General features: G+C 38.2%; 4 protein-coding genes and 2 long non-coding RNA genes across 6 annotated transcripts; 2 read left to right on the forward strand and 4 right to left on the reverse strand.

Annotated features, from left to right (window-relative positions):
- The first annotated feature begins 14047 nt into the window (after nucleotides 1-14047).
- Nucleotides 14048-15138, forward strand: LOC125255528 (aerolysin-like protein). Its single transcript, XM_048170844.1, has one exon. It carries the CDS (start codon nucleotides 14048-14050, stop codon nucleotides 14993-14995), a length of 948 nt encoding a protein of 315 aa, XP_048026801.1. The 3' UTR covers nucleotides 14996-15138.
- Nucleotides 15139-17300: 2162 nt separating this feature from the next.
- On the reverse strand, nucleotides 17301-28751 carry LOC125255531. Its single transcript, XM_048170847.1, has 7 exons — nucleotides 28675-28751; nucleotides 27496-27653; nucleotides 27206-27335; nucleotides 26743-26834; nucleotides 23677-23821; nucleotides 17994-18074; nucleotides 17301-17483 (listed from the first exon to the last, which is right to left on the reverse strand). Exons 1-7 carry the CDS (start codon nucleotides 28697-28699, stop codon nucleotides 17377-17379), a joined length of 738 nt encoding a protein of 245 aa, XP_048026804.1. The 5' UTR covers nucleotides 28700-28751; the 3' UTR covers nucleotides 17301-17376.
- Nucleotides 28752-41754: 13003 nt separating this feature from the next.
- LOC125255545 lies at nucleotides 41755-42585 on the reverse strand. The gene is made up of 3 exons (XR_007181928.1): nucleotides 42160-42585; nucleotides 41991-42088; nucleotides 41755-41907 (listed from the first exon to the last, which is right to left on the reverse strand). It is a non-coding gene; the product is annotated as an uncharacterized LOC125255545 (long non-coding RNA).
- A 6333-nt stretch (nucleotides 42586-48918) lies between these two features.
- LOC125255178 lies at nucleotides 48919-50277 on the reverse strand. Its single transcript, XM_048170212.1, has 3 exons — nucleotides 50010-50277; nucleotides 49196-49879; nucleotides 48919-49079 (listed from the first exon to the last, which is right to left on the reverse strand). Exons 1-3 carry the CDS (start codon nucleotides 50035-50037, stop codon nucleotides 48919-48921), a joined length of 873 nt encoding a protein of 290 aa, XP_048026169.1. The 5' UTR covers nucleotides 50038-50277.
- An 874-nt stretch (nucleotides 50278-51151) lies between these two features.
- On the reverse strand, nucleotides 51152-53430 carry LOC125255179. The gene is made up of 6 exons (XM_048170213.1): nucleotides 52433-53430; nucleotides 52187-52326; nucleotides 51876-52077; nucleotides 51640-51756; nucleotides 51267-51469; nucleotides 51152-51157 (listed from the first exon to the last, which is right to left on the reverse strand). The coding sequence occupies exons 1-6, from the start codon at nucleotides 52782-52784 to the stop codon at nucleotides 51152-51154; spliced, it is 1020 nt and encodes a 339-aa protein (XP_048026170.1). The 5' UTR covers nucleotides 52785-53430.
- Nucleotides 53431-62803: 9373 nt separating this feature from the next.
- On the forward strand, nucleotides 62804-64116 carry LOC125255547. The gene is made up of 3 exons (XR_007181929.1): nucleotides 62804-62870; nucleotides 63627-63663; nucleotides 63984-64116. It is a non-coding gene; the product is annotated as an uncharacterized LOC125255547 (long non-coding RNA).
- The last annotated feature ends 7973 nt before the right edge of the window (nucleotides 64117-72089 follow it).

Consider the following 72089-nt stretch of genomic DNA (forward strand, 5'->3'; position numbering starts at 1 on the left):
TTAATGTCATGTCAGCATCTCAGGGTCTCTTTGTAACAAAAATACAAGCTAGAAAAATACAAGAGTTGCATACAATAAAAAAATAATATAAAGAAAAAGCAGCAGTTAATAATATACAAGATGTTCCATTTTATTTCACTTTACAAATTCGCTTCCACAAATTCAGTGGTTCAAATTCAACATAAAATTCAATATTTCAGATCCGGGAACTGCAGGAAAAGCAGTAGAGTGCTGATTCATAATCTCCAATCTGCTGTTAAGCCCATTTCCGTTGGACATTTCCACCGTGACAGTGCAGTTGCTCGTTTTGGAGCTGTTTGGGGGCATTTTGTGTCAGTTACCTCACGATTGTAGCCGGAGGCTTGTCATCATGCTGTTGATTAGTTTTTGAGCGAATTTTGTCACTGTTTTGCGTTGTATTTGCTTGCACAATCTGCTTGACGGTCCTTATTTAAATTTGGAAACCGAATTCATAATTTTTCTCTTCCTTGCGGTTCATCCAGAGGTAGGAGAATAATTTACTATCACTCCTCTTGGTTATATCCAGAGGGTAACTATTTAACACAGTTCAAATGGCTTATAACATTTCTGCTGCATTCCCATTACATTGCAAGCTCTGCCCTAATGAGCTTCTTCCTGATGACAGGCATGATCTCTGCGCAATATGCCTGGGCATCAGCATCTGAAGTAAGCACTTGCGAACCCGTGCCTGCATTGTAGTTTACTGCTGTGGCGAGGGGGGCGTGGTTCAGCGAAGTTTGCAGCGGGAGAGAGAGTCGGGAGACGAGCGGTGAGTGAGTGGGTTAAACGCAAATGATGAACACCTGTTTCTTGTTTCAATAATTGGCATGGAGAGAGTATATAATGCCAGGAGAAACAGGAGTGTGGGAGAGAGAGAAGGACTGCTGACTGACGATCTACGCTGGATCTTGAAGATCTGATTCTGGAGTGAAAAGTGATCTATTTATGTTGTTACTTTGAGTGCTTGTGCACAATGAACTGTGTTAAAGAGTGAATATTGCAATAAAGAATCAGTCAGCAGTCATGCCGACCCCGTCCTCTTCCTTCCTTATCTACGAACTTTGCTACACTGGTGCTGAAACCCGGGAAGGAAGAAGGTGAGCCGCCGCCATGCAGACGCCGTCCTCCACGCCATTTGCGGACGTCATCTCGTCCCTTGCGGTTCTACATCAAGAACAACACCAGGCCCTGCTGGACTTGCACAACGACCAGGAATGGCATTTCCAAGCCATCCTGCAAGCCCAGCAGGAGGACCGCGAGAGGTTCCGGAGCTGGATCGACTGGGAGGTTCGTACGGAGACCACCGTGCAGCCGGCTGTGCCAAGCCACCTGCCACTCAACAAAATGGGGCCACACGATGACCCAGAGGCCTTCCTAGGTCTTTTTGAGAAAACAGCCGAAGCCTGCGGATGGCCCCGGGAGCAGTGGCCCATGAGGTACTGTAGCAATTCATTACTCGACTTCTGAAGAAGAGACAGGTGTCCGTCATTTGCGTTTAACCCACTCACTCACTGCTCGTCTCCCGACTCTCTCTCCCGCTGCAGACTTCACTGAACCACGCCCTCTCGCCACAACCGCCTATGTTGCAGAGACAGTTGCATTTGGTGGGACAACGCTAACGCTAGTGTTTTGCAAGCAGATCTGACTTTGTGGCAAAGAGCGCAAAAGCGACTGCCCTGCACATCCTGTTCAGTCTAGTGTGTTTCTCCGAAGACCTTCACTTAAGGATTCTTTTGCTATGCCTTCATGTAAGGACTAAACAGCAGAATTTTGGAGTGCCCTCAAAGGACCAGTTATGGCTAAAAGGCATTCCAAGACTGCTCACAGGTCTCAATGGCTGAAGCGAAGTCCATTGGAGTGCGGGGTGTACCTAAAGTCAAACAGCTGATTGCTGCACTGGTGGTGTCGCCAGACGAAGCAACATTTTAAATACTTATGCTGCGTTCACACCGAACGCAAATCGCGTGTCAAATTCGCATCTAGTTGAACATTTTGAGTTTACTCGCTTCATTCGCACGTCAAATTCACTTCACAACAGCGTCATGAGAGGGGCTTCTTTCTGCACACTTCTTCTGAATAAACAACTCGTCAGCGGGAAAATAGTTGTAAATTACAGCGAATAAGATCAATTTGCCAGCTTTAGCTAGCTTGTAGAATATATATATATATAGCTCAAATTGAGTAAAGACCAGAATTTTCATTTTTGGGTTGAACTATCCCTTTAATAAATAGGTAAAAAAAAAAGAAAAAGAAAGGAAAAATAAAATAAATAAAAGGGAAAAGGAAAAAAACAAATTTTTTATAAAATAAATGGCAATGGGGGAAAAAATGATGAGGGGAACAAAATAAAAAATATAAGAAATACTAAGGGGGAATTAACAAATAAAATAAATGACAAGGAAGAAAATTAAATGACTAGAAAAAAAATGCTAGAAACAGGCAAGATCCATCTCTTCATTAAATCCAGTAGGGGATATGTTATTTATTTTATTTTCCCCTTATTTTTTATTTTTTGTAATCACCTTCAACCTATTGATTAAGCACAGCTGGTAATTTGTAATTGTGACTATAGTAGATTGGTGTTGCTTTTTGTTCCATGAGCACTGAAGAAAGCATGAGCTGAAACGGCGACTCTTTTTCACTTTACAGATGTTAAATTAAAGTATTTTTAGTGATAGACCCTTGCTTTGGTCTAATTGTATGTTTTTCAGTGGGCAGACAATTTTGGCTATTTGGTTGATCTAGCTTTTTTGATTTCCACACATGAGAACGGACTGGTTATCTTTTCTTTTTGAGCAATATTTTTTTTTTCCTGTGTCATAGTCAAAGGAAATTGAAACCTTAAGTAATTTTGAGCTAAATTGTGTATATGTTAGTTTATACTCTGTACACATCCTTATAATAATGTAATACTGAATTTGCATATTTGCAAGAGGTGGTTGGAGCTGATTTCACTTACTCAGGGTGTGTTTTAGGTACTGCCTGTCCTCTTTTGGAGCTCTATTTAAGCAGCAGCCTGACCAAACACATCTCACTTTTCCAGCTTCAACCAGACCAGCTGCTCTTGAGAAGAAGTTCAGACTGCAGTCATCCATGTAAGTACGCTTTCTCTCACAGGCACTTGATTTAAGATGTAGCTAACAGTTTCTGAAACTGCATGAGATTATCCAACACGATTTTCTGGCACCGCATAGGGTACAAAGGGGCTAAAGGCACAAATTAAAGGAACACTCCACTTTTTTTGAAAATAGGCTTATTTTCCTACTCCTTTAGAGTTAAACAGTTGAGTTCATTTTCCGTCGTTCTTAGTACACAATGTAACTGAAGAAGAGTCAAGTTTTAAATAGGAAAAATATTTAAAGTCTTTTTGAAATTTGTTATTATTAATAGGTTATGTTAAAAAATATTTAAAGGGTTAGTTCTCCCAAAAATGAAAATTCTGTCATTTATTACTCACCCTCATGCCGTTCCACACCCGTAAGACCTTCATTAATCTTCGGAACACAGATTAAGATATTTTAGTTGAAATCCAATGGCTCAGTGAGGCCTCCATAGGGAGCAATGACATTTCCTCTCTCAAGAATTATTAATGTACTAAAAACATATTTAAATCGGTTCATGTGAGTACAGTGGTTCAATATTAACATTATAAAGCGATGAGAATATTTTTGGAGTGGCAAAAAACAAAATAACGACTTATTTAGTGATGGCCAATTTCAAAACACTGCTTCAGGAAGCATCGGATCATAAATGAATCAGTGTGTCGAATCTGCTGTTCGGAGCGCCAAAGTCACGTGATTTCAGCCGTTGGCAGTTTGACACGCGATCTGAATCATGATTCGACACACTGATTCATTTATGCTCCGATGCTTCCTGAAGAAGTGTTTTGAAATTGGCCATCACTAAATAAGTCGTTATTTTGTTTTTTTGGCGCACCAAAAATATTCTAGTCGCTTATTAATATTGAACCACTGTACTCACATGAACCGATTTAAATATGTTTTTAGTACCTTTATGGATCTTCAGAGAGGAAATGTCATTGCTGTCTATGCAGGCCTCACGGAGCCATCGGATTAAACTAAAATATACTAATTTGTGTTCTGAAGATTAACGAAGGTCTTACGGGTGTGGAACGACATGACGGTGAGAAATAAATGACAGAATTTTCATTTTTGGGTGAACTAACCCTTTAAGCCACACACACAAAAATCTCATTCCAAAGTCTTTAAAATCCATTTACTGATATGTAGGCTCTTTTATTTTTGCTTAATGTTTCTATATATTTACTTTATTTTCCATTTGATCTCATTATCTCTTTACCCAAATCACATTTTGTGTTACCATATAAACTATGTTTTGTAAATACAGTAAATGCCGGACAGTCATGGCAATAAAGCTTTATGACTATTTCTGAAGGTGCTCTTGTGGGAAACTTATGGGAATTTAAAATTCTGGTATATACTTATTTATACACATTATGCTATTTAATTGAGCTAGTAAGTAATTGCCTATATGGGTCAATATATAATAATAAATAATAATAATAATAATAATAATAATAATAAAATATTAAGCAAAAAAGACATGATCAGTGAATGGTCTTAAAAGGCTAAAAAAAAAATTCTTCTAAGCCTTTATTATTTTATGTTCTTATGCATTCTTAAAACATTTGTTGATAAACTTCATAAAAATGCTCTCTATAGGCACGATGTAAAATAGGCCTAATAGTATAATATATGTTAATATGATGATTTCTTAATTCCGCACTTTTTTTGGTCATCCTTAATTAAAATATTAATTTATTAACCCCTTAAGTGTCACCGGCAGGCCGCTTGGTGCTCATTTTATTTGCATAAAAATGCATAAAAAGATTCAATAAAATGTCAGTGACACCCGGTGGCTATTTTTGGTACAGCGCCTAAACAAAATCTCCTAAACTTCAAATTTAGAACTCAACTTTATTAGACATAACTTTCATCTGATAGCAAATTTAGAGTACAAAATATTTGATAAAATATAAATTTTCCCAGTATAATTTTCCCATAATAACAAGAACACTAAAAGCCAAATAATTCCACTTACTATTGATTTAAAGAAAACTCAAATGAAATTTAACTGAATATTGTGTATTGGATGCACATTAATGGTGATTTCTGCATATGAAGAGCACCCTAAATGAAAGCAGGAACTTGTGCTATAGATATGCAGTGCCAGGAGATTGGGTCGCAAGCAACTACCACAGGACTACACAACGATAGCCGCTTTTCCACCATTGGGTAAACAGCATGATAACAACACAATGTTATACAAATGTGCCTGTCATTGCCTTTATAACAAGAATTTACAGATGGTATGAAATATAAATATAGCGACAGTGTTACGGAGGATGATCGGATATTTCTACTACTCTATTATTCACTTTATTTCACTCAAATAGCGCACTTGGCCAGCTACAGAACTGATAGCCTGGCAACAGACAAGTGAATCATATGTAAGTATAGTAATGACAAAAGTTTTTGCAACTAATTGCATTTTAATGCATTGTATTTATAGGGCTTGCATTTATGTGGGCTGAAATTCAACAAGGTCGTATATTTAAGCTGTGAATATTTCACATCAAAACATTTCACACACATTTTCATTATTAAAAATCAAATAATCTATAGGTTGTATTTTTAAACAGACGTGAAATCTGTGTATATATATATATACACACACTGCGTTCCAAATTATTATGCAAGTGACATATCAGTAAGATTTCTGTAAAATAAACATTCAGATTTTAGTTTTTCTAAGGAAATGTTTGTTTGTTTATTTATCCATGTCTTTTTAGATAACTGGTATCAATCTAAGACAAAATAATTTGCCAGATCTATGGAAACCCTACTTAGAGGTTGTTCCACATTATTAAGCAAGTCACAGTTCTCATGCAATATGGGGAGGAAGAAAGATCTTTCTGAAGATGAAAAGCATGAAATGGTGCAATGTTGTGCAAAAGGCATGAAAACAACTAATATTGTGTGAAACTGAATGGAGATTATCAAATTATTATAAGATTTGTGAGTGATTTAGAGCACAGCAGAACTCGGTCAGATAAAGGCTTATTAATGAAAGTTCCTGTCAAAAAAATTATTGTATTAAAAGGGCAGCTATAAAAAAAGCCAGTGTTGAGCAGCAAACAGGTATTTGAAGCTGCTGGTGTCTCTGGAGTCTCAAGAAGCTCTCCATGCAGGCTGGCAGTTGTGCGTAAAGATGCATTTTAGACACCACTAACCAAACCTCACAAAGAGAAACATTTACAGTGGGTGTAGAAATACATTTTCAAACAGTTTTATTGCTGTGGTGTTTTTTTGCAGCATGGGATAACGCATTGTACAAATAGTGCATTGTAATATGCACTATCCTCCTTTTTATACCATAGCTGAAAATGGCCAGTTATGAACTCCACATATCTTGCAAAAGTCATTTTAATACCCTCCATCTCACTTCGCATTATTACAGCCCAAATCATCACCCACCAGCTCCTTGCTGACGTCGCAGTCTTGTTGGAACGTGGTGGCCATTCACCAACCATCCAGAAATCTATGCATTTAGACCATCCATTGTAGTACAGCATTAGTCAGTGAATAAAACTATTTAAAAATGAGTCTTCATGTATTTCTAAACCCACTGTAAATGTTTCTCTTTGTGAGGTTTGGTTAGTGATGGCTGAAATGCATCTTTACGCACAACTGCCAGCCTGCATGGAGAGCTTCTTGAGACTCCAGAGACACCAGCAGCTTCAAATACCTGTTTGCTGCTCAACACTGGCTTTTTTATAGCTGCCCTTTTAATACAATTAATTTTTTTTGACAGGAACTTTCCTCAATAAGCCTTTATCTGACCGAGTTCTGCTGTGCTCTAAATCACTCACAAATCTTATGATAATTCAATCTCCATTCAGTTTCACACAATATTAGTTGTTTTCATGCCTTTTGCACAACATTGCACCATTTCATGCTTTTCATCTTCAATAAGATTTCTTCCTCCCCATATTGCATGAGAACTGTGACTTGGAACAACCTTAGTAGGGTTTCCATAGATCTGGCAAATTATTTTGTCTGAGATTGATCCCAGTTATCTAAAAAGACATGGATACATAAACAAACATATATATATATATATATATATATATACACACACACACATACACACACACACACACACACACACATATATATATATATATATATATATATATATATGGTGGCGCATTGCTGCCTCATACATAATATTTTTTCCACTCAATTATGTCAGTGGATTAGTTCACTTTCAAATGAAAATTTCCTGATAAAACGGTTGAAGGTCACAATTACAGTTTCAGTGCAGCTTCAAAGCGTTCTACACGATCGAAGACGGAATTAGAGTCTTATCTAGAGAAACCATTGCTCATTTTCTAAAAGAAATTAAAAATGATATACGTTTTAACCATAAATGCTCGTCCTAACTATCTCTCTTCTTCTTCTCTATTTGAATTCCAGCAGTGTAGACACTGCTAAGTGTATTACTGCCCTCCACAGGTCAAAGTTTGAACTAATTGTTATATACTTGCACTAGATTATTTTCACTTTAACCTGAGGAGGCTAAATTTTGTTATAATATTCTTTCAAGTTAATTTTACTGCACAAATGCAGTTAAAAAAATAAGTGTTTAAAAGATTACATGTATTGGAAAAAATATTAAAAAGAAAATGTTAGCCACATATTGCCAATCTAGAGAAATACAGCCTAAAATAGCCTAAAGTTTGTTGATATTCTTAATGAATATTTCATGAATATTAGCTGGTTATTTAGAATGATTAGAAATAAAATCAATAGGGATTGACTTAATATAGGCCTATGTATTGTTCATGTATACAAACAGTTATTAAATAGATATCGGTCTAACCTTTTTAAATCCCTCATTTGGGGCTAAGCCCCCCTAATATTGAAATAATTGACCCTGCTCCAAACATGTTTTGCACATGTGAAGGATGCTGTTTTGGGACATGAAAGCATTGTTTAACAACATAATAGGCGTAAATATATTTTAACGTCCAAGTGCTAATAGAAACAATTGGATTTGAGCTGAATGAGAATGCAACAGTTTTGGTTTAAATACATTTTTTTAGGCTTTTAAATAAATATTGTTTGTAATGAATGCCACTATAATTTGTTTATGATTATTTTATACATTTTTCAGTCTTGTTTTGTATTGAATACCATTAAGGATTTGTTGTGGAAATAACCTAATAGCATATACATGTTTATAGCTTAATGCTTGTGTAATGTATAGCTTAAGACAGTGACATAAAAGACCAAACTCAGTAAACATCATACTAATAAACCATACTATGTACAGCAAAGCAGATGAGCCCAGAATATGAACACAATTTGTTTAATTAGCCTACGTTATTTGTCTTTCTCTTATAGAAAACCGTTATAAAGAAAAAGCTTAACGTCGCTTAATGTACCCTACTAAGTGATAGGCTGTTAAAAGATCAAATTCTGGATGAACAAATTTTTCTGTGTAGTATGCTTTATTAGTACAGCATTTAATATAAGCTACACATTTTTCTGGACATCGCTCATTGTGTCTACCTTTATACATTGTTTAAATTAATATATTAACTATAGCCTATACATTTCTGAAATTACATAACTTGTACAGTCACTTTTGATAACAGATTACTCCAAATTGTAATGTTGACATGCATTTCCTATAAAGCTGCTCTAAAACTATAGGCCTATGTATTGTGAAAAGCGCTATACAGATAAATGTGAATTGAATTGATAAACTGATCTAGGCTATAGGAGCTCATTTATAGATCAGATAAGGGTATTTTTCGCACACGTCACATACAAAAGATGTCGTTTTAATGACATATCTCATTTTTATGACATCTCGTTTTTACGAGAAAAGATGTAGTTTAACGACATAACTCGTTTTAATGACGCATCTCATTAGTACGACATAATTGAGTGGAAAAAATATTATGTATGTGGCAGCATTGCGTCACCGTAATTATCACATTAAAATATGTCTTATATTGTAATAATACATACTATTGTTTGGTATAAATAAAACATTTAATAACCATGATAATAATTCATATATTATATAATATATTAAATGTATTAATAGAATTGTTATTATTAAAGTGCCTGCGAAAAATTATTTAAACCAAGAAAATTACTTTCTGCTCTTGATTGAAAAAGTTGTATAACTTTAATTGTAAGCATTAATCTGTATTTAATTTTTGCAATGAAGACTATCCAGTGTTATTTTATATTATTTACTTACCTGAATTAAAACCTACTTAACCTGAAAAACTTAGTTTCATAGTTTTCCTGTTGTTTGCAATTTGTTTATTTTATTATTGACGTTTTACTAAGTGTTTTTTTTTTTTAAAGAAAAATAAAACTTTACGTTGAAGAAAAGTAGATTTTTGTTTGTGCTGTCAATTAGTTCTTAGAAAATCGGAATCGGCAAAAAAACATACATTTAAACATACAATTTAAAGGTGCCCTAGAACTTTTTTTCAAAAGATGTAATATAAGTCTAAGGTGTCCCCTGAATGTGTCTGTGAAGTTTCAGCTCAAAATACCCCATAGATTTTTTTTAATTAATTTTGTTCACTTCCTATTTTGGGGCGTAATTAGAAATGAGCCGATTCAGGGTGTGAAAAAAGTTCGAACAGCTAATATAAACCTCAAAATGGATCTTTACAAAGTGTTCGTCATGCAACATGTCTAATCGCGTAAGTACAGTGTTTATTTGGATGTTTACATTTGATTCTGAATGAATTTGATGGTGCTCTGTGGCTAAAGCTAACATTACACACTGTTGGAGAGATTTATAAAGAATGAAGTTGTGTTTATGAATTATACAGACTGCAAGTGTTTAAAAATGAAAATAGTGACTGCTCTTGTCTCCGTCAATACAGTAAGAAACGATGGTAACTTTAACCACATTTAACAGTACATTAGCAACATACTAACGAAACATTTAGAAAGACAATTTACAAATATCACTAAAAATATCATATTATCATGGATCATGTCAGTTCCGATCATGTCAGTTCAGATCATGTCATATCCTTGCTTGCTTACCTAGTCTGTTGATTCAGCTCTGCACAGATCCAGACGTTAATACTGGCTGCCCTTGTGTAATGCCTTTCATAATGTTTGGAACATGAGCTGGCATATGCAAATATTGGGGTCGTACATATTAATGATCCTGACTGTTACGTAACAGTCGGTGTTATGTTGAGATTCGCCTGTTCTTCTGAGGTCTTTTAAACAAATGAGATTTATATAAGAAGGAGGAAACAATGGAGTTTGAGACTCACTGTATGTCATTTCCATGTACTATGCCGAGGTAAATTAAATTTTTGATCTAGGGCACCTTTAAATTATCAAGACATCACTAACAGATTAAGTAAAATATAATGAATATATTGGCTAATATAGTGCATATATGAAGCCAAAGAGTTCATTTCTCTGGCGAACTAACAAGCTGTGGACTATGGCTTTTGTGAGGTAAATGCTACGTGACATTGGCTATTGTTTACAAGCTGTTTTATTGATGTTCCACTGTAGAAACACTGATCGAGCGATTACGATTACAAGAGATAAGACTCAGTAAGTTGTACTGTGTCTTTCAACATACCTTCAAATGTTCATTCATGTTTAGGCTATTCTGTAACTTGTGTTAAAGGTGCCCTAGATTCAAAAATTGAATTTACCTCAGCATAGTTAAATAACAAGAGCTCAGTACATGGAAATGACATACAGTGAGTCTCAAACACCATTGTTTCCTCCTTATATAAATCTCATTTGTTTAAAAGACCTCCGAAGAACAGGTGAATCTCAACATAACACGACTGTTACGTAACAGTTGGGATCATTAATATGTACACCCCCAATATTTGCATATGCCAGCCCATGTTCAAGGGATTACACAAGGGCAGCCAGTATTAACGTCTGGAGCTGCACACAGCCGAATCATCAGACTAGGTAAGCAAGAACAACAGCGAAAAATGGCAGATGGAGCAATAATAACTGACATAATCCATGATAGCATGATATTTTTACTGATATTTGTAAATTGTCTTTCTAAATGTTTCGTTAGCATGTTGCTAATGTACTGTTAAATGAGGTTAAAGTTACCATCACTTCTTACTGTATTCATGGAGACAAGAGCCGTCGCTATTTTCATTTTTAAACACTTGCAGTCTGTATAATGCATAAACACAACTTCATTCTGTATAACTCTCTCCAACAGTGTAGCATTAGCCTTTAGCCACGGATCACAGCCTCAAATTCACTCGGAATAAAACGTTAACATCCAAATAAATACTTTACTCACATAATTCGAAGCATGCATGCAGCATGCATGACGAACATCTTGTAAAGATCCATTTGAGGGTTATATTAGCTGTGTGAACTTTGTAAATGCACTGTAATATAGTCGACAGCTCGTGTGGCAGGAAGCTCGCGTCTTAAAGGGGCGGCGCTGAGTGTAAATCAGTGCATTGTTAATGATGCCCAAATAGGCAGTTAAAAAATTAATTTAAAAAAATCTATGGGGTATTTTGAGCTGAAACTTCACAGACACATTCAGGAGACACCTAGACTTATATTACATCTTGTGAAAGAACGTTCTTGGGCACCTTTAATGAGGAAGAGATGATCACGCTCACTCGCGCTCCGCGCTGCTGGTTGAACTAAAGGGCCTATGCAGAGAACTGTCACGCCACATCAAAGTGCATCAAGATGGCATTTTCTGTTTGAATTTCATGATTTTGTGGACAGAATTTGAAGGATGACACTTTGTTTCTTATCAAAAGTAACAAAATACAGAGCTTATTGTGATTAATAGGAGACCTTAATGTTGCAATCATGGGCGACATTTGACTCTCGAGTTAGGGGGGGCAAGATTTTTTTTTTTTTTTTTTTTTTTGCAGGTAAATGTCTTTTTTTGTACCTGCATCAGCAAATTATTGTAGAAGTTTAAGTTTGCTTGTTCTTTTATTTAATGATATTACTCATTTATTTAATAATTCACTTAATTTTATTATCACGGGAAATGACGCGGACGATATCTGTATCAGTGTCCATCATTTTGCGAGCAACTGGTAATTAAGAAAAATGTCACGTCGCAATTTTAAAAATATAACCATTTTAAACCATGAAGGCGAGCCAGTTGATATCACACAAACAATGTGCAAAACTTTGCGTGAGATTTATGCGGGTTAAGTCTCACTAGAGAACAGTAGCGGCTCCTTGCCATAAATTTAGGTTGGGCAGATTCTGGGTCTTAGCGCTAGTTTATGATAACCATTTTGAAAGCTTTATTCTAATCGCTGAACACATCAGACACACTTTAGGCAGAATTCGAATGTCTTTGCGTTATTCAGCCTGAGGGTGGCGCTCTAATGATGATTGACAGACTTTAGTACACAACACACAGAATCTTAGAATTGTAGTATTTTTGCTTCCGAATTTTGTTTTAGAATAGTTATGTAGGAATTCGAGTGAGGAAAAAAGTCATGTCTATTTTCAGAACAAACAAACAACAGAACCACTATAAAAGCTATTAACATGAGCACGTTTAAATTAAAGATACGCTACTCCACATAGGAAGAACAGACATGTCAAACAGTTACTGACCTGATGCAGACACATATCTGAAGCGGACTGATATCGTCTTGGTCTGGAGCGAGGTGTACGTGAGGTGTGTTTAACGTGGAAATAAGCGGGGCAGCCAGAAATCTGCCACAATGGCTCTCTATGAGAGGGTGCTGCAGTTCCATTTTACACCACAGATTTACATAGGAAAGTTGTGTGGCGCTGTAGAGCTGGGAAGAGCTCTGAGACCGGCTGCCCCGCTTAGTATTATGAATACATGCTTGCCGAATCCATGCGCTACATTTTAATATACCCTGATAACTTTACGACTTAAAATAGTCTAGCAAATCTGAAAAATATTTGTTGCAGAATGCTGAACACATTTATAATTTATTAATAATTCAGTGTACATAGAGGTAGGCCTCTATTTTAGGATGAATATTTTTGGTGAGGCTCTGCCCCACCTGCCCATACAGAGCCGCAGCTGCTACAGAAACTGAAAGTAAAAACTGACTGAGCTTTTGCCATCTGTTGCAGGCGTTAACGGCGCATATCGTCTTAGAGACTGTTAATTTATTTCTTGATATTTCTCTTGAGGTCCATAGTGAGGAAAAAAAATAAAATGGAATTATACGAAAATATCTCGTGTTAAACAAGTTGTTTTTTAAATGAGTATCCAACTAATCTTTTATTATCGTCACTCACAGTCAGCGCATCGGTTGCAGTGATATGCGCCATGATATTGCGAGGCTAATGAATTACAATATTATTTTAATAATAAAAGTAGCATAATAATAAGAATAATAATTTAATAGCCCTGCGTGCCCCGCCAATATAGGCTACGGCACTGTGAAGGGATAAACGGTGTTCAGGCACGGCATCAAAGCGTTAAACTGTTTTATCCAACACTGTCTGAATAGTGGCCGGGTTTTTTTGTGACTGTCTTTGCACGCTCACGGGCAAAAGAGTATCTTTGTAAGGCTCACGCTCAACTGTGCGCGAGACGGAGTGACGGAGCGGTATCCAGGAAATGAAATATACCCGGGCCTTAACCGCTTCAAATTGTAGTGGACGAGCTGACGGCTCACAACGGGAAAAATTATGGGGGGGCAACTACTGATGTGACATTGAATGTTACTGACTGAAAGGGAACTGCACATTTTGCATGATTGCCTATCCAGACACACCTGATTCAATTCATCAGCTCATTAGTAGAGACCTGAAGACCCCAAATGGATGGGTCAGTTAAAAAAAGTAATCTAACATGTACAGTTGTTGTGTCTCCAGAATCTGGGGTGGGAAACACTGCAAGAAAGTATATAGCTAATGCTAATTCTGATCTGTGTTTATTATTTTCAGATCAATTTCATTCAAAGATGCCCTACCCAACAACTCTAGAGCTAATTGGTGGACAAGGAGGTCATCCATTTTCATTTACTGGTGAGAACGACGGTGCCAGTTTAGAGAAGATCTGGGTTTGGGTTGGAGAATGGCAGGTGAAGGCTGTCAAGGTTTGGCTTTCAGATGGGAGAGTTGAAACTTTTGGACATCCAGCTGGAGATCCTCAAGAGTACAAGTTCAAGCCTGGTGAGTGTTTCACCTCACTGTCCTTGTGGGGGAACGGAGCAGGAACACGTCTTGGAGCTATCAAATTCACAACCACTCTTGGGGGATCATTCTTTGCAAAGATGACGAAATGGGGTTTAAAAACAGAATATCCCATTGATGTCGGCTCTGGATATTGTTTGGGAGTTGTAGGAAGAGCTGGTGCTGACATCGACTGCATGGGATTCATGTTTCTCAATGAAGTTCAATCAGTAATTCTCACCGATGTCAACTATCCCACTATCCATCAACTAAAAGAACAGGTGGAAGTAGAATCAATCGAATCCCTCACTTTCAGAAATGACTCCTCCATCACTCAAGAACAAAAAATTGAAACCTCAAAGAAAATAACCAACAAATCTTCATGGTCTGTGAGTGCAAGTTTGACAGCAACATTTAGTGTGGAAGTGAAGGCTGGGATTCCAATGGTTGCAGAAGAAACAGCAGGATTCAGTGTTAGTGTTGGACTTGAAAGCACTTACAGTCAGGAGTACACAGAAGAGAGAACCGAAACTCTGTCTACTAATATCGATGTGCCACCAGGGACGCAGGTGGATGTTTCAATCACCATTGCAAGAGCCAATTTTGACCTGCCTTACACTGGCACAATGCAGATCACCTGCACGAATGGCAGTATGTTAAAGTACAAAACCGAGGGCACCTACAAAGGCGTCAATTACACTGATATCAAAGTGGAGACTAAGGAATCTCCTCTGTAATGTTAAGACAGATTGCACATGTAACACAAGTTCTTTGATTACTTCTAATTTTGTCAATCATGTATCAGTTGTTTTACATTTAGGCCAAATTGTTCAGTGTTATTTGGTGGTTGGGTGTTTCCCCTGTGTGTGTGCGTGTATACACACAACAGTTGCTGTTTTCAAATAGTATATATGAATATTTGTGTATTGGTATCATATAAGATTGATACTTTGTGTAATCACTTTAAAATAAACTCTAGAAACAGCTTCTGTAATAATGTTTTTTAAATGAGATTTAATTAAAAATAAAATGATTAAATAAACCATGTGTTACAAGCAATGTTTCCTGGAAATATTTCCTTGCTGTGCAAAACTTATCTCTGTTGAGTGGACTTTTCGGCCACATGAGCAAAAATATTCCTGGATTCAGACCTGTACATACACACAAAAGGTGGTTACATCATGTAGTTGTAACTTTAATGTGCTATTTCTATTTGATTTGATAATGTAGTGATATAAAGCCACATTTCTGAAAAGAAGCGATTCAGGTTGTCCAAAAATGCAAATTTATCCACTTTGAAACCCGGTTTCAAAAAATAGTGGTTTCATCTTCTGAAAATGTTGGATCTGTCTGGACGAAGTGCGTATACACAGAAACGTGTCTCCGTGTGGACAGGGCCTTAAGTTTTGAGCAATTGGGAGATAAAAACTCAAAATTAAGAGGAAAAAAGTTAGAATTGTGACAGAAATTCACAATTCCAATAAAAAAAGTCAATTATCTTTTTAAGTTTTATAAAACAATCTTCCATAGATATTTGAGGACTTGTGCAGCAAAAAAAGCAGTGTAGCAAATTAGCTCAAAGAAAAAACATTAATAATTAATCATAACTTGTTATGATTAATTATGAATATTTGGATCAGTTAAAGGTTGGGTATGTTTTTTTTTCTCTTCTAACAACACTGTTGGACATTGTTGATATTTGAAATCAACCCAAACAAAACCACTCCTCTCCTCATTGCTCTGCCTCCAAAACTCACACTCCAGTCCTAACCACCCTGCTCCGAGTCGGTGTCGAACCGCAGCCCATCCGCTGCTGGCATGCTGGCTGTTTTTTATTATTTTATATTGAGAAATAGTTTGGGATTAGGAGTCACTTTATAGGTGTGCTATTCAAATTGAAAATATACCAACATTTGTTATGATGACAAAATTATACCCCAATATGAAATTTTTATGAAGACAAAATTCCCATGCCCTTTGCCTCAGTGGAGGTTTAACATGAAATATTTCTCAATTCTCATTGAAAGCAATGCGTACATTGAAAGCGCGTTGCCTTCGGCCTGACCTGGCTGCATATCTTTATTGGTCATTTAATATCAGAGTCTTAATGCATTAAGAGCGTTTTCTTCATAACTGTGTTTTATTTTCAAGGAAAAAGCTTAACGTGTTAATTGTGTTCAAAGTGGGCTGCTTATAAGTTGTGAATTTGCTCCTCCAATATCACTATCGCTGGACAAAGCGGGACATAGGCTACAGGTTTGCTGCCAGTATAGCATTCTCTTAGACATGCGGCAGTATCGGACCCCTCGTGAGTGAGAATGGGGTGAAAACAAGTCAATTATTAGCCTATCATGTTTCACAGACATGGCTCTTGAAAGTGTGGGAGAAACAACAATTTTACAAAAGAAAACTTGTAAATTGACCTTTCTTCGACTTTAATCTGTCCTTTTTTTAATTTTGGTTTATAAAGATGCAAAACGTAATAAAAATCTGACCCATACAGAAATGTAATATATGTCAATATATGTAAATTACATATATAATATCAGTGCCCATGTATGTCTGCTGCATATATGAGAATATATGCAAAACTCATATATGTAAAACACATAGACATATATGAAACATATATTTCAAAATATATCAAAAATGGCCGTTTTCATGTAAGTGCCATATATTTTCGCATATATGCACATATATGTGAAATATATGCAAGACGCATATATGTATACATGCATATATGTATTTATTTCCAGAGTACATACTTTCACTTATATTAGGGATACAAATATGCTTCTTATATGATGACACCATGTACTTTCACTTATATTAGGAATTCAAATATGCTTCTTATATGATGACACCATGTACTTTCACTTATATTAGTGGTACAACTATGTTTTTTTATATATCCTGCACATATATTTATACTCATTCCACAGAACACACAATTCCAGGTCTTTTCAAATACAAACTTTAATGCATTTTGTTCAGAACATACAATTCCAAGTCTTTTCAAATACAAACTTTAATGCATTTTGTACACAAACTTTTCAAGTAAAAACTTCATTTAATTTCAACTTCAGATTTTTTAGACTCACTCGGGAAACACTCATTTTTAATGAACATTTTTCCTGGACATTACCAGTCTTAGTTCTGCCATCTTCCCATTCAGGGCTGCTCCGATCTGGCCAGTCGAAACTGAGTGTCTTGACATAACAGCATCTGAAAAGGTAGACAAAAATCTTTATTGCAGTTTCTTCTAGTGCAACACACTGCAAACAGTGTGTAAGCATGGCGGCCAGTTTTGCACCAATTAAATTTGCAGGCGAGATAGGATCATAGTGCCAAACACCACCACCACCTCTCATCGAAACTAATTTTTTTTTTTTTGCAACGCCGAATGTGAATTTGAACAAATACATTGAAAATTCTGGGATGCATTACCTGCAGCCCCATTAATTATTGTCCATTTTTTTGCAAATATTTCTATGGGTGTGGTTCGGACGCAGGCACAAAGCCAAAAGGGGTGGTGGTAGCACAGCAGTAAAGGAACCTGGCTAGTATGCTAGTAGCCTGGAATTTGGAGTTCGAATCCCGGTCACCACCGTTGTGCCCTTGAGCAAGGCACTTAACCCCAAGTTGTTCTTGAGGAGATTTGACTGAGTCAAGGCTTACAACACTTTACATACAGACCTGTGGCAGATGATGTCAAATAGCAAAATCATAACTTACCCATTATAGCTTTCACTTTTATTTCATCCAGGGCGCTTCTTTTCTCCCCATCTCCCCCCTTTGAAACCTTGGATTCCTCTCCTGAGGAAAAAAGATGTTTTTCAGTATGAAAAATAACCAGTATATAGTTTACGTTTTCATTATCAGCAGAATGACAATCAAAATGGCTGAAAACAGACACATACTGTCGGTCCATTTACATGCACAGCTTAGAGGTGATCTAAGTAACTTTTTTACCTTAACCCTCTGGAGTCTGAGGCTGATTTGGGGCCTGGAGAAGTTTTGACATGCCCTGACATTTGTGCTTTTTTCAGTTGTTCATAAACATATTAATGACACAAGTGTCATTACACTGTATTCAGCACAAACTAGGCTACCATAATATGTGAGGAACATGTGTGTACATGTTTGTGTTTTTGAAGGAATAACGTTTATGCGTGGTTACTGAAAAAACAAAAAACTTAAGTCACTGATATAAGGCCAATAAAAGTATATTAAATCTGTGTTCACAAGACTTTTGGCTCTTTCATTTATAACAATATACTGATTTAGTTTTTGTAAGACACTTTTTGCCAAGAAACATGGTATGCGAGGAGGCGTGAATCTCCATGAATAATGGCTCATTCTCACCTGTGAAGACAAAAGAATTGAATAGTAATGACCTGAAAAGACTTGCATATTAATGAGGCATTTCAGTCAGGTAGGCTGTGAAAAAAAACTTCTGTGATGTCTCAAGCTCATCATGGTATATGAAACATACAGAAAAATTTTATTAAAATATAAAATAATGGTTTTATATTATACTTTAAAATATAATGTATTTCTGTGATGCAAAGAGTCTGAATATAGGCTTTTAGTTTAAAAGCATGCACATTTGGAGAAATATAGGATTCTCATATGTTTATGTCAATTTTCTATACAGAGGAGTTATTTTTTATTTAATATTCATTGTTATCTCTATGAGCGCTGGTGTTTGCAATTCATACTGCAGCCGGAGGGCGCTCTGTGCATTTTAGTCCACAAATTCACCTAAGAAGAAGACGATATTCCATGAATGGTGTTTACCAATTCATACTACAGCCGGAGGGCGCTAAAGAAACAAAAACTCACTTAAAACTTATCAATAGAAGAAAACAAACAGGAATTTACTGAATGTCTTCCAGAGATCGCTAACCATGGCTTTTTCATCCAGATAAACAATTTTCAAGGCAATAAATACACGATTGAGATGATGAATGCATGTGTTGTCTCTGAATTTGCCTGTGAATAGCGCTGGCTCCGTGGGTGTGGCCGCATTAGTGGGTAATGAGCTGAATCACGGACTTCTGACATGGCTCTCTTTTCATACAGATTACATAAACACAGAATGTTTGTTTTCGATTTGACTTGCACGATTTAAAACCTGACATTTCAACGTTTTGTTAGACATAAGTATGAATTTTTTGTGATTAGTATTCACTAAGTTACACTTCATTTTCTGAGAACTATCAGATTGGACTTCGTTCAGAGGGAGATGAGAGATCACGCATCATGTTAGTTTTCTTTATTTTACAAAAAGCACAACATTTTGTTTTTACTCTGAGTGTATACAAATAAAAGGAGATATTCTATAGTTTCAATCGATGTATTACTTATGTCTCTATGACAAAAAATGACAGAGTATTTTAAGTCTGTTTTGCTGCAATGTGAAAAAAAACCTGCAAAACGCGCCGGCGCGTTTTTAGACCTCAGAGTGTTAAAGCTATGGTCTACGATTTCAAAGATTGTTCATTATTAATAACCTCGTTTAGATGCTGGTTATGGTTCTACAGTACAATCCTAACAATATGAAGAGAAAAAAGAATGAAAAAAATCCATTCACTCTATTGGGTGTACACCCGCAGAGAAATTGACCAATGTAAGCTGTCCGGCCGGACAGCTTACATTGGTCAACTGCTCTCATCCAATCCCCCGCTCCGCTTGAAACTCCACGTGGCGCTCGCGTCTCCACCCCACCGCACCCCACCCCACCCCGCCCCCTCCTGCGACATGAAATTTCGCAGGCAAGCAGCTGACAGTCTATGGTAGCTAGCAAAGTAGCATCAGCTCAACAACGGAGAAAAAACAAACCAAAAGCAGCAAGCGGCCCCTGCTTGCCCTTACAGTCACGGCTGACTTTTTGTTGAGCAGGTAAGCATTTATTTATACTTTTATGGTGTGAGGTGTTACATAAATAGCTTTTTATCAGTCTGACAACATGCTCATGCTGCCGGTCGGCATTGGAATGTTAGCCGTTTAGCATCGCCTATAGGGCTGCAACAACGAATCGATAAAATCGATAAAATTCGATAATTAAAAGAGTTGGCAACGAATTTCATTATCGATTCGTTGTGTCGCGCGATTACGCCTATCAATAAGATGCGAAGATGTTTAAAAAAGCGCGTTTAAGCGCGAAGCAGAGCGGAGCAAAAATAAATAAATAGAAGAGCGGAGGTTGAGAAAAGACCATCGGCGAGACCCGTAACGTTGTTCTGAAACACATGGTGGAGGCAGAGAAATCAGTACGACCCAAGTCATCCAAGGTGTGGGAGCATTTAACACTAAATCATTCAAAAAAAGTGTGTTAATTGCAAGATAGGCAAAAGCGTCATGGCACGGCACCTGAGCGCCAACAGCAGAATAAGTCACTACAGAATCCTACCTTTGTTACGTTTTGAAGACAGGAGGAGACACGCTGGCGCGACCAGATATTTAGGTGCTGCGGCATATTAAATATACTGGATAATAGTTTTTCTGCGTGAGAAATACAATGTGGCGGGAGTGCGTGACAAAAGACCGAAATGAGCGTTTGAGTGACTGTCACGCTAAATGTGTGACACTTGTGATCCCTGTATGACTAACGTTATCTATTGTCATTGACTACGTTTACATGGACAGCAGTAATCTAATTACTGACCTTATTCGGATTAAGACAATAATCAAATTAAGGTGTTTACATGAGTTGCCTTTAGAATATTCCTTCTTTCATGTTCTTGTTCTACATGTTATAGAACATAGATCGATTAATGGTGAAACGTCATTACGTCCCCACAGCACAGCACGACTGACGTCCTCTACAGAATTTCATGCATCACCACACAGTTCGTAACATAAACAGTTTTGGGTTTTTTCATTTTTAATCTTACGAAAGCTTCAAGTGCAGTTAGTTATTTGACATGCAATATACGTGCAAATAGATCAGAGCCCCGCACATGAAATGCAAGAAACAATTAAATTGTGCGCACAATTTAATAATTAATTCCCTCGATTTATAAATTATATGCGCATGATATATCGAGGGAAAATTATTAAATCGTTCGCACGATTTAGCCTAGGCTAACATTACTATTTATTCCCTCTCGTGTGAGGGGCTCTGTAAACAGACAACGGTGGATATAAATTCTCCAGCAACAGCCTTCTGTACTTTAATTCGGCAACTTTCATTCATGCCACCGCGATAAACTCAGAGGTACTGGATGAGAGATGAGGTGAGAGGAATTTGATTTTTGGCTTTTCTTTAGAGCTTGCTCTCTCGTTTGTCGTCAAAACGTTGTGTTTACTTCGAGTATAACTTTAGTCGGATTAAGGTAATAAAACATCGCTGTTTACATGGTCCCTTCTTAATCAGAGTATTGTCTTAATTGTATTAATATCGGATTATTGCTGTCCATGTAAACGTAGTCAATGTTGGTCCGCATTCGTTCTTACAGCAGGCTATAAACCTGCCATCGCCAGTGCTCTTAATAATCAAACAACAAAAGACAGAAAATCACTCACTGCTCTTTAGCTTTAATAAGGATCTATTATATATTAATTATATTTATTCCATAAGGAATGTTGTATGCAAGTTGTTGAGCCAGAAGCATGTGGAAATTGTAATATTTGCATTGTAATGCAAAATGTCTGAACAAAAGGAGTGAGTGTAGTGTAAAGAAGTTTTAGAAGTTCAAACAAATCCTGTTAAGTTTTCTGATTTGTATTTTTCTTTATTTAAGAAAAACTATTTTTTGCATAGCTGCATGTGTACGTTTTTTGTGTTACTGTACAGCTCATGGATGTTAAAAGAGCAACCCTTTTGCACGTTCTTAGGATTTTTTGCACTATGAGTTTGCACTGTCAGTTCTGTTTTTTAATAAAAGGTTGTAAACCGATTCATCGATTAATCGTAAAAATAATCGACAGATTAATCGATTATTGAAATAATCGTTAGTTGCAGCCCTAATCGCCTATCACGGGTCAAAGTAATTATATTTCTTGAAGTGCTTGAATATATCTTAGTAGGCCTAGCGGGTTCTGTTCGAGCCTATCGGAATTTGAACAAGATGCGCTGTGTGCTGCTATAACAATTATTCAACCTTAGCAATACTAACTAATAATTATTGTGCAATTAATGTGCGCTAGGTAGCACTTTTGACCAGGGTAAACGAAGCTCAGGAGGGGAAACGTTTGCCAAACGTACCCTCCTAATGCGGCAGCTGTAATACAGTATTATTTATTTTATTTATTTATTATTGTTTGTGTTTCGGGGGGTGGTGGTGGTAGGGGTTTAGAACATTGCATGTGTTATATTCTACTAATGAATATAACAATCTAATCTTGCGTGAGCGTGAACTCAAACGTGTGCCTCTGAGCTATTTTGACATTGCACATGGTAAATCTCTGTTCCGATGTTTACTACCGGTGATCACAGCTTGACAGACTGAGTGACGTTGTTCAGGTCGTTTCCCGGTGGGAGGGATCAGGTAGCACAGAGGGGAGGGGTGTGTGTGTGGAGGGGTGGGATGAGTTTTTTTAAAAATTCCCAACCATCTCAGGCTTTCTCGACCGATTTTCCAAACATCGTAGACTACAGCTTTAACTGAACAGCTTCGGAGTCATTGGAATGGTTATATTACTTATTTCGGGTTGAATGGTGGTTGTTTTGCACCCCCCTGCTGCCCGTGAGCGAAAAATCTGCACTTGCAACTTTGAGCCGCCGGGTCGGGAAGTCTCGCAATGTAAACAATTGCTTTATGCCCAAAAGAAATTGGCTAAAATTCTGTCATTATTGCGCTCCCTCACGCTGTTCGAACTGGAATGAAGAAGACGTTTTAAAGAATGTCCCATCTGCTTTGATGTTGTTGATCTACTAGCCTCTGGTGTCTGAGAATCGCCAACGAGTTTTTACAACAGTGTTGTCAAACATCTATTCCGAAGCTGTGGGGGGAGCTCTAGAGAGAAACATGTGAGCAAAAAGCGAGAATACAGCGAAGAAATCCCGAAACTACTGAGCCCTGCTTTAAATGGTAAATGGACTGCATTTTTATTGCGCTTTTCTACTGAAAGAAACCACATTTGGAAAAAAGATATTTGAAGTGTAATTTAATTGTTTCGTTGGTCTCACGTCCCATTGAATAACACGGGGAAGTGGGGCTTATGAAGTAAACTAGGACCAGACACTGGGGGGCAATCGAGACGTTTTGGCTTCACTTTTTTTTGCTACCACAAAAACCAGGCCAGCAGCATTTGTCCAAATTTAAGTCTTAACCATTCTATTTCATCAGAAAACAATCTGAAAACAGGGCTTTAAGTGTAAAATACCGAACTTGTCATTTAACATAACAAATGTGACTATGGAATAAGCATTTTTAACTACACTCTACACTACTGTACAGACAATACTAACCTCTCAAATTACTTTTGATGAGTGTTTCAATGTCAAACACCCCAAGCAGCAAAATCCTTGCCATTGAAGTCCCACTAGATGCCTGGCAAGCAGAGCGCCACACACTTCGTGATACGTAAACACCTGAACCTGGGACAATTTCTTCCTGTTGAACAAAGTAAAATAGATAGGCTTAAAAGTTTCAATTCAGTATAGTAAACAAAATATCCAGCATTCAAGATTTATGTACAATTGACTGTGTAAATTGGTCCCAATAGTATAATGTCAAGCATTCCTGGTCCCTACTGTCAATGTTGGAGATGTCATATTATCAATAAGTAGTGTGAAAAAGAGCCATTGCCACAAGGTACCTAGGAAATTTGGGAGATTAGATTGGGACAAATTTACAGTAAATTTTATTCGATTATGACCAATTAATATACAGGGTTTCCCCAGGTTTGATCACCCCAAATTTAAGACTTTATTAAGACCATTTTGATGAAAATTAACCTACCTACATCGCACCCATTATGCAGTCGTAAAACACCAGATTAAATCCCAATAATGACTATTACTAACAAACAAATGTTTTAATTAAAATACATTTATTATAAAAAAAACTCATTCAACAATACACTGCAAAGTGATGTTTTTGGTAAATATCAAACATTCATAACAATAAACAGATAAACTAACTTTTCAAATCATCTTAGTAAAGTTTCTCAGCATTCAAATTGCTTCAACCATTGCTTCAGAGGGGTAGACAGATAGGTAAGAGAGATATAGATAGTAGGGGTGTAACGGTTCACAAAATTCACGGTTCGGTTCAATACGATACACTTGTGTCACGGTTCGGTATGTTTTCGATACAGCAAAAAGAAAGAAATGCCAGAGATTTTTATTATTTTTTTAATTAAAACTAACATAATAAAGTATGATATATATTTTTTACTTTGACCAGTGATGGAGCTATAATAGACTCTTCTTAGGAGCATATAAAACAAAACAGCTCCTTGGAAAAAATGAAATGTAGCCTAATATTGCAATAGTTATAAACAAAGTTATATTTTTAGTTCAGATTAACAATTTAATTGTAGCAATTGTATTCATAATGTCAAAATAAAACCAACGTAATGTTACTTGAAAGCATTTTAGCCTACTATTCCTGCCAAACTTCCATGGTTGCAGTTAGTGGTACTACAGTAAATCCATGGTGAATGCTGCTGATCTGTGGACACTGGATAGTTCATTCATGGCACAATTTTTCTTCCTGGCTTCCACGCGCTGTTCGATCCTTTAATAACGGAGAAATGTGAATGTTTCTCACTAGATCTCGCAGCGATGTTATTACTTCTGTGGCGAATTCAAATTATTTCTTTACTGGATCTCTTATTAGCGCTGTGTAGTAACAGTGTCGCTTGATCACGATCGGCTCGCGCTGCACTCGTCCAAACTGATAAACGGTTCTTCAACCACACAATAACGAGCAGTTTCGTTCCGCTTACATTACGTTTGCACATTTGATGTTGGACAATGTTGTGGTCGCGCCGGCGGCTCTTTATGAGCGCGCTTGCCACGTGCAGCGCGCCTACATTTGAAATAATGAAATTTTGGTCGGCAGGTAAAATGGTCCAACGAACTGTTCAGTTTGAAAATGCGTAACAGTTACACAGAACGACACTTCCCCATGATGTCTCTCCTCTTGACTGGTTGATTAGAATGTTGATCCATTGCCGCCGACGCGAAAACTAGGGGTGTCCATGGTTAACCGATTAACCGTTAAAAATTGCGTAACCGAGTGAAACATTTTGAATTTAGTTGTAATACATTTTGCACCACCAGAGACCGCTAGACCAGTTTTCTAATATGAAGCGGGCAAAAAAAAGAGCGCGTCCGAGAGTGGTGTGCACCAAGGCTGTGCACGAGCCAGAAACAAACATAGTATCCGCGCCACTGATCGCAGCACAATAATATCTGTCTGCAGAGCCGCAGAGCCACAGCTTTACCCCAGCAGTTTTACCCCTCGCATGCGCAGTTTTATCGCAGCACTGATCTAAATAATTAGTTGTTACGACGACTTATTCCTCGTTTTAATAAATCGTGGACACGTTGAACTAATTCCCTCCCTCATTTTGATTTAACGAATTACAACATGGCTAAAAACAGTTTGATACTATTAATTAGTGAATGCTAAAGACCTATTTTTTTGTGAATTGGTGAATATTCAGGTGAATTATTTCGTGGCCACGAATTAATAATAATTATTAAACTGTTATTCTTACCTGTGAAGATAGATATTCAGTGAAGGCCGACTATTCTCGTACAGCTTTTTATTCCTTTTTTTGTTTGTTTTTGTGAATTGGTGAATATTCAGGTGAATTTTTTGTGGCCACGAATTAATAATACCTCAGCACGTTTTACAAGACCCTTCTCGATCGCAGTGGCAATGAGCACTTTGATCACTTGATTTAAAAAACAAAACATTTCAGCGCTAGATCGCCTAAAAAAAAAGAATGAAATGAATGCTCTGCTAGTTAACTGGAGATGTTTTGTTTATTTGTATTGGTATTCGTGCCGCGAGATGTTTCAAAAGTGGTGGGAACAAAATCTACCTTAGAAAATAGTGGTGGGGACATGTCCCGCCCGCAAATTATGCCTATCTCGGGGTTGCGGCGCGCACACTACGGTTAAACCGAGTATTAACCGCTAAGGGCCTCGGTTAATGGTTAATGAAAAACTTGAAAACCCAAACTATTGTTAGCGCATACTAGACATTAGACGTTCTCTGACGTTACGCTAAACCCTGTTGAATTTTCACGTTGTTGTTGTTTCCCCCATTTCACCTTGCGTTGCAGTCTGGTTGACTTTGAATAAATAGGCTGGTATAATGAAATTTAAGACCTTCGTTTAAAAAAATTAAAGACTTGGACAACGGAATTTAAGACTTTTTAAGCCCTTAATTTAGGAACATGTCATTTAAGACCTTTTTAAGACTTTTAAGACCCCGCGGCTACCCTGATATAGAAGACAAGGTGATTGCAAGCAGTTCACATATGTTCCAACAGCACTGCATAAAAAAGTACTCACTATTTGAACAGGGTTTGAAGGGCTGGGGAGAGACCCTGGACTGCCGAGGTGCATGGAGCTTCTGTTGAGCATTTCTTTTATCTGAGGTATCTCTGCATCAACAGGAAAAACGGGTGTGAAAGACTGTAGCCAAAAAGTATAAGAATAGAAGTATACTCTTTTGATCCTGTGAGGGAAATTCAGTCTCTGCATTTATCCCATCTATGTATTAGTGAGACAAACTGTTGAAAACATCACGCTTCTTATCAGTCCTTTTAAAATAATGATGTGATGATGTAAGTCCCCATAAACAATTTACACCAGCCAATTTTACTGTGTGGGATGGCAGGCCAGCAGTCTGGTCAATGAATAAGAAACATTGGCAGGTCGAGTTTTATGATCTGACAAAATAAAAGCCCCCGGTATTTAAGTTTTACTGTGTGTGTGTATGTGTGTGTGCAGAATGGAAATATAATACTTTTACCTGTAAAGATGAATTTTTTTATTTCTAGCAATTCTTTATGCACAAGTGAGAGCTCGTTGTCACTATTTTCTGCTTGTTCTTCCAAGGAAATGGAAGCTAGGATTTCAGCCCCTTGATTGTGAATGGCAGCCTGTGGAAACATATAAATTAAATTATTTTAAATTAAACATACAAATTATTGCCTTAGTATATATATATATATATATATATATATATATATATATATATATATATATATATATATATATCATTATGGGGTAAAGAGTTAGTACATTAAACAAAAAACTCACTTTGGTTCCACTGACTGTGGCCACGGCAGTAGGGGGGTCATCCTCATCCTCATCCTCCCACAGACGTTTGGCAACACGGATTCTCTTTCCCACAATGGCGTTGTCTTCGGAATCTTTCTTCGAACGTTTGTCCAACTTTCGCTCCAAAGTATTCATGTCTATTGCAGAGAAATATCAGTCACCATTGCCACTAACACACTGATAGTACCAACAAGGGTCTGAGTTAAAGGGATGCTCCACTTTAAAATGAAAATACTGTCATCATATACTCACTGTCATCATATGTTGTTTTAAACCTGTATGAATTTCTTTCTTCTGCTGAACAGAAAGGAAGATATTTAGAAGAATGTCAGTAACCAGACAGATTCTGGTCTCATTGACTTCCATAGTAGGAAAAAAAAAAATAACGTTATACTATGGAAGTCAATAAAACCAAAAACTGTCTGATGACGTTCTTCTAAATATCTTTCTTTCTGTTATCTGTTTAGCAGAAGAAATTCATACAGGTTTGAAACAACACATGAAATAATGTAATGCCCAATCAATATGATATCATCACATTATTATTAATATCACAAAGTGATCACTCATATCGGTAGAACGCCGTTCATTAACGTTATCCTACATAACCTCGAGGTAGCTTTAGCAAGTCAAAGTAACCTTTTTGCCTCAGAAAAATGAAACACATGTAACATAACGTTAACTAAACACATTCCTTGACAACGTGGTTTCGTAATAAGTTATCTATTTATGTTCATATAGCTTATTACATGGCTTGGTTTAGTATGCGACCTGTTATTTATTGATAACGTTAACAAACCGCTGCGAAGTAACGTTACGCCGTTGCCATGAAAAACAGAGCGTTGGACGCGGAACGGACTATTTTCTTTTGCGGAAGCAATACAACATTTTTTTAAATCAATCATTTTGTGTCAAATTATTTATTTATTTTGTACGTAACGTTAGCCATGTAATAAGAGGGATAATGTAGCCTATAGCGAGGCGGTTATTATTGAGAATACAAGCCTTCAGGCTGATGCAAGACCCCTCTGCATTCAGCCTGTCGGGGTTGTTAACGTCTAACAGTTATACACCGCCTCGTATTACATTATCCCTTACATTATATCCCTGTGTAACTAATACAAAGCAGTAAAAAACGTTAGGGTTGAACTTACTTACCTCCAACTGATTGAACAGTAGCCATATAAATGGGGAATCCACCTTTTGGTCGTTTTCCCACACCCCACTCGACGGCAAATTCGGAGAGGGAGTAAAATCTTTGCGTGGCAGGGGGAGCTGCCACTGGACCTGCCACGGTTATGCGCGCCTGCCTCGGGACCTGCCACGGCTATATGCGCCTGCCACTGGACCTGCCACGGCTATATGCGCCTGCCCGCGACCTGCCACGGTTATGTGCGCCTGCCTCGGGACCTGCCACGGCTATATGCGCCTGCCACTGGACCTGCCACGGTTATATGCGCCTGCCTCGGGACCTGCCACGGCTATATTCACCTGCCCCGCGACCTGCCACAGATATATATGGCAAGCCACAGATATACGCTCCCCTGTCACTCGAACCGTCACAGCTGTATGCATCTGCCTTGCGCCTCTCACTCGTATAGCCTACCACCAACAGGTCCAACAGAACTTTGGACCTGTCACGTGACCCGTTACAGTTATATATATATATTTTTAAGTAACTACTTCGTAATAAAAGATGACTAGGAAAACAAGTTCTTATTTTAAAGGCCTATTTTGTTATTAAAATCTAACAATGTTTAGTCAAGATTTGACAATACATTTCAATGTAAATTATGACATTGTTACCTATTTTGTGAGGCCAGGTTCATTAATCTGAAATACACAATGAATGTAGCTTTGCAACCAAGTTATACAACAGTAACCTATAATAATAATAATAATAATAATAATAATAAAATTACACAAAAATGCAATACATGTATATAAAAGAATGTTTATTAGGGTTTCGGTATTTCACCAACAATTTGTTGTGATAAAACTTCCAAAAAGTGCCCTATTGCAATTTGCATGCATTTCTAAGATTAGAAATAAGTGTTATTTACATACATTTTATAAATATATTGCTATATATGTATAAATATTTACAGTGCTGGTCAAAAGTTTAGACGAATTGCTATTTGTAATGTTTTTGAAATAAGTATTTTATGCCCATTAAGCCTGCATTTATTTAATCAAAAATTCAGAAAAAAACTACTATTGTCAAATATTATTACAACTTAAAATAATGGTTGGAGTAATAATGGGTATATATATACACACACTTTAAAATGTAATTTATTCCAGTGATCAAAGTCAAATTTTCAGTATCATTACTCCAGTCTTCAGTGTCACATGATCCTTCAGAAATCAATATGCTGATTTATTATCAATGTTGGAAAATGTTGTGCTGCTTAATATTTGTTTTATAACCTGTGATACATTTTTCAGGATTCTTTTAATGAATAAAAGTTAAAAATCACAGCATTTATTTAAAACAGAACTCTTTTGTAACTATATATACTACTGTTCAAAAGTTGGGTTCAGTCATTTTTCCTTTTTTTTTTTTTCAAAAGAAAGTAATAATTTTTTTCAGCAAATATGTGTTACATTGAGGAAAAGTGACAGTTACACTTAAATTTAGAAAAAAAAATATATTTTGAATAAATGCTGTTCTTTTTTTAACTTTTTATTGATCATTGAATCCTGAAAAAGTATCACACAAAACAAATAATAATATTAAGCAGCACAACTGTTTCCAATACTGATAATCGCAACAAATCATCATAGAATGATTTCTGAAGGATCTTGTGACACTGAAGACTGGAGTAATGGTTGGTGAAAATTAAGCTTTGATCATGGAACAAATTATATTTTAAAGTATATTAAATTAGAAAACCATTATTTTTAATTGTACTATTTCACAATATTACTGTGCTTTTTGTATTTTTGATCAAATTGGCCTTGCTTTGAGCAGGCTTGGTGATAATAAGAGACTAGTAATGTGTTCAAAAGTTTGACCGGTACTGTATCTAAATCAATATTTCAATAACAATGTTTACATACAGTAGTCAATGTCAATGTCAATATTATTGCTTTTAAAGCACTAGGAGAAATGTGAAAGAATATGGGAACAGGGCTACTAGACAGGGCTATTAGAACTTTGGGCCTAAAGTACAGTTGTTCAGCGGGCCACCCTCTTCATACAGAATTACACTCCTACTGATGAAGTGCCATCAAAACCATGGTGGATTTGAACATTTGACCCTTTAAAAGAGAAATAAGACACGGGTATAAGCTTTTCAGACATGTTTTAAGGATGAATGAAAAAACCACAGTAAAAGAAAGACTTACTCCAAAGCAATGTTTGACTGTAAAGCCATTTCTGCCTGGAACCTGTGAAAGCCCTCAGTCTTTTGCAGCATTAACAGTGTTAGCTTTAAAAAAAAGAAGATGATACAATTATGAAAGATATATGTACAGTGCATTTAATGATACTGTCCCATGTACTGTATCAAAGTGTCTGTATATATACCTCAGGGGTCAAAACTTCAAGAACGTAAGTTGTGTTGTCCAGGGAAACCCTAGGCAGCTGTGTTACTGTGTATATTCTTTCAATTATCCTCTCTGTCTGTAGCAAAACATTTGTTAAATTTGTACATAACATTCGTAATTACATTCATAATTCTCTAATATTTCTGTAGAAAATCTACATTGACAGTATACATTCCAATGAAATATGAGTTGTTAAAATAACGTCTGATATATACTTTCTTATGCATCAGTACAGACTTGTGTTCTTAAGGTACACCACAAATAAACTTATTTTAACTATATAAATTGTTAAACAAGGCAAAAAGTATGAAATACCTGTTCTTCATCAAAAAAACAAAACTTTTTGCTAAGCTTCATTCTCAGCTTTGGAGAAAATGTGGGATGTTGAAATAAAAACATCCTGCTGGATCGGATTGTGCCATTTCTCAAGCCTTCGTGCAATTTCTGGAATGTAACCAAAATTAGACAAATGTAAATATCGGATTATTGCTGTCCATGTAAACGTAGTCAATGTTGGTCCGCATTCGTTCTTACAGCAGGCTATAAACCTGCCATCGCCAGTGCTCTTAATAATCAAACAACAAAAGACAGAAAATCACTCACTGCTCTTTAGCTTTAATAAGGATCTATTATATATTAATTATATTTATTCCATAAGGAATGTTGTATGCAAGTTGTTGAGCCAGAAGCATGTGGAAATTGTAATATTTGCATTGTAATGCAAAATGTCTGAACAAAAGGAGTGAGTGTAGTGTAAAGAAGTTTTAGAAGTTCAAACAAATCCTGTTAAGTTTTCTGATTTGTATTTTTCTTTATTTAAGAAAAACTATTTTTTTGCATAGCTGCATGTGTACGTTTTTTGTGTTACTGTACAGCTCATGGATGTTAAAAGAGCAACCCTTTTGCATGTTCTTAGGATTTTTTGCACTATGAGTTTGCACTGTCAGTTCTGTTTTTTAATAAAAGGTTGTAAACCGATTCATCGATTAATCGTAAAAATAATCGACAGATTAATCGATTATTGAAATAATCGTTAGTTGGAGCCCTAATCGCCTATCACGGGTCAAAGTAATTATATTTCTTGAAGTGCTTGAATATATCTTAGTAGGCCTAGCGGGTTCTGTTCGAGCCTATCGGAATTTGAACAAGATGCGCTGTGTGCTGCTATAACAATTATTCAACCTTAGCAATACTAACTAATAATTATTGTGCAATTAATGTGCGCTAGGTAGCACTTTTGACCAGGGTAAACGAGGCTCAGGAGGGGAAACGTTTGCCAAACGTACCCTCCTAATGCGGCAGCTGTAATACAGTATTATTTATTTTATTTATTTATTATTGTTTGTGTTTCGGGGGGTGGTGGTGGTAGGGAGTTTAGAACATTGCATGTGTTATATTCTACTAATAGAATATAACAATCTAATCTTGCGTGAGCGTGAACTCAAACGTGTGCCTCTGAGCTATTTTGACATTGCACATGGTAAATCTCTGTTCCGATGTTTACTACCGGTGATCACAGCTTGACAGACTGAGTGACGTTGTTCAGGTCGTTTCCCGGTGGGAGGGATCAGGTAGCACAGAGGGGAGGGGTGTGTGTGTGGAGGGGTGGGATGAGTTTTTTTAAAAATTCCCAACCATCTCAGGCTTTCTCGACCGATTTTCCAAACATCGTAGACTACAGCTTTAACTGAACAGCTTCGGAGTCATTGGAATGGTTATATTACTTATTTCGGGTTGAATGGTGGTTGTTTTGCACCCCCCTGCTGCCCGTGAGCGAAAAATCTGCACTTGCAACTTTGAGCCGCCGGGTCGGGAAGTCTCGCAATGTAAACAATTGCTTTATGCCCAAAAGAAATTGGCTAAAATTCTGTCATTATTGCGCTCCCTCACGCTGTTCGAACTGGAATGAAGAAGACGTTTTAAAGAATGTCCCATCTGCTTTGATGTTGTTGATCTACTAGCCTCTGGTGTCTGAGAATCGCCAACGAGTTTTTACAACAGTGTTGTCAAACATCTATTCCGAAGCTGTGGGGGGAGCTCTAGAGAGAAACATGTGAGCAAAAAGCGAGAATACAGCGAAGAAATCCTGAAACTACTGAGCCCTGCTTTAAATGGTAAATGGACTGCATTTTTATTGCGCTTTTCTACTGAAAGAAACCACATTTGGAAAAAAGATATTTGAAGTGTAATTTAATTGTTTCGTTGGTCTCACGTCCCATTGAATAACACGGGGAAGTGGGGCTTATGAAGTAAACTAGGACCAGACACTGGGGGGCAATCGAGACGTTTTGGCTTCACTTTTTTTTGCTACCACAAAAACCAGGCCAGCAGCATTTGTCCAAATTTAAGTCTTAACCATTCTATTTCATCAGAAAACAATCTGAAAACAGGGCTTTAAGTGTAAAATACCGAACTTGTCATTTAACATAACAAATGTGACTATGGAATAAGCATTTTTAACTACACTCTACACTACTGTACAGACAATACTAACCTCTCAAATTACTTTTGATGAGTGTTTCAATGTCAAACACCCCAAGCAGCAAAATCCTTGCCATTGAAGTCCCACTAGATGCCTGGCAAGCAGAGCGCCACACACTTCGTGATACGTAAACACCTGAACCTGGGACAATTTCTTCCTGTTGAAACAAAGTAAAATAGATAGGCTTAAAAGTTTCAATTCAGTATAGTAAACAAAATATCCAGCATTCAAGATTTATGTACAATTGACTGTGTAAATTGGTCCCAATAGTATAATGTCAAGCATTCCTGGTCCCTACTGTCAATGTTGGAGATGTCATATTATCAATAAGTAGTGTGAAAAAGAGCCATTGCCACAAGGTACCTAGGAAATTTGGGAGATTAGATTGGGACAAATTTACAGTAAATTTTATTCGATTATGACCAATTAATATACAGGGTTTCCCCAGGTTTGATCACCCCAAATTTAAGACTTTATTAAGACCATTTTGATGAAAATTAACCTACCTACATCGCACCCATTATGCAGTCGTAAAACACCAGATTAAATCCCAATAATGACTATTACTAACAAACAAATGTTTTAATTAAAATACATTTATTATAAAAAAAACTCATTCAACAATACACTGCAAAGTGATGTTTTTGGTAAATATCAAACATTCATAACAATAAACAGATAAACTAACTTTTCAAATCATCTTAGTAAAGTTTCTCAGCATTCAAATTGCTTCAACCATTGCTTCAGAGGGGTAGACAGATAGGTAAGAGAGATATAGATAGTAGGGGTGTAACGGTTCACAAAATTCACGGTTCGGTTCAATACGATACACTTGTGTCACGGTTCGGTATGTTTTCGATACAGCAAAAAGAAAGAAATGCCAGAGATTTTTATTATTTTTTTTAATTAAAACTAACATAATAAAGTATGATATATATTTTTTACTTTGACCAGTGATGGAGCTATAATAGACTCTTCTTAGGAGCATATAAAACAAAACAGCTCCTTGGAAAAAATGAAATGTAGCCTAATATTGCAATAGTTATAAACAAAGTTATATTTTTAGTTCAGATTAACAATTTAATTGTAGCAATTGTATTCATAATGTCAAAATAAAACCAACGTAATGTTACTTGAAAGCATTTTAGCCTACTATTCCTGCCAAACTTCCATGGTTGCAGTTAGTGGTACTACAGTAAATCCATGGTGAATGCTGCTGATCTGTGGACACTGGATAGTTCATTCATGGCACAATTTTTCTTCCTGGCTTCCACGCGCTGTTCGATCCTTTAATAACGGAGAAATGTGAATGTTTCTCACTAGATCTCGCAGCGATGTTATTACTTCTGTGGCGAATTCAAATTATTTCTTTACTGGATCTCTTATTAGCGCTGTGTAGTAACAGTGTCGCTTGATCACGATCGGCTCGCGCTGCACTCGTCCAAACTGATAAACGGTTCTTCAACCACACAATAACGAGCAGTTTCGTTCCGCTTACATTACGTTTGCACATTTGATGTTGGACAATGTTGTGGTCGCGCCGGCGGCTCTTTATGAGCGCGCTTGCCACGTGCAGCGCGCCTACATTTGAAATAATGAAATTTTGGTCGGCAGGTAAAATGGTCCAACGAACTGTTCAGTTTGAAAATGCGTAACAGTTACACAGAACGACACTTCCCCATGATGTCTCTCCTCTTGACTGGTTGATTAGAATGTTGATCCATTGCCGCCGACGCGAAAACTAGGGGTGTCCATGGTTAACCGATTAACCGTTAAAAATTGCGTAACCGAGTGAAACATTTTGAATTTAGTTGTAATACATTTTGCACCACCAGAGACCGCTAGACCAGTTTTCTAATATGAAGCGGGCAAAAAAAAGAGCGCGTCCGAGAGTGGTGTGCACCAAGGCTGTGCACGAGCCAGAAACAAACATAGTATCTGCGCCACTGATCGCAGCACAATAATATCTGTCTGCAGAGCCGCAGAGCACAGCTTTACCCCAGCAGTTTTACCCCTCGCATGCGCAGTTTTATCGCAGCACTGATCTAAATAATTAGTTGTTACGATGACTTATTCCTCGTTTTAATAAATCGTGGACACGTTGAACTAATTCCCTCCCTCATTTTGATTTAACGAATTACAACATGGCTAAAAACAGTTTGATACTATTAATTAGTGAATGCTAAAGACCTATTTTTTTGTGAATTGGTGAATATTCAGGTGAATTATTTCGTGGCCACGAATTAATAATAATTATTAAACTGTTATTCTTACCTGTGAAGATAGATCTTCAGTGAAGGCCGACTATTCTCGTACAGCTTTTTATTCCTTTTTTTGTTTGTTTTTGTGAATTGGTGAATATTCAGGTGAATTTTTTGTGGCCACGAATTAATAATACCTCAGCACGTTTTACAAGACCCTTCTCGATCGCAGTGGCAATGAGCACTTTGATCACTTGATTTAAAAAACAAAACATTTCAGCGCTAGATCGCCTAAAAAAAAAGAATGAAATGAATGCTCTGCTAGTTAACTGGAGATGTTTTGTTTATTTGTATTGGTATTTGTGCCGCAAGATGTTTCAAAAGTGGTGGGAACAAAATCTACCTTAGAAAATAGTGGTGGGGACATGTCCCGCCCGCAAATTATGCCTATCTCGGGGTTGCGGCGCGCACACTACGGTTAACCGAGTATTAACCGCTAAGGGCCTCGGTTAATGGTTAATGAAAAACTTGAAAACCCAAACTATTGTTAGCGCATACTAGACATTAGACGTTCTCTGACGTTACGCTAAACCCTGTTGAATTTTCACGTTGTTGTTGTTTCCCCCATTTCACCTTGCGTTGCAGTCTGGTTGACTTTGAATAAATAGGCTGGTATAATGAAATTTAAGACCTTCGTTTAAAAAAATTAAAGACTTGGACAACGGAATTTAAGACTTTTTAAGCCCTTAATTTAGGAACATGTCATTTAAGACCTTTTTAAGACTTTTAAGACCCCGCGGCTACCCTGATATAGAAGACAAGGTGATTGCAAGCAGTTCACATATGTTCCAACAGCACTGCATAAAAAAGTACTCACTATTTGAACAGGGTTTGAAGGGCTGGGGAGAGACCCTGGACTGCCGAGGTGCATGGAGCTTCTGTTGAGCATTTCTTTTATCTGAGGTATCTCTGCATCAACAGGAAAAACGGGTGTGAAAGACTGTAGTCAAAAAGTATAAGAATAGAAGTATACTCTTTTGATCCTGTGAGGGAAATTCAGTCTCTGCATTTATCCCATCTATGTATTAGTGAGACAAACTGTTGAAAACATCACGCTTCTTATCAGTCCTTTTAAAATAATGATGTGATGATGTAAGTCCCCATAAACAATTTACACCAGCCAATTTTACTGTGTGGGATGGCAGGCCAGCAGTCTGGTCAATGAATAAGAAACATTGGCAGGTCGAGTTTTATGATCTGACAAAATAAAAGCCCCCGGTATTTAAGTTTTACTGTGTGTGTGTATGTGTGTGTGCAGAATGGAAATATAATACTTTTACCTGTAAAGATGAATTTTTTTATTTCTAGCAATTCTTTATGCACAAGTGAGAGCTCGTTGTCACTATTTTCTGCTTGTTCTTCCAAGGAAATGGAAGCTAGGATTTCAGCCCCTTGATTGTGAATGGCAGCCTGTGGAAACATATAAATTAAATTATTTTAAATTAAACATACAAATTATTGCCTTAGTTATATATATATATATATATATATATATATATATATATATATATATATATATATATATCATTATGGGGTAAAGAGTTAGTACATTAAACAAAAAACTCACTTTGGTTCCACTGACTGTGGCCACGGCAGTAGGGGGGTCATCCTCATCCTCATCCTCCCACAGACGTTTGGCAACACGGATTCTCTTTCCCACAATGGCGTTGTCTTCGGAATCTTTCTTCGAACGTTTGTCCAACTTTCGCTCCAAAGTATTCATGTCTATTGCAGAGAAATATCAGTCACCATTGCCACTAACACACTGATAGTACCAACAAGGGTCTGAGTTAAAGGGATGCTCCACTTTAAAATGAAAATACTGTCATCATATACTCACTGTCATCATATGTTGTTTTAAACCTGTATGAATTTCTTTCTTCTGCTGAACAGAAAGGAAGATATTTAGAAGAATGTCAGTAACCAGACAGATTCTGGTCTCATTGACTTCCATAGTAGGAAAAAAAAAAATAACGTTATACTATGGAAGTCAATAAAACCAAAAACTGTCTGATGACGTTCTTCTAAATATCTTTCTTTCTGTTATCTGTTTAGCAGAAGAAATTCATACAGGTTTGAAACAACACATGAAATAATGTAATGCCCAATCAATATGATATCATCACATTATTATTAATATCACAAAGTGATCACTCATATCGGTAGAACGCCGTTCATTAACGTTATCCTACATAACCTCGAGGTAGCTTTAGCAAGTCAAAGTAACCTTTTTGCCTCAGAAAAATGAAACACATGTAACATAACGTTAACTAAACACATTACCTTGACAACGTGGTTTCGTAATAAGTTATCTATTTATGTTCATATAGCTTATTACATGGCTTGGTTTAGTATGCGACCTGTTATTTATTGATAACGTTAACAAACCGCTGCGAAGTAACGTTACGCCGTTGCCATGAAAAACAGAGCGTTGGACGCGGAACGGACTATTTTCTTTTGCGGAAGCAATACAACATTTTTTTAAATCAATATTTTGTGTCAAATTATTTATTTATTTTGTACGTAACGTTAGCCATGTAATAAGAGGGATAATGTAGCCTATAGCGAGGCGGTTATTATTGAGAATACAAGCCTTCAGGCTTGATGCAAGACCCCTCTGCATTCAGCCTGTCGGGGTTGTTAACGTCTAACAGTTATACACCGCCTCGTATTACATTATCCCTTACATTATATCCCTGTGTAACTAATACAAAGCAGTAAAAAACGTTAGGGTTGAACTTACTTACCTCCAACTGATTGAACAGTAGCCATATAAATGGGGAATCCACCTTTTGGTCGTTTTCCCACACCCCACTCGACGGCAAATTCGGAGAGGGAGTAAAATCTTTGCGTGGCAGGGGGAGCTGCCACTGGACCTGCCACGGTTATGCGCGCCTGCCTCGGGACCTGCCACGGCTATATGCGCCTGCCACTGGACCTGCCACGGCTATATGCGCCTGCCCCGCGACCTGCCACGGTTATGTGCGCCTGCCTCGGGACCTGCCACGGCTATATGCGCCTGCTACTGGACCTGCCACGGTTATATGCGCCTGCCTCGGGACCTGCCACGGCTATATTCACCTGCCCCGCGACCTGCCACAGATATATATGGCAAGCCACAGATATACGCGCCCCTGTCACTCGAACCGTCACAGCTGTATGCATCTGCCTTGCGCCTCTCACTCGTATAGCCTACCACCAACAGGTCCAACAGAACTTTGGACCTGTCACGTGACCCGTTACAGTTATATATATATATTTTTAAGTAACTACTTCGTAATAAAAGATGACTAGGAAAACAAGTTCTTATTTTAAAGGCCTATTTTGTTATTAAAATCTAACAATGTTTAGTCAAGATTTGACAATACATTTCAATGTAAATTATGACATTGTTACCTATTTTGTGAGGCCAGGTTCATTAATCTGAAATACACAATGAATGTAGCTTTGCAACCAAGTTATACAACAGTAACCTATAATAATAATAATAATAATAATAATAATAAAATTACACAAAAATGCAATACATGTATATAAAAGAATGTTTATTAGGGTTTCGGTATTTCACCAACAATTTGTTGTGATAAAACTTCCAAAAAGTGCCCTATTGCAATTTGCATGCATTTCTAAGATTAGAAATAAGTGTTATTTACATACATTTTATAAATATATTGCTATATATGTATAAATATTTACAGTGCTGGTCAAAAGTTTAGACGAATTGCTATTTGTAATGTTTTTGAAATAAGTATTTTATGCCCATTAAGCCTGCATTTATTTAATCAAAAATTCAGAAAAAAACTACTATTGTCAAATATTATTACAACTTAAAATAATGGTTGGAGTAATAATGGGTATATATATACACACACTTTAAAATGTAATTTATTCCAGTGATCAAAGTCAAATTTTCAGTATCATTACTCCAGTCTTCAGTGTCACATGATCCTTCAGAAATCAATATGCTGATTTATTATCAATGTTGGAAAATGTTGTGCTGCTTAATATTTGTTTTATAACCTGTGATACATTTTTCAGGATTCTTTTAATGAATAAAAAGTTAAAAATCACAGCATTTATTTAAAACAGAACTCTTTTGTAACTATATATACTACTGTTCAAAAGTTGGGTTCAGTCATTTTTCCTTTTTTTTTTTTTCAAAAGAAAGTAATAATTTTTTTCAGCAAATATGTGTTACATTGAGGAAAAGTGACAGTTACACTTAAATTTAGAAAAAAAAATATATTTTGAATAAATGCTGTTCTTTTTTTAACTTTTTATTGATCATTGAATCCTGAAAAAGTATCACACAAAACAAATAATAATATTAAGCAGCACAACTGTTTCCAATACTGATAATCGCAACAAATCATCATAGAATGATTTCTGAAGGATCTTGTGACACTGAAGACTGGAGTAATGGTTGGTGAAAATTAAGCTTTGATCATGGAACAAATTATATTTTAAAGTATATTAAATTAGAAAACCATTATTTTTAATTGTACTATTTCACAATATTACTGTGCTTTTTGTATTTTTGATCAAATTGGCCTTGCTTTGAGCAGGCTTGGTGATAATAAGAGACTAGTAATGTGTTCAAAAGTTTGACCGGTACTGTATCTAAATCAATATTTCAATAACAATGTTTACATACAGTAGTCAATGTCAATGTCAATATTATTGCTTTTAAAGCACTAGGAGAAATGTGAAAGAATATGGGAACAGGGCTACTAGACAGGGCTATTAGAACTTTGGGCCTAAAGTACAGTTGTTCAGCGGGCCACCCTCTTCATACAGAATTACACTCCTACTGATGAAGTGCCATCAAAACCATGGTGGATTTGAACATTTGACCCTTTAAAAGAGAAATAAGACACGGGTATAAGCTTTTCAGACATGTTTTAAGGATGAATGAAAAAACCACAGTAAAAGAAAGACTTACTCCAAAGCAATGTTTGACTGTAAAGCCATTTCTGCCTGGAACCTGTGAAAGCCCTCAGTCTTTTGCAGCATTAACAGTGTTAGCTTTAAAAAAAAGAAGATGATACAATTATGAAAGATATATGTACAGTGCATTTAATGATACTGTCCCATGTACTGTATCAAAGTGTCTGTATATATACCTCAGGGGTCAAAACTTCAAGAACGTAAGTTGTGTTGTCCAGGGAAACCCTAGGCAGCTGTGTTACTGTGTATATTCTTTCAATTATCCTCTCTGTCTGTAGCAAAACATTTGTTAAATTTGTACATAACATTCGTAATTACATTCATAATTCTCTAATATTTCTGTAGAAAATCTACATTGACAGTATACATTCCAATGAAATATGAGTTGTTAAAATAACGTCTGATATATACTTTCTTATGCATCAGTACAGACTTGTGTTCTTAAGGTACACCACAAATAAACTTATTTTAACTATATAAATTGTTAAACAAGGCAAAAAGTATGAAATACCTGTTCTTCATCAAAAAAACAAAACTTTTTGCTAAGCTTCATTCTCAGCTTTGGAGAAAATGTGGGATGTTGAAATAAAAACATCCTGCTGGATCGGATTGTGCCATTTCTCAAGCCTTCGTGCAATTTCTGGAATGTAACCAAAATTAGACAAATGTAAGAAATGTAAACTTTTCTAGCTATAACAGATTATATTGCTATACAATATGTGAACACATGAAAAACATTGCAAAAGTGAAAAGTCAGTGAGAGACTACCTCTTTGTAAATAACAATGCTAAAAATTATACAGCTAGGATATTAGTAGTAAAATGGTTTGCTTAGTAATTTGTAATATTTACCAAGACTTCCTGATCCTGTATTACAAGGTCAACCAACCAGCCCTTCTTCAATAGTGCCAATGTTCTGTAAAATCAAAGTAGTATTAAAACATATATTGTACTTATTAATGAAAAAGATATCATTTAAGGTATAACATACTTCTCGAAGGTATGGACATGGTTAGTGTCACATCCACAGCTGAATGATGTTTCCTCTGTGATCATTTCAAGGCTGATACCAGCGCAGTCAGAATGCAGCCATTTTTTGCAAAGGTCACATTGAATCCAGTCCAGTGAATGGATTTCTGGGTGCATTACTCTGCATATAGATAAATGATAACAATGAGTGTTACTGCTTAATCAAATTGTAGATCATAAGGAAATTAAATAGTCGTCACATACTTTGATCGATACTTTTGATAAATGCAAACTCCTACATCCTGGGCCATACAGCTGGTCTGTGTTGCACTTTGGACAATTTTGACTTCGGGTGGAAAGTCCTAGGATAAACTTTTGATGTTAAGCTCTGCATACTCTGTAAACTGTAAACCTTTTGAATTTCAAGGGTTACCTCTGGTTGCAGATGTTTCACCAGGCATGAGGCATGGTAAAGACGAAGGTATCCCATCTGTTCAGTGTGCAGAATTTCCTGGCACATTTTAATACTTTTAGCTTCCATCTCTGCCATCTACTCCAAAAATTATTTAACATTTTATATTCATCAAACGTATTATATTAGAGAATATATTAACAACATCAACATAATACAGTTAACTCACTGTGCATACGAAAACACCACAGTTTCTTCCATCATTTTTGTGCCATTGCTGCAGATTTCGCTCAGTCCACCCTTCCAGGGAGTCTAGATGTCTAAACGCATCTCTGGAAAATAAAATGGATGTAAAGCAGACTGTACCCAAGTCATGAAATATTTTGTTAAAAAAAAAAAAAGTGTACAAATATTAAATAAATGATAGATCGTACTTCAGAATGTCCATGTCTGATGGTGAAATGGTAAGGTGGTGCTGTGTGTTATCATAAATTCGTATCTGTTTTTCTGTCTTGTCAAAAACCTGTAAAATAAATTAAATAAGAACCAATTTAAAAACACTCACAAATGTGAAATTTATTTATACTATTTTGGCTTTTCTGTACTATCTCTGTATTATCTAATTTCTCCTGCATGTAATTAACACCACTCAAGTTGTGCTAACCCAAAGAATGAAGTGGCACCCTCTCTCTGGTGTCTGACCACCAATAATTCTTGGTAACAGTATTTTCTGTGCGTCATTCTGAAATAAAAGAAATAGGGAACACATTATCCTGTGTCATTAGATGCATTCCTGGGATGTAGAAACAGGACAGCTTTAATACATTTTGTTTTAGAATTTGTACATTACCTCAAGAATTTTCACATGTGCATCTGAAACTGTTTTTGAAGCAAGCCAATCTCTATACCAAAGAATGAAATTGTCGGTCGTCAAGGCTATAACCTGGGGATTGAACAAAATTACATGTAAATTACATAAAGTAAATTCACTACATCACATTGCTCATAATTCTTGTTTGCATGTTTATAAAAATCACTGTGACAACGTAGTGTAAAAAAAAGTTAAGTTTCTGAAGCAATTACTTACATCCTGGGTCTCTGCTGCAATTTGTGCCACCCGACAATTTACAGCCTTTAAAGCAGAATATGAAGATGCATTGTAGGAAAATGTATTTGATATGTGTATTTCAGTATCTACTGTACATGTCTTAAGAGTTATATATGTTACATATGTGACAAGTAAGTTTATCAAGTACATTAAATTAAATATTACAAACATTATGTGTCACGAATACAGCTCCTCCGGTGCATCCTCCGGACCACCGGAGGGAACCCTCTCCGGAATACTGATTCGCACCCATTTGGACTCCATTTCCCAGAGGCCCGCATTCCTGGGACTGATCACCTCCCACCTGCACCATATCACACTACACTATTTAAGACGCACACACACACACACAGTCGTGAAGTCTTGATTGGCTACTAGTGGTCATTTCCGAGCGTTTATTTGTGGACTGATTTATTGTTACGATCCGGACTGTTTTACTCTGCTGAACCTTGCTGCCTACCCCGAACCTTGCCTGTCTATCGTCTGTGAACTCTTGCCGCCTGCCTCGATCCTTGCCTGTGACCCGACCCTGTATATCGCTGCCAGCCCTGAACTCCTGCCTGTCCCCGTTTACGACTCTGCCTAGCCCAAGTCTGTATTTACCTGTCTTTTACAATAAAGCTGCAAATGGATCCGCTATCTCCAGACTCTTCATCACAGAAGACTTCGCCGCCAACCGATCCAGCAGCTTTGGCCCAGATCTCGACGGAACTAACTGCTCAAGCCAGCCAGCTCGCCATGCACCATCACCAGCTCTCACGCCTCACTTCACTCACCGAAGAGCTGGTGAGGACCCTCCAGAGTCTCCGCCTCAATCCGCCTGAGTCTGCTGCTGCACAGGCCGCCGCACCTGTTGTCCCAACTCCTCCGACACCAGCCGTCTCGAATCCTCGCCTGGCACTCCCCGAAAAGTTCGACGGAACCCCCAGCAAATGTAAGGGATTTTTACTGCAATGCTCCTTGTATGTGAACCAACAACCATCTATGTACCCCACCGATACAAGCCGCATTTCCTTTGTTTGCTCACTGTTAACAGGGAAAGCTCTGGATTGGGCCACCGCCATTTGGCATGACGACGGTTCAGCATTCCCCTCTTTCACAACTTTCTTGCAACGCTTCAGAGACGTGTTTGAACATGCAGAGGGTGGTCGGAGTCCGGGTGATCAACTACTCTCACTGACCCAGGGAAAAACCACCGCCGCCGAGTACGCATTACAATTCCGCACTCTGGCAGCACAGACTAATTGGGTTGAAGATACTTTGAAATTGTTATTCCGCCGGGGCTTAACGATGGACTTACAAGCTGAGTTGGCCTGCAGAGATGAGGGCAGCTCTCTGGACGCTTTCATTGACCTAGCCATACATATAGATAATCTGCTACGCACTCGGCGCTCGAGCCGAGCTCTCCCGATCAGCAACACAACCCCGGAGCCCATGCAACTCGGTTATACCCCCGTACATCCCGATGAAAGAGAGAGAAGACGTCAACTCCATCTATGTTTCTACTGTGGCCAAGCCGGTCATATCAAGAATAACTGCCCGATCCGTCCTCCCGCTACCAAGTCCACAACGGTGAGTCCCCTCTCGCTCCACCAATATTCCTCCAACTGCTTAAAAATACCTGCTCAGATTCTGGTAAATGATCAGCGCATTGCCACACACGCCCTTCTGGACTCTGGGGCAGCAGGGAACTTCATGTCAGACACTTTTGCCAGGGAACACAGCATTCCATTAACTCAATGTCATTTTCCCCTGACAGTGGAGGCGCTAGACGGGAGACCCATTGGGGAGGGGAAAATTACACATCTCACCACCGAAGTCAAACTACAAATCGGCATCTTACATCAAGAACCCATCCGCTTCTACATAATTCATGCACCACAGAGTTCTATTGTCCTTGGTTTACCCTGGCTCCGCTCACATAACCCACATGTGTCATGGAAGGAGGGGGAGATTCTTCACTGGGACGAACGTTGTCACGAGCACTGTCTTCAACAAATTCACCCATTGCCTCTTCGAGCTGTGGAGGTACGTAACGAGACTGCTGAGGAACCAGAAATACCCATTGAATACTCTGACCTGGTCATGGCCTTCAGCAAAGAGAAATCCACTGAACTCCCTCCACACAGACCCGGGGACTGTGCCATCGACCTGATACCGGGCACTACACCTCCCAAAGGTCGAATCTTTCCCCTATCTCAACCTGAAACTATAGCCATGCAAAAGTATATCGAAGAGGAGTTAGCGAAGGGATTTATCCGGCCGTCTACATCACCAGCATCTGCCGGTTTCTTCTTCGTCAAGAAAAAGGACGGGGGTCTCCGCCCTTGCATTGACTATAGGGGCTTGAACGACATCACCGTAAAATTCCGCTACCCACTTCCTTTGGTACCAGCAGCACTCGAGCAACTAAGACAGGCCAAATACTTCACCAAATTGGATCTTCGATGTGCCTATAATCTCATTCGCATCCGGGAGGGGGACGAGTGGAAAACCGCTTTCTCCACAACCACTGGCCACTACGAAACCCTTGTTATGCCGTTCGGGCTGTCCAACAGTCCAGCCGTGTTCCAGTCTTACATCAACGAGGTATTCCGAGACATGCTAAATCGGTGGGTTGTCGTCTACATAGACGACATTCTGATATACTCTGCATCCTACGAAGAACATGTGCAACACGTACGAATGGTGCTTCAAAGACTGCTCGAACACCGACTGTATGCCAAAGCCGAAAAGTGTGAATTTCATCAAACATCCACAACTTTCCTGGGATACATCATCAGCAGAGATGGGGTAGCTATGGATGACAATAAAGTAAGAGCGGTATTGGAATGGCCCAAACCACAGACCCTCAAAGAAATGCAGCGATTCCTGGGCTTCGCCAACTTTTACAGACGATTCATCCGAAACTTCAGCAGTGTAGCGGCACCCCTGACATCCATGACGAAACGCTCCTCCTCTCGTCTTCACTGGTTCCCCGAAGCACATCTGGCATTTCAAGAGTTAAAGAACCGATTCACTTCAGCTCCCATCCTTCATCACCCCGACCCAGAACGGCCATTCATCGTGGAAGTGGACGCGTCTAGCACTGGTATTGGCGCTATTCTCTCACAACGCCAGGGCGAGGCCGAGAAAATGTACCCATGTGCCTTCTACTCACGAAAGTTATCCGCGGCAGAACGGAATTACGACGTTGGGGACCGAGAACTGTTAGCTATGAAAGCCGCCCTCGAGGAATGGCGGCATTGGCTGGAGGGAGCTCAACATCCATTCACCGTGTTCACCGACCACAAGAACCTGGAATATTTACGTTCAGCAAAAAGACTAAATCCACGTCAGGCCCGTTGGGCAATGTTCTTCACTCGATTCGATTTCAAAGTCACCTACAGACCTGGGTCTAAGAATACCAAAGCAGATGCTCTGTCTCGTCAAGCCGAATGCATCGAGCAGAACAAAACCGAAGAACACATCATTCCAGAGTCTCTCCTTCTTGCTCCAGTCCAGTGGGACATTATGACAGAATTGACACAGGCCAATGAACAGGTAGCCCCGCCGAATACTTGTCCACTCGATCGCACCTTTGTACCTGCTCACCTCCGAGACAAAGTGATGCATCAGGTACATGACACGCCCAGTTCTGGTCACCCCGGAATCACCGCCACACTCAACCTGCTGCAGAACCGCTTCTGGTGGGAAACGATGTCACAAGATGTTATTCAATTCATCCATCAATGCACTGCATGCCAGATCTCCAAGACCAATCATCAGCTGCCTGCTGGATTACTTCAACCATTACCCATCCCTCACCGGCCGTGGTCACACATTGCGATAGACTTCATCACGGATCTACCCTCCTCTCAAGGTAACACCACAATACTGACAGTAATAGATCGGTTCTCCAAGGCATGTCGACTGATACCGCTCCCCAAGCTACCCACAGCTTTCGAAACGGCAGAAGCATTATGCAATTATGTATTCAGACTCTATGGCTTACCTGAGGATATTGTGTCCGATAGGGGACCCCAATTCACCTCCCGAGTCTGGGCGGCGTTCTTCAAGCAATTGAATGTTAACATCAGTCTCACGTCAGGCTACCACCCAGAATCCAATGGTCAAACTGAACGTATGAATCAGGAACTTAATCGCTTCCTCCGCACTTATTGTCATCATCAACAAACAGAATGGAGCCGTTACCTCATGTGGGCAGAATATGCGCAGAATTCACTACAAAAACCCTCCACTGGCTTGACGCCATTTCAGTGTGTGCTGGGGTATCAACCACCCTTGTTTCCATGGTCTGGCGAACCCTCAGAGTTACCCGCAATCAACACTTGGATGCAGAGAAGTGAGGAGACGTGGGATGCTGCTCATCAACACCTCCAACGCGCTGTCAGGAGGCAAAGGATTCAGGCGAACCGACGCCGACGACCTCCACCTCAGTATGCTGTGGGACAGTGGGTATGGCTCTCCACCCGGGATCTCCGATTGAGACTTCCATGCAAAAAACTCAGTCCCAGGTATGTCGGGCCCTTTCAAATTACAAAACAAATCACTCCAGTATCATTTCGTTTAGACTTACCCACTAATTACCGTGTTTCTCCCACCTTTCATGTCTCGCTACTGAAACCCTCCGGGGGCCCGGGAGGGGATCCGGAGGAGGCTGAGGAGCCGCAACCCCCACCGCTGTTGATAGAGGGCGAGGAGGCCTATCGTGTCCGAGAACTGCTCGACTCAAGGCGCCGGGGCCAGAGGCTTCAATACCTGGTAGACTGGGAGGGGTACGGTCCAGAGGAGCGATCCTGGGTCAATGCTAATGATGTGCTAGACCCCAACCTCGTGGAAGAGTTCCACCGGACGCATCCAGAGAGACCGGCCCCACGACCTCGTGGTAGACCCCGGCGTCAGCCTCCTCGCGTCTGGAGCCGCTCGCAGGGTGGGGGCTCTGTCACGAATACAGCTCCTCCGGTGCATCCTCCGGACCACCGGAGGGAACCCTCTCCGGAATACTGATTCGCACCCATTTGGACTCCATTTCCCAGAGGCCCGCATTCCTGGGACTGATCACCTCCCACCTGCACCATATCACACCACACTATTTAAGACGCACACACACACACACACAGTCGCGAAGTCTTGATTTGCTACTAGTGGTCATTTCCAAGCGTTTATTTGTGGACTGATTTATTGTTACGATCCGGACTGTTTTACTCTGCTGAACCTTGCTGCCTACCCCGAACCTTGCCTGTCTATCGTCTGTGAACTCTTGCCGCCTGCCTCGATCCTTGCCTGTGACCCGACCCTGTATATCGCTGCCAGCCCTGAACTCCTGCCTGTCCCCGTTTACGACTCTGCCTAGCCCAAGTCTGTATTTACCTGTCTTTTACAATAAAGCTGCAAATGGATCCGCTATCTCCAGACTCTTCATCACATTATGTAAGCACAATTGGTACGTACATTATCGGATAGCCATGGCATCAATTCCGAACTGGTATCTTTTAAGAGATCGGGTGGGCAAATGCTTTTCAGGTCACGTAGTTCCAATGAGGTGTACTGAGAGATTCTTGCAATGACATTGCTGTCTCTCTTCTCAACAGAATAGAGATGTGAGAGTTTGTCCTAATGATTGAAAAATTTTGTTAATATTTTTATATACTTGTTGAAAGTATATATTATTACTCTTCATCTGTGGAAACCAGAACACTTGTTACCTTATTTTTTTCATTAATTGGAAACATTGACACTGAAAACTGGTAACGATCTACAGTAGAACTATCTCCTATTGCTGGGCCCTGAGGACTTCTGGACTCTTGGTCAGTTTTTCTTGTGTGTGTTTCTGTAAGTAATTTAAAATATGTCAGTGTAAGTTATTTTTAGTTAACACAGCTCAAACAGCCTTGTCTGAGAAACCAAGCGTAAGTGTCAAACATTTAATAAATTTCACATTCTTACCTGTTCTGCCACATAACAGTTTTCCATTTAAGCCGATGCGTATGGCCTCTGATGTGTTCTGTTTTTCTATGTCCTTCATGAAGGAGCGATTGAGTTTCTCATTATGCAGGTGAAAATATAGACGCAGTGAAAACATGAAGTGGTTGTCCTTCATTTGGCAGAGTGAATAGCGGCTTGAGGAAAGCTCTCGGTTGATTTGTTCTGCTGCTGCAGAATTAATCAGTGAAGCCAGGTCTGGGACAAGTTTCAAGCTCCGGAGTCTCTCTTCAGGGCGCTTCTGGTTTTTTTGATGAAATCTATCATATAACGAATACCGGTCTGATGTGCTGGTCTCAGGGTGTGGACATGAGAAGTTGTCCATTTCTCTGGGTTTTGCTGCAAGTCTTGGATTACTTCTGAAGTTTTTCATCCACTCAAGATTGACCGTTAGTTTTCCTTCAGCTGCAAGTGTTATGTTGGCGTCTGTTTGTGCACATATCCTTCCATCATTGGGTTGGAAGAATCTCTGCTGTGTTCTATTGTTCACGTGTCTGGCAACGCGTCCAGCAATGTCCGAAATGTAAACAGTGGGAGGGTATTTAAAACTTAGAAGAGCATCCCCGTGGTCCCGTGCAGATTCCTGCCACCATAATGGGGATGCATAATATACAACACCATGTGTGCAGCCCATATGTAACACTCCACCTGTGTTACAATAACAAAAATGACAAATTACATAAATGTTTTCTGCAAAGATATGGGTAATAAAGCAAGAAAAGCAAGAACATTTCCCTACACAAAAGAATGTATATGACATAGAATAACAATATATTACCTCCAGCTTTCTTCAGCTTCACAAACATTTTGGGGTAAATCTCCTTATAAAGGAGAAGTTCCTCCAGCCTGTTTATAAGGTCTGTTTGTGAGCCAGTTGTTGACACTCCAAGGCTGTTGCATGCCTTCAGCAGGTCTTCTCTTTTGTGCTGTAAAGAAATGACTATTATTATTGCTTATGGAAAAAAAGTTTATTGCAATACACGGTGTTACAATACACTACAAAATCAGGTAAGTAAAGTCACGTAAGTATACAAATGTATACAGGTAATATAAAATACAAGATGATGATGAAAAAGACATAGTAAGGATTATCAAAGAATTCACAGGTGACAACATAACATAAAATTGTACTCCATATTTAAAAAACATCAATGGGGGAAATGATACATATATTGTATATAAAAAATGAAGGTAGGTAGGTTTTCAAGGTAAGTATAAATGTAACTGTCTCACGTTATATAAGTGGCCTTAACTTACATCCAAAAATAAGTACAGTGTACTTATTGTGTTCATATTGTATTGCCAAACACTTGTGCTGCTATTGAGGTGTGATATGTGCAAAGTTAGTGACAGGTTTGGTGGTATGGGTAGGTTTAAGGGTGGGTTAAGGTGTAAGGGATGGGTCAACAGTGTAATTATCAATGTACAGTAATTACAAATATTAATTACATGCAGGTATTTATTTTAAATGTTAAAATTTAAAAACATGTACACAATACATGCATTGTATCCAATGATTAATTTAAATGTAATTAAATAGTAGTTAAGGCCACCTAATAATAATATATAAATATAGTACTCAAGTAATATACTTAATATGACCTCAAATAAAATGGTATGCTCTCTCAACGTTTTGAATAATAATACAAATTAGATTAAACTACATTAAGCTCTTTAACTACATTTTTCTATCAACGGGGGTGAAGAGGTAGATGGAAATCACATCAGGTAAGTATAATTCACAGGGCGAACACTTACAGATGATGAAGTAAATTCAGGCAAGTTAATCGCATTACAAAAAATTATTTACAAAGGCAGCTGAGAGTCCAGATTACCTTCAGGAAGGCCTGACACAGAATAAATGTGCATGTTGGTTTTAAGTGCGAGTTCAAAGAAGGTACACATTAGCTGCAAGTGCGTCTAATACTGTGGTGAGTATGAGCGGGTGAATGAAGGTGAGGGAGAGCCTAGTGCACTCGTAATACAGGGCTTGCTAATGCAAATGCTGTGAAACTAATAATTATAAATATCTTACCGATCTTGAGTCTAGTATTTTCAAAATCTTGTCTTCATCAACTTCACGGGTTTCAGGGCGTGCAGAGTTCGCCCTTTCACTTTGAGAGAGACCTTTGTACACTTCGGTTTTGGGAAGATTGTCATTGACTCTGGTGTCCTTCCCAATCCAAGGTGGAAATGCTGAATATGTAAGCGGACTCCTGAAAGGGTTGTTAGATGACTCTGAGAAACATAAGGTTTTAGAGAAACTTCAGTTAATTTAGGCACTTACAGCTAGAAGACTACAAAAAAATATGATTTGACCCTTAATTTTTCAATTGCAACGCAGTATTAAGATACATTATTATCATTAAAGTCATTAGTAGAATTAAAAAGGGTATTTTTGTGGCTACCATCACAAAATCCAGTGGCAATGATCTCCTTTTCTAGGTTCTCCCATCTTGCTGCCACATTAACCTGGGTGTCCTGGGGACCAATGTTTTCTATGTCTGGGCGTCTCATGAGATTGACTGGAAATTATAAGAAATAAGGTGTAGTGACAAGTTGTATGTAAATGTGCATGTTGAATGCATCAATTTTGATTAAAAACGTTTAGAGATGATGTTTTTTGTTCAGATTTTACACTCACCTGGTAAATCGAATGCGACTTTCCAGTTGGTGTCTGCTATGACAATGGATGGGTGGTATCCACAGCGGAAACAAAAGAAATTATATGAGTACTGTCTTAACGCACAGAAATGGTAGAATGCCTTTCTTAGAGTGTTGACTGGCAAGGCAGATCTTGAATGGGATTCGATGGTTCTGAACAGGCGACCCACAGCAATGTGATTCTGTGGAAAGTGAATTATAATAAACATAATCATTTAATCAACCGTTTTTTTTTTTATTTAAATATCTTTAAACATACCTCCAATTTTTTTTAATTTTGTGCATACTTACTGAAATACCAGATGTCAGAAGAGAGCATAAGGGGATTGATAAGAAAACTCTGTTATTGTAGTTGTGAAACCCACTCTCATATTCCTGAAACCGGACCAGGTTTTTGCAGACAGGACACTCCTTGGCACAGACAGAAACACCTAGATGAAAAATAAATTAATTCAGTTTGAAGCCATTTGTTTATGTACATTCTTTATAAGAACAGAATGTTATTCATCTGGTAAACAATTAGAGATCTCATCTTACCTTTAAATTGTTTAAATATTCCGTAAACAGTTGCTTGTCGGGTGATGAGTATTTTGCTTTCAAGATCTGGAGGACATGGTCCAGGACAGTATGGGCACTGTACTTCTAGTGGTTCAAAGTTTTCAGGAATGGGCTTCTCTGTTGTGGTTAAATCCTCTGGAAGGTCCTCTGGGATTCTTTTTGACCTCCAAAAGTAGTTGGTCTGTGTGATGATACCACTACGTGAATGTTCAGAATGATGGTGGATGTCATCAGGGGTACTGATCATCTCTTCTACATCTTCAATTTCCTCATTTGAGGAGTCCACTGCATTTTGTAGAAGCTGGGGATGCTCTTGGAAAAGCCACCACATGGATAAGTATCTGTGGACACAACTTATCCGGTATTTTGTACCTCTGCATCTGCAGTGCCATTTACCAACTTTAGTATCAAAGGTGCAGATTGTTCTTCCAAGCTTACACCAATTGTCCTTTTGGCCTGTATACACAGAAAAGAATATATATCGCTCAGAGAGGCCTTGCTCACCCCAGAAAATAGGAAAGACACAGTCAACATCCTCAGAGCAAGCCTTTTGGTTTAACGCTGTGCATTCCTCTTGTCTTGATTTTGAAAAAAGTCATTTTTCCAGCATCTCCTGCAAGGAATCATTGTGCAGTGCTTCTGGGGGACTATATGATGTTGCTGTCTTGGTCCTTTCTAAATGAAAACATTCTTTTCCAGGGTTTCCTCCATTTGCAGCTATGCTCATGAAATCCATGCATGCTTCCACTTCACAGGCAAAATATTTAATAACTGAAGACTTTTGCACATGTATCGGTAGTCTCAACCCATGGGCTTCTTTTGTTGTCACATATATTCCGTTAATAGAATCGATGCACATCATTGGTTCCTGCCTGCCATGCTGTTGTCTCTCATGTCTTTTGAGGTTGGACGTGTTTGTGAAATGACTCCCACATTTCTTGCAGAAAAGGTTCCCTTTCTGAACTGTATCAACAGTGGTGTCCTAGCAGGTTTCTTCATCATCTGAGTAATGATCATGATACATGGCATTATGACATTTTCAATGTTAGGCTATTTCAGTTACATTGATGTAGTATAACTGTGTAGGATGATTATGTATTATGTGCTGACCTGAGGGTCCTACAGCAAACATCAGACCTGTTGTTGCCACACCACAAAAACAAACAAAAGTAAATGACTGAAGACAAATTAATCATCTAAAAATAAAGAGAAATTTCACAACTAAAAATAAACTTACCATGTTTTTTTAAGTGACTCTTAAAATCAAAAGATCTAAGAATTACTTTGCCACATTTTGAACAGTGCCAGTGGCTCCTTTTTCCACTGTCTCTGTCAGCACAGTGACATGGTATTGAGAACTTCTCTACAAAGGAAGGAAATTATAATATAATAATAATAATAATAATAATATATATATATATATATATATATTATATTATAAATAATTTTAAAAATGCCATGATTTTAAAAAATACTTACCCACACCACCAGCACTATAGTGGATGGCAAAATTTAAGTGTCTTTTGGTTATATGATCCTTGGATGCTGTAACTGATATTCTGCAGTAACAGCAGTCCTGATCTCCTTCGAGACTTAAAAGCTCTTTCTCACTCACAAACTCAAACTTCCTTCCTGAAAATGAAATGTATGAATAACTGGACCAAGGGGAATAGTTTGAGTAAACATATCTATAATGTTTTGTTTTTATTTTTATGACAGACCATTATTCTAAAGTAGGGCTGGGCAACATCCTCCTGAGACCCAGAAAAAAAAGGGTTTTGAATTTAGTATTTTTTCATGTCATTATATTGTTTAGACCATAAGAAACAAATTAAGAAATAACATTTTATTCATATGTTATGCTAAGTTATTTTAAAAAAAATAACATGACATGAAATAACATGTATTACTATAGGCAAAAACAATATTTCTTTTGTTTTTAAATCACGAATCAATTTTTAGGCTTTAGGATTGTTTTTGACCAAACTTTGTATAAAGATCATTTTCAACCAACTATGTTATGAAAGATATAATGGAATTAATTGATATACTATTTTACATTAGGCTATGCAATATGTGGGTAAAATAGTCATACATGGATTTTCCCATTCAATACAATTTATCTACACTATCTAATTTGCATATTAATGTGTTCTTGGAGCAACATGCAATGAAAAATGACATGTAATAATGGGAGTAATAATTGGCAACATTTTCATAATAATATCTAATAATTAATAGGAATATTGATATAATTTATTTCCCTATTCACTTGTATCTCCAAAAATGCCTGATAGACATGATTTAAGTCCTGGTGTCCTCTACAGAGGTAATGTATGAAATCAATGTTTCGTAACAAAGTCATATTTTGATTTATAAACACCATAACATTTTCCTGAGATGTTGATTTATAACAAACAATTTAAAAATTAATCCGATCTAAATGATAATTACAAAATATTATCATATTTCCATAATAGTGCTCATTTTCATTTTCAGTCATATTTAAGACCAAGAAGTTGTTGTTATCATGGTGAAACCTCTAAAAATTTGGTATCTCTGCAAAGCCCTGAATGTGCTCTTTACAGGACATCCGGACTTAAAACTGAGACATGTATGATGTCAGAAATAAATCACTAAAATATAATGTCCACTACAGAGGACACCATTCCTGGTTCGCAGAAGGATATTTCGATATCAATAGCGATATAACTGCTTGAATAACGGTGATATGATTTTTAAACACATTTAAGATATTTCAATATATTTCAGGCGCTGAACGTCTATTCCAGGTGATTTTAACCGGTCGCGTAGATTTGAAGAATGTACAACTTTGAGTAAAACACCGCGCTCATCACTGTCACTTTTTACCCAGCCGTCCAATCACAGTGGAGTAGGGGCGGGACAAATACAACACTGACCAACCGCCACATTCTGCGTGTACAACGTCAACACGACAACAAGCATATAACAGAACAAAATCATTTAAAACAAGAGCAAATACTTTACATTGTATCGACATTTTACAGAAACAAACGCTCCGTAAAAATGAGATACTAATAACACTTGCGCGGATATTACATATTATAACAAGAAAAGCGTCTCAACTGAAAAAAACCCAACAACAATCAAGAAAAAAAACGCTGAGGTGCAAAACTCTCAAGCTAGGCGTTTTCAGATGGCTAAAACCGCTTGTTGGGCACTGTCAAATGTTTATTTGGTGGTGATTTCACATTTCTTGTTTGTATGAAGGCTAAATACATATAAAAGGTGAATATTCATTTATTTGTACCATTTTTATTTCTAAACTTTTTACATCGATTAATAAAAGGATATTTCAGTAGCCTCAGTAGCAAAAGTTAGTAGCCTAGCGTCTATATAATTTATACATAGAGCCTTTCCATGCAAAACATAGCTGTATCAAAAATAGGTGTACTTACGCAGAAATGATGGGTGAAAAATAAGCCTTGAGACCCGTCGTCTTTACTTGTTCGCTCACAACCAATCAGATTGTTCGATGGAACGCAAATCAAATTCAACCAATCAAAAACTTAAATGTAGCATCACTTGGGAGTGAAGGTGGAGGGTCGTCGGTGTTACCTGTATTCATTTGCGGGTGGGGGTCGTATACATTTTCTGCACGTAAATACTCCTGATGTAACTCGTTTAAATCATTGTTTCTTTGCATCAGCTATTGAGTAATTAATAAGAGTTATTTTTTTTAGAGCTAGCATTATGTCTTCAAAATCTCTCTTTTCTAATCATGGTGTCAATCAGATGTTTTCATGCAGACTACCTTTATATAAAAATCTGTTATTACAATTTCACCTTTATTATAACTATTTAATTATAATGTATGTATAATGTAGGCTATAACTATTTAGTTATATTGAATTCGTGTGAACTGCAAAATAAACAAACAAAAAAAATACTTGTTCAGGCAAAGAATAAAATTTAATTTTAATAAATAAATAGAAATTTAAATTTTAATAATCATCATTAATCACCCTAAGTGCCATGCAGTCATCCCTATTGAGCTGTTGAAAACAAAAACAAAAAACAAAAAACAACAACAAAAAAAAAACACCGGTACGATAAATCAAACACAAATAGATTCATATCTAAATTTAGAGTTGAGAAAAAAAAATTAATGATTAATAGAAAATAATAGAATAAAAGAGAAGACAAAACAATATTTTGCACTTGCCAGTTGTTATTTTGCCAGTTTTAATATGTTAAGACAAACAAAACAAACAAATCGATGTAGTGAGGCATTTTCGTCTGACTGTTTCCCTTCAGCATGTCAATCGCAGTGTCTGGTAGCTGTAAACAGTGAGAGATCTTGAGGCGGGCGCGACGCTAGTAGAAGCCACGAGACGCGCTCCATTATGGACAAAAAGCGAATGCAATATAAGTTAAAATGATAAATATTGCAATCCTGCGCTTATTTATGTATCCGTTTGCTTTCATGCATTAATCGGAGTGTTTGGTAGCTGTAAACAGTGAGAGATCTTGAGGCAGGCGCGACGCTAAACTGTGGCAGGCGCGACGCTAGTAGGAGCCACGAGACGCGCTCCATTATGGACAAAAAGAGCGAATGCAATATGAGTTAAGATGATAAATATTGCAATCCTGCGCTTATTTATGTATCCGTTTGCTTTCATGCATTAATCGGAGTGTTTGGTAGCTGTAAACAGTGAGAGATCTTGAGGCAGGCGCGACGCTAAACTGTGGCAGGCGCGACGCTAGTAGGAGCCACGAGACGCGCTCCATTATGGACAAAAAGAGCGAATGCAATATGAGTTAAGATGATAAATATTGCAATCCTGCGCTTATTTATGTATCTATTTGCTTTCATGCATTAATCGGAGTGTTTGGTAGCTGTAAACAGTGAGAGATCTTGAGGCAGACGCGACGCTAAGCTGTGGCAGGCGCGACGCTAGTAGGAGCCACGAGACGCGCTCCATTATGGACAAAAAGAGCGAATGAAATATGAGTTAAGATGACAAATAGTGCAATCCTGCTCTTATTTATCTATCCGTTTGCTTTCATGTGTCAATCGGAGTGTTTGGTAGCTGTAAACGGTGAGAGATCTTGAGGCAGACGCGACGCTTAGTAAGAGCAACGCGACGCACTCCTTTATGGACAAAAAGAGCGAATGAAATATGAGTTAAGATGACAAATAGTGCAATCCTGCTCTTATTTATCTATCCGTTTGCTTTCATGTGTCAATCGGAGTGTTTGGTAGCTGTAAACAGTGAGAGATATTGAGGCAGACGCGACGCTTAGTAAGAGCAACGCGACGCACTCCTTTATGGGCAAAAAGAGCGAATAAAATATAAGTTAAAATGATAAGTAGGTACATAAGAGCAGGATTGTAGGTACATTGGCAGGTCCAGAGGCAGGCGCATATAACGGTGGCAGGTCGCGGGGCAGGCGCGCATAACCGTGGCAGGTCCCGAGGCAGGCGCATATAGCCGTGGCAGGTCCCGAGGCAGGCGCATATAGCCGTGGCAGGTCCCGAGGCAGGCGCATATAGCCGTGGCAGGTCCCGAGGCAGGCGCATATAGCCGTGGCAGGTCCAGTGGCAGGCGCGCATAACCGTGGCAGGTCCAGTGGCAGCTCCCCCTGCCACGCAAAGATTTTACTCCTACTGCAAATTCGTCTTCGTAGGTAATCACGCCGTTTACAAAACTTTCCAGATCAAAATTTCGTATGTATTTAATGTGAACAATACTAAATTTCCCCTCATCAACCCCGGCACACCATTTCACAAGCGCATACATGTCTTACTTCTCCTTGTCGTGTCTTCTTCGTTAACGTTCCTCAGGTTTACTCGGGTGTTGCTATAGTGACAGAACTGGTTACCATCGAAATACTGAAAAAAATCTCAATAAGAAATATGTTAATGTTTTAAAAATCAAAACCAATATGTTATTGGTATTGTTATTGTTTTTATTATTATACAGACGGCATTTTGATTTTAAGTTCATAAATGGACCGCAGTAAAGATAGTTTGCGGTTTGATATTCAGATTTCTTTTGGCTATAAATACGCAGTGCGCTGTCATAGACATGCAAATAATACCGAATATCGTTCTCCATGATTTGTGAATTAAGGTGACGCTGTCCTTTGGGCCGAAATCAGGGTTTTTTTTCGTAGCGACTCTTAATTTTATAATGGCTATAGCTCCAAATGTTGGACACTTAGAGGAATGAAACTGGTGTCATCTTCACCAGCTTGATCTGTGAATTTTTTCACAGCAAAGCTCTTGTCCGTAAACCCCTTGGTAAGTCCGCCAGTAAGGAATGTGAAATAAAAGCGTTCTTCATGTTTAACGTCTATTACCAATGAACACGCAGACTGCTGGAATAAAATAACATTGTTTTAGGTCGAGCTCGATTTGTGAAAACTTTCACAATAGCATTTTATCTCGTGGTCATGTTTCTCTTTGCTCTGCCCCCGTTTTTTGTATAATATGATAAATAAATATATATATATATATATATATATATATATATATATATATATATAAAATATGATATATATATATATATATATATATATATATATATTATATAAATGACCTTGTACAGATAATGTACATCACTATTCTGATCTGTGAAAACTTTCACAGTTCAGTACGGGTCAGCTGACCCTTCCTTGGGTCACTAACATCGCTATTCTGATCTGTGAAAACGTTCACAGTTCAGTACGGGTCAGCTGACCCATCCCAGGGTCACTAGCATCACTTTTCTGATCTGTGAAAACTTTCACAGTTCAGTACGGGTCAGCTGACCCATCCCAGGGTCACTAGCATCACTTTTCTGATCTGTGAAAACTTTCACAGTTCAGTACGGGTCAGCTGACCCTTCCCTGGGTCATGTACATCACTATTCTGACCTGTGAAAACTTTCACAGTTCAGTACGGGTCAGCTGACCCATCCCAGGGTCACTAGCATCACTTTTCTGATCTGTGAAAACTTTCACAGTTCAGTACGGGTCAGCTGACCCTTCCCTGGGTCATGTACATCACTATTCTGACCTTTGAAAACTTTCACAGTTCAGTACGGGTCAGCTGACCCATCCCTGGGTCACTAGCATCACTTTTCTGATCTGTGAAAACTTTCACAGTTCAGTACGGGTCAGCTGACCCATCCCAGGGTCACTAGCATCACTTTTCTGATCTGTGAAAACTTTCACAGTTCAGTACGGGTCAGCTGACCCTTCCCTGGGTCATGTACATCACTATTCTGACCTTTGAAAACTTTTACAGTTCAGTACGGGTCAGCTGACCCTTCCCTGGGTCACTAGCATCACTTTTCTGATCTGTGAAAACTTTCACAGTTCAGTACGGGTCAGCTGACCCATCCCTGGGTCACTAGCATCACTTTTCTGATCTGTGAAAACTTTCACAGTTCAGTACGGGTCAGCTGACCCTTCCCTGGGTCATGTACATCACTATTCTGACCTTTGAAAACTTTCACAGTTCAGTACGGGTCAGCTGACCCTTCCCTGGGTCACTAACATCGCTATTCTGACCTTTGAAAACTTTCACAGTTCAGTACGGGTCAGCTGACCCATCCCTGGGTCACTAGCATCACTTTTCTGATCTGTGAAAATTTTCACAGTTCAGTACGGGTCAGCTGACCCTTCCCTGGGTCATGTACATCACTATTCTGACCTTTGAAAACTTTCACAGTTCAGTACGGGTCAGCTGACCCTTCCCTGGGTCACTAACATCGCTATTCTGACCTTTGAAAACTTTCACAGTTCAGTACGGGTCAGCTGACCCATCCCTGGGTCACTAGCATCACTTTTCTCATCTGTGAAAACTTTCACAGTTCAGTACGGGTCAGCTGACCCTTCCCTGGGTCACTAACATTGCTATTCTGATCTGTGAAAACTTTCACAGTTGAGATTTGGTCAGCTGACCCTTCCCTGGGTCATGTACATCACTATTCTGATCTGTGAAAACTTTTACAGTTGAGTTTTGGTCAGCTGACCCTTCCCTGGGTCATGTACATCACTATTCTGACCTGTGAAAACTTTCACAGTTCAGTACGGGTCAGCTGACCCTTCCCTGGGTCACTAACATCGCTATTCTGATCTGTGAAACCTTTCACAGTTGAGTTTTGGTCAGCTGACCCTTCCCTGGGTCATGTACATCACTATTCTGAACTGTGAAAGTTTTCACAGATCAGAAAAGTAATGCTAGTGACCCAGGGAAGGGTCAGCTGACCCTTACTGAACTGTGAAAGTTTTCTAAGATCAGAAAAGTGATGTTAGTGACCCAGGGAAGGGTCAGCTGACCCGTACTGAACTGTGAAAGTTTTCACAGATCAGAATAGTGATGCTAGTGACCCAGGGAAGGGTCAGCTGACCCGTACTGAACTGTGAAACTTTTCACAGATCAGAAAAGTGATGCTAGTTACCCTGGCATGGGTCAGCTGACCCGTACTGAACTGTGAAAGTTTTCACAGATCAGAAAAGTGATGCTAGTGACCCAGGGATGGGTCAGCTGACCCGTACTGAACTGTGAAAGTTTTCACAGATCAGAAAAGTGATGCTAGTGACCCTGGGATGGGTCAGCTGACCCGTACTGAACTGTGAAAGTTTTCACAGATCAGAAAAGTGATGCTAGTTACCCTGGCATGGGTCAGCTGACCCGTACTGAACTGTGAAAGTTTTCACAGATCAGAAAAGTGATGCTAGTGACCCAGGGATGGGTCAGCTGACCCGTACTGAACTGTGAAAGTTTTCACAGATCAGAATAGTGATGTACATGACCCAGGGATGGGTCAGCTGACCCGTACTGAACTGTGAAAGTTTTCACAGATCAGAAAAGTGATGCTAGTGACCCTGGGATGGGTCAGCTGACCCGTACTGAACTGTGAAAGTTTTCATAGACCAGAAAAGTTATGTACATGACCCAGGGAAGGGTCAGCTGACCAAAACTCAACTGTGAAAGGTTTCACAGATCAGAAAAGTGATGCTAGTGACCCTGGGATGGGTCAGCTGACCCGTACTGAACTGTGAAAGTTTTCACAGGTCAGAATAGTGATGTACATGACCCAGGGAAGGGTCAGCTGACCCGTACTGAACTGTGAAAGTTTTCACAGGTCAGAATAGTGATGTACATGACCCAGGGAAGGGTCAGCTGACCCGTACTGAACTGTGAAAGTTTTCACAGGTCAGAATAGTGATGTACATGACCCAGGGAAGGGTCAGCTGACCCGTACTGAACTGTGAAAATTTTCACAGATCAGAAAAGTAATGCTAGTGACCCAGGGATGGGTCAGCTGACCCGTACTGAACTGTGAACGTTTTCACAGATCAGAAAAGTGATTCTAGTGATCCTGGGATGGGTCAGCTGACCCGTACTGAACTGTGAAAGTTTTCACAGATCAGAAAAGTAATGCTAGTGACCCAGGGAAGGGTCAGCTGACCCGTACTGAACTGTGAAAGTTTTCACAGATCAGAATAGCGATGTACATGACCCTGGGATGGGTCAGCTGACCCGTACTGAACTGTGAAAGTTTTCACAGATCAAAATAGTGATGTTAGTGACCCAGGGAGGGGTCAGCTGACCCGTACTGAACTGTGAAAGTTTTCACAGATCAGAATAGTGATGCTAGTGACCCAGGGAAGGGTCAGCTGACCCGTACTGAACTGTGAAAGTTTTCACAGATGAGAATAGTGATGCTAGTGACCCAGGGAAGGGTCAGCTGCCCAAAACTCAACTGTGAAAGTTTTCACAGATGAGAATAGTGATGTACATTATCTGTACAAGGTCACTTATATAATATATATATATATATATATATATATATATATATATATATATATATATATATATATATCATATTATACAAAAAACGGGGGCAGAGCAAAGAGAAACATGACCACGAGATAAAATGCTATTGTGAAAGTTTTCACAAATCGAGCTCGACCTAAAACAATGTTATTTTATTCCAGCAGTCTGCGTGTTCATTGGTAATAGACGTTAAACATGAAGAACGCCTTTATTTCACATTCCTTACTGGCGGACTTACCAAGGGGTTTACGGACAAGAGCTTTGCTGTGAAAAAATTCACAGATCAAGCTGGTGAAGATGACACCAGTTTCATTCCTCTAAGTGTCCAACATTTGGAGCTATAGCCATTATAAAATTAAGAGTCGCTACGAAAAAAAAACTGATTTCGGCCCAAAGGACAGCGTCACCTTAATTCACGAATAATGGAGAACGATATTCGGTATTATTTGCATGTCTATGACAGCGCACTGCGTATTTATAGCCAAAAGAAATCTGAATATCAAACCGCAAACTATCTTTACTGCGGTCATAAATGGAGTATCGAAAATATCTTACCACGGGTGCAGCAGTTCCTGCGCGAACAGCACGTCGATGGAAAAGGTAAGTGCACTATACTGATAACGTTAGCTAACTTTAAAAGACAATTCCGTGCGTGCATAAGACATAGAATTAGTTACCTTAGGTAATTATCTCTAGCAGCTACCTAACTTGAACTATACTGTCTATGTGAACTAGCAAGCAAGCATGCTTCGATTATTATTATCCGTTTCTGTTAAATTTAGAAAACTTGAGTAATATTGACCTTTTCCGCATTTCATTCATGAGAATTGTTTATGTATAACCATGGGTGGTCCGTGTAAAAGAAAAAAGAAAATCACACTTTTTTTTCGTTTTTCATTTATTTGTTAAAAAAAAAAAATATGAACGAAAAAGTACACGGAACTTTAGGTAGGTTCAGAGCCATAGAAAGATGATTCTGGGTAGGTTTAAGTTTATTGTAGCCATGCAAAGAAAGGAGACATGATTGGCATGTAAGTTAACGTTAATGTTGGAGAACAAATGCTGCTGAATCTAATGATTGGGGGAAAATAACAATTATAAAGTATAAGTTTGTAAGTGTGTGTTTTGTACTGAAGTTTTAGGCAACCTCAAACGGATGTTTTTTAAAAATCCGATTATAAAAATATCTACATATGTGTAAACTGGACCTTAAAGAAAATAATAATAATAAAATCACTTGAGAAATTGCAAAAAAAAAAAAAAAAAAAATCGAAAAAAAATTTACCAAACCCTGAAGAAATTGTCAAGCTTAGTGTTAAAAAACAATTCTCATTTTTTCTTATTTTCTTCTTTCAGGTCAGCGGCATGTTCAGGCTCCCCAAGGAGAAAAAAAGTAAGTCACTTTACATATTAACACAATGAAATTCTGTCTAATTCTACACTGATCTGTGTCAGGATTGCAGGCTACCTACTTCCATTTTTACCATTTTACCTGCACCAACTTTATAAAGTCTAACTTGGTTATAATGTTATATTTGTAGTGTTTTAGCTCTAGCTCATGTTTATTCATTTTAAGTTGATAAGTTATTGTACAAAAAATCATGTATTATCAGAGATTAAGGAAACATGTTGAATTGAATACTGCCTTGAAGAATTGAATACTGCCTTGAAGTAATATTTATTATTTTCATAAATATTGGTTTCCTATTTCAGGTATGTGTTTCTGCTGTTACCCTAAGTGATCCTGCACGCATCTCCTGTGGTCCTGCACTCGACTCCCGTCACTTCCTGCACTCGATCCTTAATCCTGATCCTGCACTCATCTCCTGTGGTCCTGCACTGATTTCACATGGTCCTGATCCTGATCCTGCACTCGTCTCCTGTGGTCCTGATGATTTCCTGGTCCTGATCCTGCCTGCACTTGTCTCCTGTGGTCCTGCACTGAACTCACATGGTCCTGATCCTGATCCTGCACTTGTCTCCTGTGGTCTTGCACTGAACTCACATGGTCCTGATCCTGATCCTGCACTCGTCTCCTGTGGTCCTGCACTGAACTCACATGGTCCTGATCCTGATCCTGCACTCTCCTGTGGTCTTGCACTGAACTCACATGGTCCTGATCCTGATCCTGCACTTGTCTCCTGTGGTCCTGCACTGATTTCACATGGTCCTGATCCTGATCCTGCACTCGATCCGACTGTGGTCCTGCACTGATCACATGGTCCTGATCCTGATCCTGCACTCGTCTCCTGTGGTCCTGCACTGAACTCACATGGTCCTGATCTGATCCTGCACTTGTCTCCTGTGGTCTTGCACAACTCACATGGTCCTGATCCTGATCCTGCACTTGTCTCCTGTGGTCCTGCACTGAACTCACATGGTCCTGATCCTGATCCTGCACTCGACCGACATGATCCTGCACTCGTCTCCTGTGATCCTGCACTGATCACATGGTCCTGATTCCTGCACTCATTCCTGCACTCGTCTCCTGTGGTCCTGCACTATATGGTCGATCCTGTCCTGCACTCGACCGATGTTACTCGTCTCCTGTGATCCTGCAGCTCACATGTCTGATCTATCCTGCACTCGTCTCCTGTGGTCCTGCACTGAACACACATGGTCCTGACTATCCTGCACTCGACCGATATTATCGTCTCCTGTGATCCTGCACTGAACTCACATGGTCCTGATCCTGATCCTGCATCGTCTCCTGTGGTCCTGCATGAACACACATGGTCCTGATCCTGATCCTGCACTCGACCGACATGATCTACTCATCTCCTGTGATCCTGCACTGACTACTGGTCCTGATCCTGATCCTGCACTCGTCTCCTGTGGTCCTGCACATAATGGTCCTGATCCTGATCCTGCACTCGCTTGTGATTGCACTGAACTCACATGTTTATCCCACACGCGTCCCCTGTGATCCTGCACTTGTGTCGCCTGATCTGATTCTGCACTCATTAGTACAATCGGTAAATGTTAATAGCTGTCTCTATAAATACTATAAATATTATATAAAATAATATTATTATATTAAATTCTAAAAAACTACTCCCGGTCAATAATAAGGCTTATTTTTGTTTATTGTGAAATCTCAACAAACCGGAATGTTAATTGTTATGCAAGTTTTACTTTATAATAGTAAGATTAATACACATACTTTATCATTGCTATTTGGTATCGTTGGCTGAAATAAAATAACATTTTAAATTTCTTTGTGTGTTGCAGGTCTGTGAAGAACCTCCACTCTCATTCATACCACCAGTCCACCAAACCTCTACAAACACTTCCTGTGCATATGGGCAGGTACGGCAAACTGCTACTGTCGAGGATACAAGAAAACAGCATGAGTTGCTTCTTCTTGCTTTAAAACTCAAGCATGGACTGACTGATGAAGCTTTAGAAGACACACTTAAAGTTGTTAATGTTATAAGTCAGAGGCATGCTGTGTCATTTGCATCACTTTTGATGACTTGAAAAGAAATATTCAGTTTCACTACATATGTGAGGGATGCACAATTTCTGTAAACATTGAGGGAGAAAAAGTGGTTTGTCCTAACTGTCAATATTCTTGTAGTGTAGCCGATCACATGAAACAGGGGCACTTCTTTATTGTTTTTCCACTAGAATCACAATTAAGGAATATGATGGAACAAGAGGAACTCTTCAGCCAGTTGACTAGGCCTAACAGTGCTGCTCACTCTAGTCCACTGACAGATATCACTGATGGTGAGCTTTACAAGAGGGTTAACAGAAATATTGAAGGCCAATCTGAGCATCACGTCAATCTCACACTAACCTTTAGCTGTGACGGGGTACCTGTGTTTAAGAAATCTTCTTACAGTATTTGGCCACTTCTCTATACAGTCAATGAATTACCACCTGATTTGAGAGCAAAACAAGTGATGTTGGCAGCCTTATGGTTTGGTCCATCAAAGCCAAACTGTAACACATACTTATCACCATTTGTGAAAGAATGCAATCAATTGCTTACTCATGGGTTTGAGTGGATCAGTGTAAATGGTATTCATGGCCGGTCCAAAGTATTTCCCTTGGTTGCAGTATGTGATTCTGTTGCGAGACCGATGATTCAAAATTTTAAGCAATTCAATGGAGAATTTGGATGTTCCTACTGTTTACAAAAAGGTACAGTCGTTGAGAAGGGTCAAGGTCATGTACGGGTCTATCCTTTTGAGTCTGATACTAAAAGCAGAAATCATGGTAGCAGCCTAGATTTTGCTCGAAAGGCTATAGAAAAATCGCACTACTGTGAAAGGAGTGAAAGGACCGTCTATTTTGTCCTTGATCCCATCAGCTGACCTGATACAAGGTTGCGTACCTGACTACATGCACGCCTGTCTTCTTGGTGTTGCAAGATCTATGACTTATATGTGGGTTGGAAGTGACAATCATGAAAATCCATGGTATGTAGGAAGATGTATCCAAGTGATTGATCAAAAACTTCACCTTATTCAACCACCCTCCTGTGTCTCCAGAGTGCCTAGATCACTGCGAGAGAGAAACTATTGGAAGGCGCTGAGTGGTACATGTGGCTTTTCTACTATAGCATCCCAGTGCTTAAAGGGATCTTACCAGAGTGCTATCTAATCCACTGGACACGGTTTGTGAAGGCTTTGGCATTGCTCTTAACTGAAAGTGTCACCTTGCAACAAATTCAGGAAGCAGATATCATGCTTAGGAGATTTGTGATGGAAATGGGGGATCTCTATGGTATACAAAACATGTCCTATAATGTCCATCTCTCTCTTCACCTTGCACAAAGTGTGCGAAACTGGGGTCCTTTATGGGCTCATTCAGCTTTCACATTTGAGTCATATAATCACAGCCTGCTCAAAATGATCAAGAGCACACAAGGGGTCCCTTTGCAGATTGCCAAAACATTTCAGTTACAAAAGGGTCTGCCCATATATGCCAAGAAAACACTGTCAAATGCATCCTCTGAATGCATTTCGGCCTTTGAAGACTTAGTCCTACACACACCCAGAGTGCAATAAGGTGTAAAGAGGTCATTGCACTTGGAGGCAGACATGAGAAAGTAAGACTTGAGCAAGATGACTACCTTGCCCTTCACAATGTAGCTAATCACATAGAGAGAGAACTTCTTGTCAGTTACCGTGACAGGGCAGTAATTAATGGTGAAGTTACGCACTCTAAAAGACATTCGAGAGAGAGAAAGAGAAACTCGCATGTTGTAGTCCTCACAGATAACAGTATTTTCAGTGTTGATAAGTTTGTTGTTGCAGACTTAGTAAGTGGGGAACACTGCTATGCCATAGGACATTATTTTGAAACAAAGCGACACAGTTTTTTTGCTTCATTGTCGAACCCACACCACTTTGTTGCTGTTGGCAAAAAGTTGGGGCATCTGACAGCTGTTCCAGCTGCAGTTATTCAGAGAAAGTGTCTCTTTATGAATCTTCCAAACCTGAAGGTTAATTATGTTTTTATGTTTTTGAATCGTAATGAGTTGACGAATTGATTAAAAAAACGAAAGGGGTCATAGAATGCAAAACATTTTTTACCCATGCAGACCAAATGGTGAAAACACATTATTCTTTATAGAGTTTTCGCTTGTCAATGAAATGCTAAATGATAGTTAAAAAGAATATTGTCTAACTCTGAATACCTTGACATGAATTGTTTGTACTTGTCAAAATGTCATGTAATGAAATGCCAGTTAATAATAGAAATGTTGTATTTACTTGTCTGAATAGTTTGAAAAGATGATACTTAATGTCTGAATACCTCAAACACCAATATTTAAAATAATCAAAATGTACTGTTTTATATATTATATCTGAATGTCTATAGTTGGAGATATTGTGTCTGTATTGTGTGAATACCAAATATAGTATTTTTAGTACAATAATTCAGTGTTTTCTTTGTCATTTTTGACAAATACATCCACAAAGTACCATAACCATATGCCACCACTTTAAAAATGCATCAGTATCACATGCATGTATGTTTACATACATATTTGTTTTCCACATATTTAAAATGTATGTAACATATTTATACTTAATGTTGTCCATATATGCAAGAAACCAATACTATACTGTAATATATGCAGATATATGGTATCATATATGGATGAACTCAAATATTTTCTTCACATGTTTGGACACATAAATGTTCATATGTGGCGGGCTTATATTGTGTTCTCAGATAAGTCAAATATATGTAGAGCTATATGTTGCAGGCATATATTGTGTTCTCAGATAAGTCAAATATATGTATAGATATATGTTGAACATATATTGTGTTCTCAGATAAGTCAAATATATGTATACATATATGTTGCAGACATATATTGTGTTCTCAGATAAGTCAAATATATGTATACATATATGTTGCAGGCATATATTGTGTTCTCAGATAAGTCAAATATATGTATACATATATGTTGCAGGCATATATTGTGTTCTCAGATAAGTTAAATATATGTATAGATATATGTTGAACATATATTGTGTTCTCAGATAAGTCAAATATATGTAGAGATATATGTTGCAGGCATATATTGTGTTCTCAGATAAGTCAAATATATGTATAGATATATGTTGCAGGCATATATTGTGTTCTCAGATAAGTCAAATATATGTATAGATATATGTTGAACATATATTGTGTTCTCAGATAAGTCAAATACATGTATACATATAGTGAACATATATTGTGTTCTCAGATAAGTCAAATATATGTATAGATATATGTGTTCTCAGATAAGTCAAATATATGTATAGATATATGTTGAACATATATTGTGTTCTCAGATAAGTCAAATATAGTAGAGATATATGTTGCAGACATATATTGTGTTCTCAGATAAGTCAAATATATGTATAGATATATGTTGAACATATATTGTGTTCTCAGATAAGTCAAATATATGTATAGATATATGTTGCAGACATATATTGTGTTCTCAGATACGTCAAATATATGTATAGATATATGTTGAACATATATTGTGTTCTCAGATAAGTCAAATGTATGTATACATATATGTTGCAGACATATATTGTGTTCTCAGATACGTCAAATATATGTATAGATATATGTTGAACATATATTGTGTTCTCAGATAAGTCAAATATATGTATACATATATGTTGCAGACATATATTGTGTTCTCAGATACGTCAAATATATGTATAGATATATGTTGAACATATATTGTGTTCTCAGATAAGTCAAATATATGTATACATATATGTTGCAGACATATATTGTGTTCTCAGATAAGTCAAATATATGTATAGATATATGTTGAACATATATTGTGTTCTCAGATAAGTCAAATATATGTATACATATATGTTGCAGACATATATTGTGTTCTCAGATACGTCAAATATATGTATACATATATGTTGAACATATATTGTGTTCTCAGATACGTCAAATATATGTATACATATATGTTGCAGACATATATTGTGTTCTCAGATAAGTCAAATATATGTATAGATATATGTTGAACATATATTGTGTTCTCAGATAAGTCAAATATATGTAGAGATATATGTTGCAGGCATATATTGTGTTCTCAGATACGTCAAATATATGTATACATATATGTTGCAGGCATATATTGTGTTCTCAGATACGTCAAATATATGTATACATATATGTTGCAGGCATATATTGTGTTCTCAGATAAGTCAAATATATGTATAGATATATGTCATGCTATTTAAAATATAAGAACATATATGGCCATATATTACATTTTTGTATAGGGAAAAGAAGTCAATATTTATTTTATGCACATGAAATTTGTGTATTCGGTTTTAATTTAAATTTTGGTATTCACCATAGCATTTAAAAATACAACAACCATTAGTTTTTTGTTTTTCTTGAAATGGTTAAAAAATGAAAAAGGAATGGACGCAAAAGTACATGGACCTTCTAACAGCTTTGAAAATGGATTTTGAAATTTGAACACTGTAACCCGCATTACAAACTGGCAAGACAAAATAGCAAAAATGGCAGAGGTAAGCAATCAAAACTTATTTTAGGTCTTCAGTGTTTGAACTGTGTTAAATAGCTTGTCACCATCTAATTCCAGAAATGACTTCTGCAGTACTTCAAATGTGTACCTGAGTTCAAGAGGGTAGCTTAAATTCAATGCACATATCAGTCCCATTATCAGGCCTGCAGCAACATGCTCATGTAGGGCAGCTGTGTTCTTCTCTAGGAAGCCTTTTAGTTGCATCTTTGCAACCTCTCCTTCACGTCTTTGGTTGTACAGTATTATTTTAGCTAGAGTTGCTCTGCAAAGTTTCCCATAGACTTGAGTTTCAAGTTCTCAAATGCTAAACCAGTTATCTTTTCAAGATGCTGGTGAAGACGTTGTACGTTCTCTGTGAAAGGAAGGGTGGATGGTTCGTTTAAGTGCCCCTCATTCAAGGTGGTCAAAGCTGTGTGAGAAACAAGTGCAGACCACTTTGCATTGTATAGCTTTTTGAATGTCTGGGTTGACTTTATCCACTCAATGTCTTCTGCCATTAAAGCTCTGGAGTGTATAATGTCACATATCTTGTGAAATGAGTAGCCCAACTTCAGAGCAAGGCTTGGAGTCTGGTAGGAGTGTTGGTCCCACTTTATATTAGGTGGCCTTAACTACTATGTACATACATTTAATCCTAAAGGGACCTTCGGGACAAATTTTGGCAAAATCATTTTGTTTTGTTTTTTAAAAAAATAGTCGATGAAGGAGACCAGTCAGACTGGGCTTTAGTATAGCCCTTGGATCAAGACTCTGAAACAGAGGATGTGCAGTGGACACTAATGGGGAAGACTCTGAGGAAGAGGATCCTGCTGATATATCCAAATTATTGTTAATATGTAATTCATTTTTCCAGAAGCTCATTGCTTCTACCTTCAGTTAAACTGCTAACAGTGATTGTAAATTAATTGCCTAAATGATTACATTATTTGCTAACTGCATTCTTTAAATTGTAATGTTGACATGCATTCTCTGTAAAGCTGCTTTGAAACGATATGTATCGTGAAAAGCGCTATACAAATAAATGTGAATTGAATTGAATTGCTGAAGTCACTTACCAATCAAAAAATAGTGAAACTATGTGGACTGCAGCGACTCTTCCTCAGACACCAGGGAGATCACCTGCAGAAATTAACAAATGACCCCTGGACCAATAAGATTTGCATGTTCCTGTGTAGACCACATCAGGTCAGCTTTTGAGCTATTTTTCCTCATGTAATTCAAAAGACACTGACCAATTTAGAGGGGAAAGGAGTGTTTGGGGAGTCCTGGAAAGAGGTGGACTAGGTGGCCCTGACAGATAACATAGTGTCGGCCCGGATCTGGCCCACATCTGGTCCGCGTGTAATCCACAAGTACCAGATCTGGGCCACACTATGTTGCTGTCTGGGGGACTTGAAGGCCTACACTGGTCTGCTCCTGCTGGCAGGTGTGTATTGTTCCCACAACAAGGCCAAAACCAGCTTGTGGAAATGGACACGGGGCGGGCAGTTTTTCAAGCTACAGCATCTCTACGCAAATTCAAAACCTTGACAAGGGTCATCAGGTTTGACAACAGAGACACTAGACCTGTCCACTGGAGAGAGGACAAACTGGCTGCAATTACCTGTTTGTTAACATTAACTTTGAGTTTTTAGGTTAGGTTTATTGTTTATTGCCTACCTGTTAGGTACTATTTACTTTTTTGAGTTATTGAAAATTGATGTTTTTTTGTTTGAAATAACTCATAAATCAATAAGTCTTCTCCTTTGTCTTTTCCTTATAGCATGGTCATATTTGTC

Source organism: Megalobrama amblycephala, linkage group LG20 (assembly GCF_018812025.1).
Source record: "Megalobrama amblycephala isolate DHTTF-2021 linkage group LG20, ASM1881202v1, whole genome shotgun sequence".
NCBI lineage: Eukaryota > Metazoa > Chordata > Actinopteri > Cypriniformes > Xenocyprididae > Megalobrama > Megalobrama amblycephala.

Coding starts and splice junctions, on each gene's coding strand:
- LOC125255528 (XM_048170844.1), top strand. CDS start 14,048: ATGCCCTACCCAACAACTCTAGAGCTAATTGGTGGACAAGGAGGTCAT.
- LOC125255531 (XM_048170847.1), bottom strand. CDS start 28,699: ATGGCTACTGTTCAATCAGTTGGAG. Junction 27,336..27,495: donor CCACAGTCAGTGGAACCAAA/GTGAGTTTTTTG, acceptor ATGTTTCCACAG/GCTGCCATTCACAATCAAGG. Junction 18,075..23,676: donor CATCAAAAGTAATTTGAGAG/GTTAGTATTGTC, acceptor TTTTTTCCTCAG/GAGAGGAATCCAAGGTTTCA.
- LOC125255178 (XM_048170212.1), bottom strand. CDS start 50,037: ATGTTTGTGAAGCTGAAGAAAGCTGGAG. Junction 49,880..50,009: donor GAAGCTGAAGAAAGCTGGAG/GTAATATATTGT, acceptor ATTGTAACACAG/GTGGAGTGTTACATATGGGC. Junction 49,080..49,195: donor ACTGTTATGTGGCAGAACAG/GTAAGAATGTGA, acceptor AATTACTTACAG/AAACACACACAAGAAAAACT.
- LOC125255179 (XM_048170213.1), bottom strand. CDS start 52,784: ATGTGGTGGCTTTTCCAAGAGCATCCCCAGCTTCTACAAAATGCAGTG. Junction 52,327..52,432: donor AATATTTAAACAATTTAAAG/GTAAGATGAGAT, acceptor TTTTTCATCTAG/GTGTTTCTGTCTGTGCCAAG. Junction 51,470..51,639: donor TGCCACTGGATTTTGTGATG/GTAGCCACAAAA, acceptor TATGTTTCTCAG/AGTCATCTAACAACCCTTTC.